Source organism: Pyxicephalus adspersus, chromosome Z (assembly GCF_032062135.1).
Source record: "Pyxicephalus adspersus chromosome Z, UCB_Pads_2.0, whole genome shotgun sequence".
Taxonomy (NCBI): domain Eukaryota; kingdom Metazoa; phylum Chordata; class Amphibia; order Anura; family Pyxicephalidae; genus Pyxicephalus; species Pyxicephalus adspersus.
In genome coordinates, this window is record NC_092871.1 from 42713657 (window position 1) to 42778835 (window position 65179).

Here is a 65179-nt window from a genome sequence, read left to right on the forward strand (position 1 = left end):
GCCTCCTCCTCCTGCTGTAAATGATGCTGCCGCCTGCCCAGTACCAAACTCTAGATGCCAGATACTAATTCCGTCCACACGTCTCAGAATCCACCGCCTCCTCCTCCTCCTCTTGCTGAAACTGATGCTCCCATCTGCCCAGTACCTGACTGTAGATGCCAGATATTAATGCCATCCACACTCCGTCTTAGAGCCCACCTCCTCCTCCTCCGGCTGTAGATGATGCTGCCCCCTGCCCAGTAACCGGCTTTAGATGCCAGATACTAATGCCGTCCACGCTCTGTCTCAGAGCCCACCGCCTTCTCCTGCTCTAAATGATGCTGCCGCATGCCCAGTAGCAAACTCTAGATGCCAGATACTAATGCCGTCCACACTCTGGCTCAGAGCCCTCCGCCTCCTCCTCTTGCTGTAACTGATGCTACCACCTGTGGCACGGCATTAGTACCTGGCATCTAGAGTTTGTTACTCGACTGTAGATACCCGACTGTAGATGCCAGATACTAATGCCATCCACGCTCCGTCTCAGAGCCCACTGCCTTCTTCTCCTGCTGTAAATGATGCTGCTGCCTGCCCAGTACCAAACCCCAGATGCCAGATACCAATGTCGTCCACACTCCCTCTCAGAGCCCATCGCCTCCTCCTCCTCCTCTTGCTATAACTGATGCTCCCATCTGCCCAGTACCTGACTGTAGATGCCAGATACTAATGCCATCTTCACTCCGTCTCAGAGCCCACCTCCTCCTGCTGTAAATGATGCTGCCACCTGCGCAGTAGCGGACTTTAGATGCCAGACACTAATGCCGTCCACGCTTCCGCCTGCCCAGTACCGAACTCTGGATGCCAGATACTAACGCCGTCCACACTCTGTCTCAGAGCCACACCGCCACCTCCTCCTGCTGTAAATGATGCTGACGCCTGGCCAGTACTGGACTTTAGATGCCAGATACTAATGCTGTCCATGCTCCGTCTCTCCCACGGCCTCCTCCTTCTCCTGCTTTAAATGAGGCTGCCGCCTGCACAGTACCAAACTGTAGATGCCAGATACTAATGCCGTCCACACGCCGTCTCAGAGCCCACCGCCTCCTCCTCCTGCTGTAAATGATGCTACCGCCTGCCCAGTACCAAACTTTAGATGCCAGATACTTATGCCGTCCGTCTCAGAGCCCATCGCCTCCTCCTCCTCCTGCTGTAAATGATGCTGCCCCCTGCCCAGTACCAAACTCTAGATGCCAGATACTAACGCCGTCCACACTCCGTCTCGGGGCCCACCGACTCCTCCTCCTCCTCTTTTTGTAACTGATGCTGCCATGTACCCAGTACCCGACTGTAGATACCAGATACTAATGCCATCCACACTCTGTCTCAGAGCCCAACGCCTCTTACTCCTGCTGTAAATGTTGCTGCCGCCTACCCAGTACCCGACTATAGATGCCAGATACTAATGCCGTCCATGCTCCGTCTCAGAGCCCACCTCCTCCTCCTGCTGTAAAAGAAGCTGCCGCCTGCCCAGTACCAAACTCGAGATGCCAGATACTAATGCCGTCCACACTCTTTCTCAGAGCCCAGGGCTTCCTCCTCCTGCTATAAATGATGCTGCCGCCTGCCCAGTACCCGACTGTAGATGCCAGATACTAATGCCTACTACAATCTGTCTCAGTGCCCAGTGCCTCCTCCTCCTGCTGTAAATGATGCTGCTGCCTGCCCAGTACTAAACTCTAGATGCCAGATACTAATGCCGTCCATGCTCCATCTCAGAGCCCACCGCCTCTTCCTCCTCCTGTTGTAAATAATGCTGCCACTTGCCCAGTACCAAACTCTAGATGCTAGATACTAATGTCGTCCACACTCTCAGTCTCAGAGCCCACTGCCTCCTCCTCCTGCTGTAAATAATGCTGCCGCCTGCCCAGTACCAAACTATAGATTACAGATACTAATGCCGTCAACACTCCGTCTCAGAGCCCACCGCCTCCTCCTCCTCCTGCTATAAATGATGCTGCCGCCTGCCCAGTACCAAACTCTAGATGCCAGATACTAACGCCGTCCACGCTCCGTCTCAGAGCCCACCGCCTCCTCGTGCTGTAACTGATGCTGCCACCTGCCCTGTACCCGACTCTAGATGCCATATACTAATGCCGTCCACGCTCCGTCTCAGAGCCCACCGCCTCCTCCTCCTCCTACTGTAAATGATGCTTCTGCCTGCCCAGTACCGAACTCTGGATGCCAGATACTAACGCCGTTCATGCTCCGTCTCACCCCATGGCCTCATCCTTCTCCTGCTTTAAATAAGGCTGCCACCTGCACAGGACCAAACTCTAGAAGCCAGATACTAATGTCGTCCACACTCCGTCTCAGAGCCCACCGCCTTCTCCTCCTCCTGTAAATGATGCTACCGCCTGCCCAGTACCAAACTATAGATGCCAGATATAAATGCCGTCCGTCTCAGAGCCCATCGCCTCCTCCTCCTCCTGCTGTAAATGATGCTGCCCCCTGCCCAGTACCAAACTCTAGATGCCAGCTACTAACGCCGTCCACACTCCGTCTCGGGGCCCACCGACTCCTCCTTCTCCTCTTGTTGTAACTGATGCTGCCACGTACCCAGTACCCGACTGTAGATACCAGATACTAATGCCATCCACACTCTGTCCCAGAGCCCAACGCCTCCTACTCCTGCTGTAAATGTTGCTGCCGCCTACCCAGTACCCGACTTTAGATGCCAGATACTAATGCCGTCCATGCTTCGTCTCAGAGCCCACCGCCTCCTCCTGCTGTAAATGAAGCTGCCGCCTGCCCAGTACCAAACTCTAGATGCCAGATACTAATGCCGTCCACACTCTTTCTCAGAGCCCAGCGCTTCCTCCTCCTGCTATAAATGATGCTGCCGCCTGCCCAGTACCGGACTGTAGATGCCAGATACTAATGCCATCTACACTTTGTCTCAGAGCCCAGTGCCTCCTCCTCCTCCTGTAAATGATGCTGCTGCCTGCCCAGTACCAAATTCTAGATGCCAGATACTAATGCAGTCCATGCTCCATCTCAGAGCCCACCGCCTCCTCCTCCTCCTGTTTTAAATAATGCTGCCGCTTGCCCAGTACCAAACTCTAGATGCCAGATACTAATGTCGTCCACACTCCGTCCCAGAGCCCACTGCCTCCTCCTCCTGCTGTAAATGATGCTGCCGCCTGCCCAGTACCAAAATCTAGATGCCAGATACTAATGCCGTCCACACTCCGTCTCAGAGCCCACCGCCTCTTCCTGCTGTAAATGATGCTGCTGCCTGCCCAGTACCAAACTCTAGATGCCAGATACTTTTGCCATGCACACTCCAACTCCGAGCCCACCGCCTCCTCCTGCTGAAAATGATGCTGCCGCCTGCCCAGTACCCGACTTTAGATGCCAGATACTAATGCTGTTCATGCTCCATCTCAGTGACCACCACCTCTTCCTCCTGCTGTTACTGCTGCCACCTTCCCAATACCCAGTACCCAGCTGTAGATGCCAGTTAACAAGGCTGTCCATGCTGTATTTTAGAAAGTTACAGCTAGCAGATAAGGCAGTCCTACAAAGCAATACCTCCACCAGCTACAGCTTCTACACCGTCCATATAGGTGATGGCTTTAACCACTAATGCCATCCTTGCTCCGTCTCAGGGCCCACCGCCTCCTCCTCCTAGTACCCAGCTCTAGATGTCAGTTAACAATGCCATCCACACTTCTCAGGGCCCACCGCCTCCTCCTCCTGCTTTCACTGATGCTGCCACCTGCCCAGTACCAAACTCTAGATGCCAGTTACTAATGCCGTCCACACTCTGTCTCAGAGCCCACCGCCTCCTCCTCCTGCTGTATATGATACTGCCGCCTGCCCAGTACTCGACTTTAGATGCTAGATACTAATGCCGTCCTTGCTAAGTCTTAGAGCCCACCGCCTCCTCCTCCTGCTGTATATGATGCTGCCGCCTTGCCAGTAGCCGACTTTAGATGCCAGGTACTAATGCCGTCCACGCTCCGTCTCAGAGCCCACCGCCTTCTCCTCCTTCTGCTGTAAATGATGCTGCCCCCTGCCCAGTACCAAACTCTAGATGCCAGATACTAACGACGTCCACACTCTGTCTCAGAGCCCACTGCCACCTCCTCCTGCTGTAAATGATGCTGCCGCCTGCCCAGTACTGGACTTTAGATGCCAGATACTAATGTCGTCCACGCTCTGTCTCAGAGCCCACCGCCTCCTCGTCCTTCTGTTGTAAATGATGCTGCCGCCTGCCCAGTACCAAACTCTAGATGCCAGATACTAATGCCGTCCACAGTCTGTCTCAGAGCCCACTGCCTCCTCCTCCTCCTCTTGCTGTAACTGATGCTCCCACCTGCCCAGTACCCGACTGTAGATGCCAGATACTAATGCCATCCACACTCCGTCTCACAGCCCACCGCCTCCTCCTCCTACTGTAAATGATGCTGCCGCCTGCCCAGTACCCGACTTTAGATGCCAGGTAACAAAGCTGTCCATGCCGCATTTTGGAAAGTTACAGCTAGCAGATAGGGAAAGGCAGTCCCCTACATAGCAATGTCTCCAGTAGCTAAAGCTTCTACACTGTCCATATAGGTGATGGCCTCAAACAATAATGCTGTCCTTGCTCTGTCTCAGGGCCCACCGTCTGCTCCTCCCAGTACCCAGCTCTAGATGACAGTTAGCATTCCCATTCACACTTCTCAGGGCCCACGGCCTCCTCCTCCTACTTTCACTGATGCTGCCACCTGCCCAGTACCCAACTCTAGATGCCAGTTACTAATGCCGTCCAAACTTCGTCTCAGGGCCCACCGCCTCCTTCTTCTGATGTTACTGATGCTGCCGCCTGCCCAGTACCCTACTCTAGATGCTAGTTACTAATACCGTCCACATTTAGGGACAGATTGGAACCTCGTTCATCTATTCATTTTTCCAATAGCTACAGCTTCTACACTGTCCATATAGGTGATGGCCTTAACCACTAATGCTGTCCCTGCTCTGTCTCAGGGCCTACTGCCTCCTCCTCCCAGTACCCATCTCTAGATGCCAGTTAACAATGCCATCCACACTACTCTGGGCCCATCGCCAACTCTTCCTGCTATTAGTGCTGCTGCCTGCCCACTGCCCAGTACCCAGCTCTAGATGCCAGACTAGACTCAAGCTCAACAGGGTTTTCTTTCCCCGCTGATTTCACCAAGCCCCGTTTTCTTTCATGTGCTTTCACTCGATAGTAGGCCCTGAGACAGAGTGTGGAAGGTATTAGTAACTGGTATCTAGAGCTGGGTGTAGTGCATCTTTAATGACACCCTGAAGTGTGTAAACTGAAATGTGTGATTGAATGTAGAAGGCCACGTCTTCTGCTTCATGCATCGGTACCACACTTTATTGGACTAAATTTCTGTGTATGTTACCCCGGAACTGTGAAGTGGGACAGCAGTCCCTCTGTATATGTTGGGGGGATGAGATGGGAGACACCGGTATATTTAATGGGAACCGAGAGGTCCTGGATGACCACGTTGAGCCATGAAGTTATTGAGCTCAGCAGACGTCCAGAGACTTCTCCACAACAAGTATGTGGCCATCCTGGGAGACTCCATTCAAAGATCCCTCAACAAGGATCTTGTGAAAATACTGCAGAATGATGACTTTCGGACAGAGAAGCAGCTGAACGAGAAGGGTGAGATGTCATTTGCAAACGACACGTTGGGGGATTTCTGGGTGAAATTCAGAATGGCATAATTTACCGCCAAGTGCGTCATTACAGAACTGACCACCACCTTGTATGGTTCTATTTCCTGACCCATGTTTCTTCGGAGTACATGGAAAGCATGCTGGCCAACTTCCAACATGGACCTCAGCCCGACGTTGTCATCATCAACTCATGTATATAGGGAAGTTATCAGGTATCATGAGCAATCACTGCAAATGTAGAAAACCAACATGGACCACCTGTTTATTCGGCTCACTGAGGTGCTGAGCCCCAAATGTCTGGTGATATGAAACATGTCCATGTCTGTTGGATTCAAAGCTGGTGAAGTGCCAGAGTACCCAATTCCTAATGTGCGCTGGGACATCATAGAAGGGAATTTTTACAGCACCACACTGGCAGATTTGCACCAATTGGATGTGATTGACATGTACTTCCACTTACGCTTCGAGCTGTGCTCCAAGCTTAAAGATGCCACCCACTCGAATTAGCTGGCTCATCGGAAGTATACCTGCATCCTGATGGCTCATATTGATTAAGCCTGAGGCGTGCAGCAGGAGCAGCAGGAAGAGGAGGCGGTGGGCTCTGAGACAGAGCGTGGACAGATTTGGTAACTCAGTAAAAAACTATGATGCAATACTTACTAGTTACTGGCTCCATTGAAGGCCACATGTTGACCATAGTCACCTACTATGCTCCCAATGAGGGGCAGCTTAAATTCTTTTCTTCATTCCTTACACTCATTGCCTTAAAAGTTCAGGGCTCTCTGTATTGATTATGGGAGATTCTAATCTGGTGCTAGATCAGGTTTTAGACAATACCAACCTGCCTAGATATCGCTACCCTCCTAAGAAAAGCCATACATTTTCCCATTGATGTTTGGGGGGAGGTAATCCTTCAGATACAAATTACTTTTTTTTTCAGTTGCTCATAATTTATATTCCTGTATAGATCACATCTATCTACAATCCCATTTGATTTTTCAGGTATCCAAGGCCCGTATTCTGTCCACTCCATGGTCAGACCATGATCCAGTGGTTGTAGACTTAAAGGGCTTAAAAGGTCCCCGACAAGGGTTCCACTGCGAATTAATGAAAAGTCTTTTAACTGACCCTGTCCCATGAGGAAATATGGAAATTGATTGATAGGTTCTTTTTAGTCAACAATCTCCCGCTAACAATTGGGAAGCCCATAAGGCGTTCATTAGGGAGGAGTAGATTAGAATTGATGCATAACGGAAAAAGGCCATTTATCAACTCAAAACTAAAAGATTACCATAGTCTACAACTCCAACATAAAACTAATCCCAATTTGGACTTTTCTCCACAAATAGAATCTTTACGCACTGAAAATAATCTTTTATTAACCACCAATGTTGGAAAATCCCTGGGATGGGCCGCCCACTATTTTATACCTGGGGAAACAAACATGGCAGACTGTTGGTTATTAAACTAAACCCAAATTGCATACCTTTCCAAAGATTAAACCAAAAGATGGTAGACTTTCTAAGAATCCAGAGAAAATATTATCGGCCTTAGAAGATTTTTATAGTTCCCTATATGGTGAAAATAGAACTCCTCCACAGGCAGCTTTGGAGGAATTTTTTAATGGGCTCCACTTGCCTAATCTTAAAGCCAGTCAAAAAATATCCTTGAGAAGCCCTTTTCTGTCGAAGAAACCCTCAAAGTTCTTAAATTATTTAAAAAGGGCAGTGCTCCTGGTCCAGATGGATTCTCCTATGCATATTATAAAGCTTTTGGTCCCCAATTGATTCCACATCTTGTGCAATATTACAATTATTTGTGGGAAGGCCACCCTCTATTTCATGAAGCCAACCGTGCCTTTTTCTTGTGTTATTCCCAAACCGGAAAAGGATTCCACGGATAGGAACATTGGGAGCTCCTTTGAGGGACAGTTAGTGACACAACTATGGACTTTGTACAGCGCTGCGTAATATGATTGCGCTATGACAAATACTGTTTAATAATAATAAATAATATCGCTAATTACAGGCCCATCTCACTAATCAATTGTGATCTGAAACCTATGACCAAGATATTGTCAGTTTGTTTGAATTCATTTTTGGGAGTTGTGATCCTAAATCATGACCTCTCTTTTAAAATATAAAATTTCCTTCTTTTAAAATGTCTTTGTTGAGAAATTGTCTCTCTAACAGACAGGGGTCATAAATTTCCCCTTATCAGATATTTTTTGATCTGACAACCAGCATCCTTCAACACCCTATAGTTTACAACACCCATTGTAAAAGTTGGAAGTTTTGTGTCTCCAGGTGTAATTGGGGTGTTACCCCGAAATTTATACCTACATTTCAAGGAACAAGCAAATGTCAACCCTCTACCTCCCCTCTGCTCTTCATAGGTTGTGATGACAGGGGCACCATGGTACATATGTGGTTGTCCTGCCCTATAGCCCAGAGCTTTTGGTCAAAAATATTCCAAATAATTTCCCGTGTTGAAAAGAAGGATGTACCAAGTACTCCGGAGAGTGCTTTATTTAGTAAACGTGATGCAGGGGTTTTCCAAATACTCTTGGAAATTGATAAAAGTTATTCTGTTAGCAGCTCGCATCACTTTGGCAAACTCAATGTGATTTGCTAGACCCTCTCATTGCGAAAATTATGGTTAATGATGGATTATGGTTAATGATCATCTGTTTTGTTTTTTTGTTTTTTTGTCTTTATACGTAAGTCAGTGTGTTATTGTGCATTCTGTAAGCTGGTAAGGCATGTTTGTCCTTCTGTTATTACTATTGTTCCTATTATTTTTATTATGTCATTGTCAAAACTCCATACTCAATAAAAACATTGAAATACAAAAAACTATGATGCAAAGAAATCCAGTAAACTACAGAACTACAGAAACTACAGAACTACAGAAACAGAAACTACAGCAACCAGAAACCACTCAGCTGATCAGTTTCTAGTAAACGGAAATCTGATTAGTTGCTATGGTATTTTAAACATCAGCACAGATTACTGAACATGCAGGGGAACCTGGCCATTGTACATTAAGTTGCCATGTCGTTTTAAAAAGCTGATGGTCATTAAAAAAAAATGTCAGAGGTTTTTCTGAGTACCGTGCTCCTGCATCCAAGTATACCAACTGAGTAACTCTATAAATATTGGATTCATTCTGAAAAAAGTCTAAAATATCTTTCTCTTGCAGAATGCAACCCATGGTACACCCAACATTATGAGACCTCTGTAAGTATTTTATTAATATTTATAACTTTGTGGTTGATCAGAAGGTATAGTCTGCATATAAATGAAGTTCAAATAACTGTTATCCATCTGTGATAAGTCTTGTAATAGTAACATGTTGTAGAAGTTGGTAAGATCTGTTTAGTATACAAATGAATAAGGCTTGTTAACCTCAGAATGCTTGTGTTAATGCATATTGTTATTCTACTACTATAGTATATCCATAGATCTTTAGCTGTACTTTCTTCCAGAAGGATGGATGACCTGAAGATGACACCCTGGTTTGCACCAATTGTCTGGAATGGTACCTATAACTCTGACATATTAAATGCACAGTTCCATCAGAAAGATGTCCACGTTGGCCTTACTGTGTTTGCTATTATTCCAATGCTGCTGCTTCTCTCCCAGTGCTGCAGTTTAGTTGCCATTGCTCTGCCTAACAAAGCCACCACTACAAATTACAAAATCTACCTGGCTAGTGGTGTAGTGATGAGTGGTGGTGCTGCTTCATAAAATATTCTGTCTCTTCAATAGACCCTCTGTATCTTATGCCTCCTCCAAAGTGGGCTGATATATTACCTCTGGCTCCCAAATAGGCTCACGGCATACTCTGCTTTCTCTGTCTGCCCAATATACTCCTTGCCTTTCTATAGTGCAGGACTACCCATAAATCCTCATGGACACCACTGCTATGTATAAACTAGCAACCCCTTCACAATACCTCTATAGAGACATAGAACCTTCCCTTTATTGACTTCTGGGTACTTCTAGGAAACTTCAAAGACTCAAGCCCACTCTGTTATTGCACAAAGCTCTATTAGCTCTTCCATAGTTTGAGGTTCCTCAGCCATAAATCTAGACTTACAACTTCTTTCCACCATGGCTTTACCCACACATCTGTACAAATTTAGGGCTACTCTGTAAACTCACAATCATCATCAGAAGATCAGAAGATACAATTACAGCAAATGGCATTTACCCAGCAATAGTCTCCACTCAGATTACCTAAAAATGGAAATACCTTGAAATGACACTTGAAATAAGACGTAACACCTCTTTTAATTACTCCTCCTTGAAACAAGATAATACAATGCTTGAGAATTTTTTCAAAAAGAAGCAAACAACTGGTGTAAGTAGGGTAATGTTAAGGTATTCCAGGCATTTTTATCAAATTATCACAAGCATTGGGATACTATTGATTATCTATTGATTATAACATATATCTCTGCCTGAAGTTTTGGAACCAGATTTTGTCCTGCAAAAATCTCAGCAATGATAGGTAAATTGACCTAGGAGTTGAAGGTTGTATCTGGTCACACTGGCCCTGATTTATCAATGAAATGCGCGTACGCACGCACCAATATACGAGGAGTTTTTCCACGGGCCAGAGCCGAATGCTAGTACACGCACCTTTATTTGCCAGCCAGATTCCTGCCTTGATAAATGAGCAATAGGGGTCGCTAATCTGCCAATTAAGATGATTAGTTTTCAGCTGCGTGATTAAGGAGGATCTGTTAAGCTGGCAATAGTGAGGTCATAGCAATTAAATGGCACACACCTGCTCTCTGTTCTGTGCGTATCTACAGTCCATTACAGGTCAATTTTTATTCTTTAGTGCTTCATCTTCTTCTGGGTAAGTGCTACTTTATTAGGTTGCATTGTATTCATTCACAAAATTAATTAATTTATTGTTACATTTGTTGCACTGTTTTCATACTTTCTGGTTTGCTTTGCAACACTGCAAACTAATTTAGATCAAGCTGTATATACACAAGTTAACACTTCATAATATGTCATCACACAATATTATGAATTGTAAAAAATTGTCACCAAGCATTTGTGATCTAATTAAAATTTTAATTATTATTATTTACCTGGACTGGTTTGTCGCTGCTGCTGCCGGCCTCACCACCACCACCATCCCAGGGTCTTCAGTCCATGGACCAACAGGCAGTTCCCTCAGGCCAGCTAGGTTGCTCTGTGAAGCAGGCCAAGTAACATCTAGGCCCCTGGCCCTTCAACCTGGCACCTCAGCAGGTTTGAGCCAGACCAGGGATTCTGCTTCCAAGGCAACCAGCTTCACTTCTGAGCAAAATGCAGCCCTCGTGGAGTCCAACGTACAACATTTTCCACGACTCCGTGGGGGCTTGCACACCCAAAACTCCCATGCTGTAAGGCAGGGACTCTTGGAGAAAATTGCCAGGAGTGTCAATGCAATGGGCAGTACACAATGGACCATTACCCAGTGTCAAAAACGTGTGAGTGACATCTTCAGACACGTCAAAAGGCTCTTGGGCACAGAGGCCGGAAGGAATGGGACCTATCATGAACATCTTGTGCAGCGTCCCAGGGAGTACGAAAGATTGGCGTTGCCATTCATTGGGCCAGAAATGGTGGTGGGGGTGGACTACTGGGATGACTCCAATGCTTGGCAACCATGTAAGTTCAATCCTTTTATATTACATAATTACCAATGTGAATTGATTTTTGCATTTTTGGGGAATTACAACAGTTTAGTCATTAGCATTGAGAACAAAATAGGCTTGTGTGCGTACTTATTTACGTTTGGGGTGAAATATGAGATTATTTTTTTAAAATTACCTCTTTGGTGTATTTTTACCTACTTTTGACTTGCATCAACAGTGTGTGTATTTCAATTTGTTTACAATAGTACGCCCTGAGACGCAGCAATCCCCTCCTGCCCTCTGTGCTCAGGGTGATGTGGATGATGAGGATGTCACTTCGCATCGAGATGACTCTGGGCTTCCTCCTGGTAAGATGAACCTTCATGGTATATCTTGTTTGACATTGTGCATGTGTCTCATCATGTTTATAACCACACTCGTGTAATATGAGGGTTTAATATCACACATTTTTGGCTCTGGGAGTGGTATGTTGTGCGGTTAGATTTGTGCTGAACCGATCAATCGAAATGAACTTGGGGTAGAGTGAAGCTCACTCTATTTCATTTGTTTTTTGTGCTTTATTTAATAGATCACCATCTACAGGAGGAGGTTGTTGTTCCACTGCAGAGAAGCCTGTAGGACAATACAGGTAATTTGGTTATTGTGTGTGTTCAGCCTTCCAAAAGCTAAGTAATAACCTTTGATCTTTGTAGAACATCCATGTCTGCTGGTTTCTGATTCTGAAGAGTTTTCACGGGCTGCATCCACTGTGGAGGTAGGCAAGAACTGGTCCATTAGTGTTTTATTTTGGGATGTGTTGGGGGAATGAACCTTTCCCAATGTGTTCCATTTTGTGTTTTTTTTTTTTTTGTTTAGGGTCCCTCAAGTGGACATTTACTACAAGAAAAAGAGGAGACACCTGAGGTTTCCTTAAGCAACCCATGTTTAATGTTTAGGATTCAGAATAAATGTATCTAACATTTTGTCTACATTTGTTGATTTTCCAATGTCAGGATGCTGTTTGCATAATGTTATGGTGACCCACAAAGTTATGTAATATTGTTGTAGTTTTTATTTTCCCCTTATAGCAACCAGTGAATGCAGGTGGATTGAGCCAGCCCAGTGTGGGTAGCCAGCTTATAAGCCTCACTCAGAGGCTGGTTGGCCATTTTGATAGAGTAGTGGAGTCAAGGATGTCTGCCCCAAGTTCAAATAATTAGGAACATGTCCTTACGCTCCTACATGAAAACCTCAATAAAAATCGCTAGGACCAAGAATTTAACCAACAACATCTGGCGGCCATGCATCGTCTGATAGAATCGGTCCAAGAACAATCGGCCACTTTGGGTGCCTACATGTTCAGAGTTGACCATTTCTGTAACATGTTAAGTGAATCCCTGGGCCAACAATCTCAGCTAAATCAGACGATTATTCACAGGCTGGGTTGGCAAATCCCAATAGGTCCTGCTGGCGCCCTATCCCCTGCAGAGCAGCTAGCGCCATCCTTCTCCCCGGCTCCACCCTGTTCCCCGGCTGTTGCCTGCCCACTTCCACCCTGTGCCCCTGCCTGGCCACCCTGTGCCCCTGCCCACCTAATTTGTGCCCCTGCCCTCCTAACACGCGTGCAAGTAATCGCCGTGCTCTGGAGGTGGACTGCACCCACGACCGTGCTGTGGAAGTAGGCGGGTTGTGGGGGATCCCATGGCCGAGGCCAGGGTGTGGAGGTGGGCTGGACCCATGGCTGTGCTGTGGGTCCCGTGGCCGAGGCCAGGATGTGGAGGTGGCCCATGGCCCGGCTGTTGAAGTGGCCCGTGGCTGTGCCCGGTCCGGGCGAAGTATGTAGATGGATGCCGGGTGCCAGGTGAGAACATTCATCACAATCTTCCTGTCATTCACTCAATTTTTTTCAGGACTCCATGAGATTGCCTGTGTGGGTTTGAGTTGGTATCCTGTGTAAAGACACTTGTTTGTATAAGATAGTCTAATCTCTATTTTGTTTGCCCAATTTCCACAGGTTAGTGACCCTCGCATTTTGACACTTTACCTATCTATGTTTCTTTTGATGTGGCCCAAGTATGCTCTAAATGCAGTTTTGCTATCTATTCCCCGAAGAATGTTCCAGTTTGTAAATTTGTCACAGTGATTCTAATTAAGTATGAAGTCTCAGCTCAATACTCTACAAGTATTGCTGTAATGACCTTAAAAAAAGCTAAATAATATTTCCAAATACACGACTGAATCTTTGTTCACTAAATGAACACAAACCTAGTTATGTCTAGGGACCAAATATGGCATACCTCACTTCTCTGACACTTGTCTGTAACAGATAAATGTGCTTTCTAAAAGGTCAACTACTTTTCTGTGGGTTAAAATGACATTCTAAGGTGTTCAGCTGTGTATTCTATGCCAAATGTATTCTTGAACGATGTTACAATTACATACATTTTGAAGAGGACATATCTAACATACCCAACTCTGTTACTTTTAAGGTCACAGGATATTTGGAAAATAAAGTGACCAATGCAGGAATGGAGCAAACTCGGCCAAGCTGCAAAACAGGATTGTTCAAAGACTTGTGTAAAAACAAAGGTTTCTTTTTGGGGTTTTTTTTAGAGATGGAATTGGATTGGCCAGGCTGAAAACAGATTTTAAATGTGCACTTGAAAGAAAATAAAATAACATTCACAAAATCTAGCTTTTAGTTTTTTTACAAAGTTTTTTTTTTATTCTCACCTCAATAACTTAAAATGTGCAAAACCCAACAAATATAAAAATATAACCAAACTTTTTTTAAAACATATGTACAAACTTTTTTTTTTACAGATGGTACTGCCTGGGCATACCCCGAGGGGGGGTCATGCTGAACCGGCACTCCATGGCAGACATCCTCCGGTGCAGCCAATACAGGCTATCCCGTCTACTTCCTGGCGGGTGAAGAAAAAACAAATAAATTAACTGGAAGAGTTTGGTCCAAACATTTTTTGAAAGTACTGTCATTGTATATACCAAACAAATTAAAATATAAACTTACCAGGAGGATGTCCGCCATGTCGCCGGGTTTGGGGTGGCGGCGGTGGTGGTGGTGGTGGGGGTCTCGGAAGCTCCTCAGGAGGGATGGCTGCCTCCATCGATGTGAAACTTGCTGTATTTGTGGAAGGAGGCCCAACAAATAGGAGAGGAAAGTACTGACCAAATGTACCAGTATAATATTCAGCTAGTTCTTAAATTGCACAGTGCTAAAAATTCAGGTTATGTCATCTCATCTGACTGTTTTGCTGTTTACACCGTGCCAAACAAGAAAGAATGGTTATTCCTGGGGCCAAGCTAATTATGGCTATAGAACTAAATGGATGCAGTTTGGTGTCAATGAAGGTTGTGGGTTTTCACAAGGGAAAAACTTGGCTAAGTGACATTTAACCTTTGTCTTCTGTTAAAGGCTGCCTAGACATGAAGCTAGTCATACACTCCTAATGATACTTGATGGAGCTAGGCCTAACAAAGTATCTCCTACTTTATTTTCATGGTTCTAAAGGAATGTTCACAATAACTAAAATGGAGAAATACTTACATTCAGATGAGGAACTTGTGTCCTGTGGAGGAGGTGCTGGCAGGGGCTCTACAGTAGCTGTATATAAATAATGAACACCATAAGTAAAACTGGGTAGGCAGGACTAAACTAGATTAGTATGGTTAGTTAAGGTGAATGGATTATTGCAGAACTTCCAAATGATACTTTTTGCCTACACCCAAAAATTCTGAGCAAACATTTGTCAATACAGCTATGAACAACTAAACAACTCATGCCTATTTTTGTTCATGCTAGCCAACAACCTAGAAAGAACCTTCATTTGATGCATGATTAATGACTGGAAGCTACATAAAATATTGCTAGATCTTTCTTTGTATTTGTAACCAAAATTGGTGAAAGTATTGTAAGAATGTGTTGAATTGCAGTTACAAAAGTTGATTCTAAGGTTAGCTTTCAGGCTATCTCCTTGGCCTCGGCCGCCTCCTCTCCTTCATCGGAGGACTCTGGCTACAGATGTTGGGCAGCGGGCTCCTCCTCCAGAGATGGCTCCTCCTCCCCCAGGGATGGCACCTCCTTCTCTATGACTGGCTCCTCCTCCAGTGAAGCCTCTGCATCCCCCGGGGATGTCTCCTCCTCCACCTCCTAGGGGACAGCCAGTCGCCTGAGTGACGGCCGTATAATTTGCAGCCGCAGGCGTGATGGAGAGTTGGCTGTAATAACAAAAACAAATATCCAAAATTATTAAGGGTAGTAAAATATAGGAAGTGAAAAACAAACACTTCTAGGCTAAACAATACAACTTTACACAAACAACAAACATTCTAAAACACCACTCCTTAACAAGAGGAGAAGACAAAATGCAAAACTTACTAGACAGGATGCGGTCCCCCACTTCACGCACCAAATAGGCCCATTGTCTAAAGAAAAAGAGAAACAAAATGTGAGTTATTTTAACAACCAGCAAACACCTCTTAAAAACAAAAAACGAGATTTCGGATTGATATATTTTCTGTTGATTATTGACATAGTTTGGTTGCAACTGTAAACTGTTTGTTAACATTGTGTGTAGATATATATGGGTAAACTATTACTAAGAAGCTTCCGGTAGCCACCCCACTAAGCGTAATCCTAGTTAAACCTATGTAAAAATAATAATTTTGCTCCTAGATGTAAACTCTGTTTATCTGGTTTTAGTGAAGCATTAGTAAGTGCCAGACATACAATCTAGGGGCAAAACATAAGCACCGTTGCATTAGGTCAGATAATGCAGCACATGTATATTTATTTTGCTGACACAGGAAAAAAAAATTCAATAAAAAAAAGTGGATAAATTCAAAGCACAGGAAATTTTATGTTACACAGTAGAATAATGTGCTTTCACCAAAATCAGGATTGTGGTCTCAGCTATCCAGAGGACATTCTACCAGAAGGCTTCCACTGTCCTCTGGACAAAGAAAGATAATTTCCAGCCTTGCGTGATAGGGAGGAGGCTAATTTGTGCTCTTCAAATGATCTACCTTTGATTGAGCTTAATGGGGTAGAATCATGAAGATTTTTACAAACTGTATAAACACACATCGAAATATGTGCATGTGTATAGTTGTCAACAGCCAACTTTAGGTGTGTGGACCTCTACCCAGATCTCATCTGCAGCTCTAATCCATTGAAAGAACAATAAAGGATGCTCCATTCTCAGCTGTCATTCGTGCAGAGGATTCCAGCTGCAGATAAGAGCTGGGCAGTGGGAACAGTTCAGCTAGAATGAGATGGGGACACCCCATTCTACAGCTGTGCTGTGGCTTCTATATAAAAAAACACTTGGGAAAATATATCCACTCTGTGGGCATGTGTAATGACATCATGGGCACAGTGTGATATCTGTGTGTGGGAATAATGCATGTTATATCTTGCAGCCTTACAACTCTGAATACAAGCACAGAGGACACTCATAGATAATAGTCCCAAAATATCTACAAAAGTTCAGGCCACCACATTTCAAGCATTTGAAGATATGGGGATCCCAATTGCAAACACTATAGAAAATCCTACATTGAGAATGCTTTTTCCAAAGCAAGTGCACACAGGAGTCCTTAATTGAAAAAGTCCCCCCCCCCCCCCCGGGCCCACGTACATAGCAAGGAGCAAGTCTTTCCCCACCCATTCTTTGGACCTACATTTTCTGGTTTATGCACCTCACCATTCCCAATAAATTGGGGTTCCTTGAAATGTATGTATAAATTTCGGGGTAACGCCCCAATTCTCCGGGGGGGCATGAATGGGCCTTTTTTGCCTTTTGCCTTGCTTTTTAAATAGCAACAACCTCCAAGAAATGTGGTTGAGTAGTAGCTAGTAGGTTTCTCAAAATAGTAGGTATAAACAAGGGTTTAGGACATCTGAAGGATTAAAGACGGTGAGCTCTTAGGCTCATGAGGACGGTGTTCTTAGACGGTGAGGAATATAAGAAGCAGCCTTAAAACACATTTAAATGTGCAAACATGCATGATGCACAAAACATCCGGGTTTACTCCCGCCTACTGAAAAACATGCCCACGCCACGCATTTGCACAAACGCCTGCTGTGTGCGCATTAATACCCGCATGTAACAGTTGTTATATGTTGCGCACAGGTATGCGCATATTATTATTTCATATTATTATACTTTTTGTATTTATTTTTTGTTATGTTTCTGTTAAGGCGATTTCTTGCTGATCCCAGATCAGGTTCCCTTTCTATCGTGGCCTCCGTTTTCAACGCGTTGGGAGCAGTGAATAACACACAAGCAGCTCAAGCATGTAGTTATATCACTTCTCAAAACTTTAATATCACATTGCAGTTTATATAGGTGGAATAAACGTAGTAGTCAATAACAAGAAACAAGATTAACAACTTTGCTGAGCAAGATGTTTCAAGGTAGGAAGCTTCAAGGTAAGGATGGCGCAAATATTGACCTACTGATAGGAGGATATAACTAGTTTTGACACAACTCAATTATCTGCAAAATATAGCAAAAAACACAAAACCAACTTAACTTCAAGACTCAGCAAAATTACACTCCTTTCATTCCCTTCCTTTTATCTTTAAATAGAGGATAACTACTTGACTTCATACCTTTGTTCCTTTACATGCAAATAAAGAGCCTCAGGTTCTTCAGTATACATAACTTGAGGAAGCTGAATGATTCTAGACTTGAATATTAACAACAATTTTAGGGAGTCATAGGTTTGACAGTTATTACAAAAGTTTTACGGGTCGTGAGATAAACGTATATCACTTTCAATAACATCAGTGTCATTTTAGATATTGCTAAAGACTCCAGGCTGTATGCTGACTGGAGTGGAGACAGCAATCAAACAAGACATTAACATATCCTGAGTACTATGCACATCAGATAGACAAAAACTATAACTAATATATTTCTTTGGCAAGACGTTCCCATATGTTACCCTGGAAATCAGTCCAATCACTATATTTAAGTCTTCGCTGGTACATAGACAGGGTAGAGAAATTCTTTATGTTATGGTTTGTTTGAGGACAAATGAGGGTGACAGTGGCAAATTGTTGTTACTCATACAAGACAGAAATTGATAAACAGGGCTCCAAAACTGCAGACAAGCATCCAGGCTGGTACTCGTGGATCAAGAAGCACCATCCTGGCGCTGGATCGGCGGTGTCTTTTTTACTTTTGAGGCGAGTATCCAGGTGGGTCCTCCACTGGTCGGCTGTTCTAGAAATGGCTTCCATGGTGACCGGGGGTCCAATGGGCAAATCCAAGGATTTGTGCTTGTGCAGAGCTTTAACCAACACTACATCTCTAGGCTTGAATGGGTGCATCGGTTGATCTGTAGGGAGAGGAAAAGAAAGAGAGATACCTCCGTAATTGCTGTTCAATTTTTCAATTAACTTAGCTACATATTGGTCTTGGATTTGTTGGAGATCCCCAGGTAATAAAATAAAGGGTCCTTAGCCTGGGTCTTTTCATTAAAATTTCAAAAGGTGACAGTTTATTAACCGGGTTAGGTGTCATTCTTATTTCTGCTAGTACGGCTGGTAAATATAGGGAGGCCCACAGCAGGGGACTGTGAGCAGGGCCTGCATGACTGGGATGGGAGGGCAGCCCCCTGCCGGAGGGTTAAGGGTTAATGATAAGTGAGGAGAGAGAGGTGGGGGAATAGTGATAGGATGGGTCAAAAGTAGATGGGAGGAGTGTAGAGGGTTTAAGTAGAGGGGGCATCAGAAGTGAGGGACAGAATTTTAGGATGAAAATTTGAGGTAGGTCACACCAGCATGGGGTCCTCAGACACCCTGATGGAACAGCATAGGGCTGCAGCCGCCTCTCACGGTGAGGCCTGGTTGCAGGCAGGATTGGGTGGCAGAAGCTTTGGGGGGGGCTGCTAGTGGACCCCAGGTAGTGAGATTAGGGGGGCGGCAGCCTCGGAGGCATAGGCCCCCTGTGCGCTTGAGCCCAGAATTGTTTGGGAGAGCTCAGCACCGTTCTGGGAGCACCCAGAGAGACCCTTCTGACTTTCAGTCAGAAGGGTAGAGTCCAAGCCAGGTAGAGGTCAGGTAGGAATCCCCTTCGCCGGCGGAGCTCTGGAGAGGGGGCTGCGGCTGCCAGGGAGCGCAGTCCCCTCTCTTAAGCAGGTGAGGCCTTGAGAGGGGAGGCCTCACCTGAAGCTGGGCTCCAGAGGTCTGCAGGGACCCATCAAAGAAGGACCACGAGGGGGTTGTGGCCGCCAGGGGACGCAGCCCCCAAACTACAGGAAGGAGGATGCCTCATGGTGAGGCCTCACCTGAAGCCGGGGCCTCGCGTAATGCGGGGCCCCGGCGGAAGCGTGGGTCGGTTCCTTAACTGGTTACAGGCATTTAGTATATTAGCCAGCGTACTTGGGTAATGTCAGCCAGAGCTGTGTGCGGGTTTATTTTGCTACCTGGACACTATTAGGGAAGCACACCGGCTTTACGGGGGCACTGCCTGGCTGCGGTATGACAAACAATTTCGTCAGTGGAAGGTAGTAAGACTGTCATTGCGGAGGGATCACAAAGACATCGGTCTTTGGATGAGGATAATGACAGTGGAGAGGCCTAGTGGTCAACAGTTTTTTCAGGGGGGGGGCCGGTGGGCCACAAGGAGTTGGATCGCCAGCCGGAAAGAAGTATGGAGTGTGCTGGCTGTTCAATGAGGGCTCGTGCAAATTCGGAGGGACTTGCCAGTTCCGCCACGAATGTTCAGGATGTGGAGGTACCCACGGGCTTGCCAGGTGTTTTAGGCATGGGGAAGGTCGGGGGGGATGGCACTGGAAAAAGGAATGACCCCTGTGATCATCGCAAGGATGCAGCCTTTTCTAAGTAAATATCCTGACCAGGCGGCTAGAATATTGGAGGAGGGTTTTGAAAATGTTTTTTGAATTCCCTGTGAATTCCCTGTTTTTCCAAAGGAACCCAAAAATGTGAGGTCGACTTTGCAGCATCCAGAGGTAGTGACAGCAAAACTGGAGAAAGAAGTGGGGTTAGGAAGGATGAGCGTCCCTTTTGAGAGGCTGCCAATGGAAGGTTTGGTGGTTTCCCCGTTGGGCTTAGTCCCCAAAAAGAAGCCAGGTAAGTTTAGATTGATCCATCATTTATCATTCCCGCTGGGGGGTTCGGTAAATGATGGCATTGATCCTGAATTGTGCTCTGCAGGGGGAGTATTTCGTGGACCGGTGCTTGCCCATGGGTTGCTCCATTTCCTGAGCACTGTTTGAACAACTTAGCACTTTTTTGGAGTGGGTTGTTAAGTCGGTGGCGGGGGTGGAATCGGTCATCCATTATTTGAATGATTTTTGGTTGATTGGGCCCCCGGATAGTTCTGTGTGTAGGGTTTTGTTGGGGACATTACAGCATGTGGCGGATCGTTTTGGGGTACCTTTGGCCACGGACAAAACCGAAGGCCCAGGTTTAGTGATTACATTCCTGGTCATTGAGTTGGATTCTGTAGCTATGGAGACCAGGTTGCCACAAGACAAGCTGGTAGCACTGAGGGCGGAAGTGGATTGGGCTTGTGACAGGAAGAAGATGCGTTTGAGAGAGGTACAGTCGTTGGGGAAGTTAAACTTTGCATGTAGGGTGGTGAGGATGGGTAGAATATTTTGTAGGCAGTTGGCAGCTGCGACGGCAGGAGTCAAATCGCCGTCACACTTTGTGCATTTGTCCAAGGAAGTGAAGGCAAATTTGAAGGTGTGAAAAATATTTTTGGTGTCGTTCAATGCAAAGGCTATGTGGTTGGAAGGACCTATCACAGCGGTGGATTTGGAGTTGTACACTGATGCGGCGGGGTCTACGGGTTTTGGCGCCTATTTTCAGGGTAAGTGGACTGTGGGGGCGTGGCCTCAAGAGTGGGTAGAAGCAGAGCAGGTGAAGAATTTGGTGGTGATGGAACTATTCCCTATTGTGGTGGCAATTGACTTGTGGGGGAAGGAGTTAGCAAACAAAAAAGTTAGATTCCATTGTGATAACCTGGGGGTAGTACAGGTCATCAATAGTCTGTCAGTATCATCTGGGCCAGCAGTGTGGCTGTTGAGACATTTAGTGTTGAGGTGCTTGCAGCATAACATCTATCTGTTTGTGCGCCATATTCCGGGGGTTAAAAATGTGGTGGCTGATGCGTTGTCTTGTTTCCAATGGGAGAGGTTTCGCGCGCTGGCGCCACAGGCAGAACAGCGAGGGGAGCCTTGTCCAGTGGAACTGTGGGGCATTGCATTGGCCTGATTGGTGAGATGGTAAAAAGGTCGGTGAGTGAGCGCACCTGGAATTGTTATGCAGGGGTTTGGAGAGAGTGGGATCAGTTATGCAGGCAGTTTGAAGGTGGGCGGACAGGGGAGAATTAAGTCCACCTATTGTTGTTTTGGCTGGTGAAAGATTTTGCTAGTGGTGTGTCAGTGGCATGGGTCAAAAGGAAATTAGCTGGTATGGCATTTTGGTTTAAATTGCAAGGGGAGATGGACCTGATGAAGACATTTTTAGTAGGACAGGCGGTTAAAGGTTATAGGAAAGGAAAGAAGTCTCTGGATGCTAGGAGGCCGGTTTCTTTTACGTCGTTGGGGGAGTTGTTGCTGAGCATAGCACGGGTATGTGAGGGTTTATATGAACAATTACTTTTTAAGGCAGCGTTTGTCTTAGCGTTTTTTGGGGCAATGAGGATTGGGGAGTTGGTTAGCCCCACCCAGGACTGGGCTGGGGGAGTAGTGTGACAGGATGTCACTTGGTCGGAGGAGGAAGTGAGTGTGTGGATCCTCAAGTCTAAGACTGACCAGTTTGGGAAAGGTTTTCAAATACAAATTTTTCGGATGGTGGGGTCCCCTGTCTGCCCGGTTATGGTAGTGGGGGAATTGCATTGCATGAAAACGGGACCTTTTTGTCTCGTTTTCAGTTAATAGCAGTGTTTAGAATATGTTTGGTGAATATGGGTAAAGATCCAAAGGGTTACTCATCCCATTCCTTTAGAATTGGGGCGGCCACGGAGGCGGCCAGATGGGGCCTAGGGGAGAGGGTTATTCGGAGGATTGGACAGTGGGAATCGAGAAGGTTCCGGTAGTACATTCAGCCATATCTGTTGTAAGATGGGGATTCAAAAAGGGGGGTTAGTTGGGGGGTGTGGTGTGGGGCGGAAGAAGTTGTTGTAGGTTGGTAAACATATTTGTTTTATTACAGGAGGGCACAACTGCTTAGTGTGGATACTGGGTCACTCCTATGTGTGGTGGGGGCCAAACGAGCGGAGGTACGGCCGGAGGGTCGACTGCTAGGATTGCCCAGGGAGGAGGCGACAGTGCGCTGGCTGGGTGTTTGTCGCATGCTTTGGAGCAGGGTGGTGCCAGAGCTTCGAAGATTTGTGGAATTGGACCGGCGCCTGAATGTGGTGGTGATGCATGCTGCAACGATTTAGGACAGCGATCCATGCGGTAACTGATCAGGGATAATAAAATTGATTATTTGAGGATCAGGTTAGAGTTCCCGGGAGTGATCATAGTTTGGTCAGATATAGTGGCCAGAACAAGTTGGAGGGGAGCAAGGACGGTGGGGAAGCTCAATAAGGCACGGATTAAAGTAAATAAGGAGGTGGCCAGGTTTGTAGCTCGGAATGGGGGGGGGGGGGTTGGGGGCTCGGAGGGGGGGGGGGGGATTGTGGTCAGGCACAGAGAATTGGAGGAGGAAATGTGGAGATTTCTGCGCAGTGACGGGGTGCACCTGAATGCCATTGGTACAGATTTGTGGTTTTTGGGTCTGCAAGATGGAGTGCAGCGAGTATTTCGGGTGTGGAAGAGCGCTCAGGCATGAGGTATTCCGCCTGAGTGCTGTGGCGGTTGGGGTCTGAAGAGGCAAGGGTCTGATGGTGGTAAATAGTAATGTGGTGGTAAGGAGGATTCTCAGAGGTAGGGTCCCCCTTTAAATTTGGGTATGGTCAGTGGCCCCTGAGGCGGTGCTGGGCGGCTAGGGGCCAGTGTGGTAAAAATGGTGAATTACACTCGGTGGAGCGGACCTTACCCCTTTTTAGACCTGTGGCCCGGTTGGTTAAAAAGTGGAGTTGGATATAGTGCAATAGGGCACAGTGGTTTTTGATAATGGGTTGTTGGTTTATGGAATTAATTATAATCGGTTAAAGAAAAATTTAGGCAATTTTGAAATATTATTGTTATGAATATGCTAATGTTATGTTATGTTAATGTGATGACCATTTGAATGTTAAATTATAATAATGTATGTTATTTAATGTAAGTTATTTTATATGATATTTAAGATGGTTATATAATGGTTATTTATTGTTTAATAAAAAGAAGTTTAAAATTTGTGTTAAATAAACTGCTGCTTGTCAGCCATTTTAACCCAAAACAGGTGTCAGTGCTTTTTGGAGAAAAAAGGGAGGGATGGCTGGTAACCAGGAGGGGGCCGGTGAATTGAGAAGGTGAGGATAGTTAAAGCTAGGTGTGGAAAAAGGTTGAAAATAAAAAGATGGTTAAGTACGGGAAATGATTTTAAGTGAAAAATGGCTAGTGCAAATGGAGGGATGGAAAAGTAAATTGGTTTAAAGGCGTTTGAGCGAGAGGGGGGGATGATCCGAGCTACCCGAGTCAAGGGAGGCCAGCAGCAGGGGACTGTGAGCAGGGCCGGCCTGACTGGGATGGGAGGGCAGCCCCCTGCCGGTGGGTTAATGATAAGTGAGGAGAGAGAGGTGGGGGAATGGTGAGAGGATGGGTCAAAAGTAGATGGGAGGATAGTAGAGGGTTTAAGTAGAGGGGGCATCGGAAGTGAGGGACAGAATTTTAGGAAGAAAATTTCCCACCTGCCCTCCCAGTGATTGGGCCATAGGCAAGGTTGGGGTTTAGGGGGGTAAGAGTCCTGTTGGTCATTTGGGTAGGGAAACCCAGTGGTAGGGTGCTCATTAATGGTGTTATGGTGGGGCCCCTGAGGCTGTGCTGGGCGGCTAGGGGCCAGTGTGGTAAAAATGGTGAATTACACTCGGTGGAGCGGACTTTACCCCTTCCTAGACCTGCGCCCGTTTGGTTAAAAAGTGGAGTTGGATACAGTGCAATAGGGCACAGTGGTGTTTGATAATGGGTTGTTGGTGTACAGAATTAATTATAAATGGTTAAAGAAAAATTTAGGCAATTTTGAAATATTATTGTTATGAATATGCTAATGTTGTTATGTTAATGTGATGATAATTTGAATGTTAAATTATGATAATGTATGTTATTTAATGTAAGTTATTTCATATGTTATTTAAGATGGTGTTTTATTGGTTTTTTATTGTTTAATAAAAAGAAGTAAAAAAAATTGGGGTTAAATAAACGGCTGCTTGTAAGCCATTTTAACCCAAAACAGGTGTCAGTGCTTTTTGGAGAAAAGAGGGAGGGGTGGCTGGTAAGCAGGAGGGGGCAGGTCAATTTAGAAGGTGAGGATAGTGAAAGCTAGGTGTGGAAAAAGGTTGAAAACAAAAAGATGGTTAAGTGTTAATATTTTAAGTGAAAAATGGCTAGTGCAAATGGAGGGATGGAAAAGCAAATTGGTTTAGGGGTTGAGGCAAGAGGGGGGCAATGATCTGAGCTGCCCGAGTCATGGTCCCACTTATAGAATGTCCCTCCAGTTGCTTTCCTAAGTTTGTCTTTCAATGTCCTATTCATCCTTTTTACTACTCCAGCACTCTGGTGGTGATATGGGATGTGGAACTTCCATTCTATGTTCATCATTTCTGAAATCTCCCATGTGACTTTAGAAGTGAATGTGTCACTTCTGCGATCTGCCATCGTCTGTGCTTATTCTCACTGGGCATCCAAATCTGGGGATGATCTCCTTGCATAGTATTTTAGCTACTGGCCTTGCATTTTCTTTCCTGACTACAAAAGCTTCTACCCACATGCTGAATCTATCTGTAATCACTAACATTATATGACATCCATTGGAAGCCTTTGGCATGTGTGTTTAAATTCAATTTGTAACTCTTGAAATGGACCCTGTGGAGGTAACTAATGTTCATGTTGTCCTGTTTTCTTCCCTTGCACATTATTTCTTGCACATGTTAAACAGCAGGAAAGTATGGCTTGCGTGTGTTCCTTTAAATTTTGGGCAAAAAAGCGCTTGTTTATTTCTTGTGTTGTGGTTTTAATCCTCTTTTGTCCTATACCATGGATTTGAAAAAACAATGAGGGGTACTGCTATTTGGGGTAGCCCTACTATTCTTCCCTGTTGTCAGGTTTCTAGCACACTTTTATATGTTTTTTTACATGTTTCCTCCGGGGGTCCTTAGGTTAGAGGGCAGATAGGGATCTGTAGGTTAGAGGGCAGAGGTAGAAAAGAAAATTTCGACTTACCCGATCCTGGTCTTTTTTTTTACCCATCCTGGTGGGTAAATATCCCACTTCTGACGCCAAACTGTTAAGGCCATTTCTTGCTGATCCCAGATCAGGTTCCCTCTCTATCGTGGCCTCCGTTTTCATTGCGTTGGGAGCAGTGAATAACACACAAGCAGCTCAAGCATGTAGTTATATCACTTCTCCAAACTTTAATATCACATTGCAGTTTATAGTCAGACAACAAGGTGGAAGACACGTAGTAGTTAAGTTTCTTGTTATTGACTAACTAACAAATTCGCTGAGCAAGATGTTTCAAGGTAGGAAGCCTCAAGGTAAGAATGGAGCAAATATTGACCTACTGATAAGGAAGATATAACTAGTTTCCACACAACTCAATTATCTGCAAAATATAGCAAAAAACACAAAACCAACTTAACTTCAAGACTAAAATGCTGGTTTGTACACTTTGTGCCAAACATAAGTTCTTGCTTTTCAGGGTGTTTATTCAGTTTGAATTGCATGTTAGACCTTGCTCAACTATATATTGACTTACCTTACGCTTGGTAGTGGAAGCACATAAAGGGGGGTTCCTCCTTTAACCAGAAGCAATATCATCCATGAATGTTGCTTGGAGACAAGCCCATGACATCAGAAATCATAGGAAGAAATAGGTAATCTTTTCAATTTGAATCATGTTAGGCAATATGGCCTAAAAATTCCCTATTGCCTATTTCTGCTTATTTCTTCCTATAATTTCACTTTTCTATGTATATGTACACATTTAAATGCATACATACAGATATATATGCATGTATGTACATACATACATACATACATGAGTGCACATGAAACAAATATACACCTAAAAAGAAAAACTAATAGAACAGTTGACACGCACATAGTGGTTACATCACACTGAGTTTTAATAAGCCAATTGTGCTGTTTTTAGCCAGTCAAACTAATCATAGAAGGGAACTGCTTAAAAAAAGCATAATAAAATTTTTGCATTGGAGGTCCTGGGACATAGTAAAGTAGATCACAAAAACAAACCCCATAAAAAAAAAATATACAAAATTTGGACAAAACACTTTATTCAAAATAAACCTATTTGCTAAAAGGTCACATTAAAATATAGAGGACAGACAGATAACACTAAATTTACATGACAAAATCACCCATAAAAATACACATGTAAAGCCACACTTGCATATAAAGCATAATTATTTCAAAGGTGGCCCCAAAAATATTGCATTCTAAAAATATTTACCAAACCAATATGCTATTTTGACCTATCAAGAGTGGAAAACTGGATCAGAAAATATTTATGCAGGACAAACATTTAAACATGTAAATATAGACATATTTTTCAAATGAAACAATATGGCCACAAACACAATACCATAGCATTAACATTGACTTCTTAATAGCAAAATGGACATTAAACATTAAAAGTACAAAAAACAAAAGCAGATATTGTGCTAAATGGTAAGCAAAGTATCAAATGTAGCAACATACATTAGTCTAACAAACAAAACAACAGCCCCTCCTTGACCAAAAAAATTAGGACAAAGGAAAAAAGCAAGTTAGACAACACCCTTATTTATGCTCATCATTATGCACACAGGTGTTGAAAATCAACATGCAATTGGGCGTGTGCGCAGTACCTGAAATTTGGTTTTTTGACAGTTTGACATTCCATAATAATTTATTGATCAGATCCTTTAGATTTGTACACCAGTAAACAGCTATTGAATAAAAAATGAAAAAAAGAGTGGAAGATTTTTCTATATTATATTTGTAATTATTGATGTATATATACATCATGTCACGTCAGGCATCGGATGTGTTTAGGTAGGCGCCTATGTAAAGAGCTGAAATCAGTTAACTCTTTCTAAACCTGAAAATATTAGGTCATGTAAAAATATGCCTATTTCTCAGCTAATATAAAGGTTTAAAACATTTGAACAGGCCAAACATTTTTATTTAGGTCTAAGTGAAAAATGTGTGCCATTAGAAAAATTTATTTTTTAGGGGAACAGTGACTTGCAAGCTCACCAGTGTCAAACTGCCGGGGATGCGCGGCTCCAGCAGCGAGATAATTTCGGTTGATAACTTCTGCGCGAATACGCTTGTGCCTGAAATTTAGTTAATAAATTGATCGAAGGCTTTCGATTTTGGATCGCAAATCCAAACGCACGAGCGAGCTTCCAATTTTGCTTGGTGAATCGGCTTTACTGTCTTCACCAACAATGCATTAGCATATAGGACCTGATTAATAAAGTGTATGAAAAAGCGTTCTCATCCAATTTGATTTATGTTTACATTTGCCAAATATTTTTTCCAGCATTTGTTTGAATCTGTTTTCTTACTATTAGAAGGCTCAGAAGATTCTTCATTGATAAAGTCTTGCATTAGTGGAAAAAAATAAGGAATTTTCAGGTATAAACCATAAAATCATAAGTATCAGGCTGCTGCTGTAAAAAAGAAAAAATGCTGACTAAAAGATTATTTTTTATAACGGGGGAGGGTTCATAGATTCAGATTACATTTCGCCTGCTTTATTACCTGGAAGGGAGCAGCCTTCTCACCTGCTCAAAGAGCAATTCCATTTCTAATATAAAACATCGCACCTTATTGTCTGGCTATGCAAAGCCTGAAACGTAAGTAATGTTTTCTGTTTGGTGAGGGGAAGAAGGTGGCTGGCAGAGCTGTCTGATGAGGGTTCATCTCTTCATTAAATATCAGGGAATTGATCAAAGCAACCAAATTTAACGTCTCATAAATTTGGAGGATTAAATAAGCATTTCTACTAGCCAAGGATTTGGATTTTCATTGTTTTTTTTCAGTAGTATTTCCACACATGTATGTACAGGTGTATTCACAAAGAGCTTACAACTTAGTTTTATGTTACCTGCAGACTAGCATCTTCTACTATTGGATTTCCAGCCTATGCCTATACAAAGAAGTCTGTACAGTATACATTCTCTTTGCAGTTTAATGAAAATGGTGGATTATGTGTTTGTTCTTTTACTAGGATGTCTCTGTGAGGTCTGTAAGCTTGCGTGTAAGCTTGAGTGTGATCTGAATGATGGAATGTTTTTATATATCCAGTCAAAGATTCTGGTGACAACTACTGTATTTGGTTAGAAACAAGTGGAAATACTTGTTAAAAGCAGAACAGTGCTGCAGAAATTGTTCTTTGCAGAGGCCATTGTCTAATTCATTTGCTATTATTAAAAATCTGAACACGTCACCACCTTTTAGGTAACAAGAAAAACTAATATTTTTAGTAAGATCCTACCACCCCCTCCCCCCTTCCCCAATTGAAGATTTATCAGTACAGCAGAGGTGAGCAGTTTCTGTAGAGTATAGGTGTGCATTCACATTTATGTAAAAAATGTTACCATTTTTATAAAATCCCCGTGGCACTCTTGGGGCTCTATTTATAAAACACAAAATTTGACATTCCCCTAAAGGTCTGTATGTTTCAATGCCAGTAATTGATTCCCACAAGGGAATGTTTGAGGTAATGGGGCTGATTTATTACGCAAATGCGTGTAAGCTTGCTGCACGTTTATATGCTCAGCTGGACACGGGGCATTACTGCGAGCTGGGGCCGAGTGCTGGTGTGGTCGCCTGCCAGCTTACAGCATTGATAAATGAGCAGTGGGGTCGAGAATTGGACGTTTAAGGCGATTAATTTTCAGTTGTGCGATTGAGGTCGATCTGTTAAACTCAGTCAATAGTGAGGTCATAGCAATCAACTGGGGCACACCTGGTCCCCATTCTGTGCACATCTACAGTCTATTACAGGTCAATTTTAATCTTTAGCGCTTGATCTTTTTTTTTAGTAAATGCTACATTTTTATGTTACATTATACTCGATCACAAAATTGATTAGATTGGGAACAAATACATGTGGTCAACCTCCTAATAATGATGTAAGTTGATATAAACCACTCAATTTGGTTAATGTGCCTAACCCTTTAATTTCCGAGTAAGGACAACTTATGAGAAAATGTAAGGACAGAACAGTGGGCAAATTGCGGCACAGAAAAACTTTTAGGTATTGAATGAAATTACAATACATGCAAAAAATTACAAGATATGCATAAAGAATTTATATGATTGAGAATATATTCAAGAATATATGTTTTTTATGCTTATCTTGTAAACAACTATACTTACACTAGCTATTGTTTTAGGGTCTCTATTATCCCCTGAAGAAGCCCACATTAGTGAAACGTGACGGGATGAGACCCAACTTCTCTGTCTCTTTGATTCCTGATACACGTTTGTAAAAACTTTCTTGAAGGATACAGTGTGTTTACATTTGTTACTCCCATTTTTTATGGTTTTTATAATTCTTGTATATTTAGTAAAAGTGATTTTTTTTAATTTCATACAATACCTAAAAGTTTTTTTGCACTGCAAGTAGCCTACTGTTCTGTCCTTGGATTAGATCACAACATTGTTTAATTTATACTTTGATTTGTTGCAGTTGTTGTTTTGATACTTTTTTTTTTTGGTTGCAACAATGCAAACTAGATTATATTGAGCAGTGTATATAATAATTAGCACTTTATAAGTCATCTCACAATAGTATGAATGTAAAAACAAAGTCACCAAGCATTTTGGATCTGATTTAAATTTCATTCCAGTTTGGCTTTAGAGAAATCAAATACAGTGGTACCTTGGTATAAGTCCTAATCTGTTCCAGATCCTTGGATTTATACCAAACTGGGTTTATGCCAAATTTTTCCCATAAGAAATAAAAGGAAAATGGGCAGTCGTGGCTTTGTCTCGAGAGAGGTAAATAAGGGTAGCGCGCGGTGTTATGACTCATGTTAACTCATACAAGTTCTAGCACAGAGATTGCATAACAAGCAAAGGTTGTATACCAACCTAAATTTTTCGTGTCCAAACAGGCTTTATATCAAGTTGGACCTAATCCAAAGCCAATTTATACAGAGGTACTTACACTCATGATTCTCCTGTTGGCATCACAGACTACTTGTACTTTCAGTGAATGATACTGCTTCCAGTTTCAAAAGGGGATTTCCCCTTGTTTAGGGGCCTGAATTGCAACATGGGTGCAATTGATGGCCCCCAAAATATTTGGAAATCCCGCACGCCTTAAGAAATCTACCTTTACATTCCTCCACTCCTAAGCTGTGTTAGGGAAATGAATATATAGTGGGACAAGAGCCACAAGGGCATTTATGACCTGCATAAACATCCTGGATACTGTAGGCTGGCTCAGGCCACAAACCAAGCCTGAGGTCATCTGGAATGATCCCCTGCCTAATATGTAGAGAGTAGCCAAGAGTCTGGTCATTCCTGGCACAGCCTGGTTCCTTCTGGTCTTTGGAGCTATTTCGTACTCCGGAACAGTGTACAGGTAGGTTATGGATGACATGACGTGACAGGTGGAATCACACTTTAACATCATGTTCTTGCATGTCATCCAGGTTGGTCCGCTGTACAAAAAGTCATGGTTCCCCGACCCGTACAAAAAGTGGGAAAACTACAATGTCTTCCATAATTCTAAACGGCAGAATATGTGAATGCCTAGGCGCATATATTCATAACGTGTTCACACGTGCGTACATAAAATGTGCGCATAGCCACATAAATGTGGGCATGCCACTGCAACCCTATATGTTTTCAGAGAAGTTGTTAGTCCTTCTGCTTGCAACATTTCACAAACCTTAACGAAACAAAACAATAGGCAAAACAAAAAACAGATATATTTAAGGTAAGAATCCACCATTTGGTTTCTTCCTTCAAAATGTGTTATTTTGTGTTGTCCCATAACTGTTTTTCCTTTTTATTCCTCCTAAAACCATGTATCATCCAGCACAAAGAGAAACCCCCCAAAAACACCCCTGACACCAGCACCACTGCTGGCACCAGCACCACTGGCACTACCACCCCAGGGCATTCCCCAGTCCATAGACCAGCAGGCAGCTCCCTCAGGCAAGCTAGGTTGCCTAGACATCCAGGCAAAGAAACATCCAGGCCCCTGGGTCCTCAACCTGGCAGCTCAGCCACTTTGAGCCAGCCCAGGGATTCTGCTTCCAAGGCATCCAGCTTCACTTCTGAGCAAAATGCAGCCCTCATGGAGCCCTACATCCCATTTTTATTCATCGATTCTGAGGGGGCGTGCACTCTCAGACTTCCCATGGTGAAAATCAGGGACTCTGGGAGGAAATTGCCATGAGGGTTAATGCAGTGGGCAGTACACAATGGGCCATTACCCAGTGTCAAAAGCTTATGAGTGACATCTTCAGACACATCAAAAGGGTCTTGGGCACAGAGGCTGTAAGGAGTGGAACATATCCCCAACACATTATGTAGCGTCTCAGGGAGTAAGAAAGATCAACGTTGCCATTCATTGGGCCAGAAACAGTGGTAGGAGTGGACTACCGGGATGACTAAGATACTTGGCACCCATGTAAATTCAATCCTTTTACACTAATTATCTAACTACAAATGTCTTATTTTTGGGGGGGATTGCAATAGTTTAGCATTTTGAATTTTTACTAAAATTGTATTGAATTTTTTCTTAAATTTGTTTGGAGAAAATCTGAGATCATTTTTGTAGGATGAGTTTTTTATTGTTCTGTATTTTTGATCTTCTTACTTGCATCAACAATTTATGTATATCTAATTTTTGACATTAGTACACCCTGAGACACAGCAGTCCCCTCCTGCCCTCTCTGCTCAGGGACAGGAGATATTCGATTGTACTAAACAAGCGTTATTCAGTTCATCTGTATTCAAGGTGTACTTGTACGTGTGTATAAATGTTTATCTGCAACTAAACTTTTTATGTTGTCTACTTAATTTTATACATCATTACTAGAGACGAGCGAATCAAAGCTGACGAGGTGGAATTCGATCCGAATTTCAGGGAAAATTTGATTCGCAACGAATCCGAATTTCCTCGCGATTGCAGGCGCTAGGGAGAGTGATAGGAAAAACCTAATAGGATAGCAAAAACTCAAAAAATGATTTATAAGTGCAGGGAAAGGATAGGGAGGAATCATTTCAGAGCAACTCAGTGGAGGGACAGACGTCAGAAGGTGCTAGGGACAGTGCTAGAAAAGCGATTTACAAGTGCAGGGAAAGAGTATTTGGGGATCCAAATAGCCACTATATAGCTCTGTCATTCCAGCAATTTATACATCCAGAAAAATATATACGCAGTTCATTGTTCAGTGCTCAACCCAGAATTTTTTTTAAGCCGGGTGGGAAGAAATTTTAGGTGGGTGGCAGGTGGTGAAAACGTTTGGTGCCCTATTTCAGCACAAAAAGAAAAATTTATACGCAGTTCACTTTTGCAGTTATTTGTGGTGAAAGCGTTTAGTGGCCTATTTCAGTACAAAAAGAAAAATATATTCTCAGTTCACTTCTGCAGTTATTTGTGGTGAAAGCGTTTAGTGGCCTATTTCAGTACAAAAAGAAAAATATTTTCAGTTCACTTCTGCAGTTATATGATTTGAAAACGTTTAGTGTTGAAGGCGTTTAGTAGTATTTGAGTATCAGAAGGGGGCCACATAGTGGCACAATGACAGAGCCTAGAGGTGGCAGCGTCAGCAGCAGCATCAGGCGGGGACCACAGAGTGGCACAATGACATATTCTGAAAGTGGCGGCAGCAGCAGAATCAGGAGACCACAAAGTGACCCAGTGACAGAGTGGGGCGGTGGGTGGCAATACCAGTACCCGCTGACAAAGGTGGGTGAAAGAAGGAGCACTTGGAATCTGATGTGTGGCATCAGGCGGGTGGCAGCATCAGAGTAGTAGCTGAGGCAGGTAGCCAGAAGAAACTGGTCTCTTTTGTCAAGGTTTGGGTGAGGCAGTATGGATCATCTAATCAGATGCATCAGGCATTGGTGGGTGGAAATCCTGGCTGATCCACTCCTGATTCATCTTGACAAAAGTCAGTCTCTCCACATTTTGGGTAGACAGGCCAGTTCTTCTTGGGGTAACTATGGCCTCCGCCGCACTAAACACCCGCTCTGATGCCACACTACTGGCCGGGCAGGACAGCTTTTCCAACGTGTGGAAACGTCGCATATCAGCCTATGTTGAGGGATGCCGTTCTGCAGCTGCAGCTCAAGAAGGGTGTGCTTTGCGATGTACGAGTGGCCGAAGTGCATGCAAAAGTTCCTGACCATTTTTATGGGTGGAAGACTTCAGGAACCGTCTGACAATCAGATTGAAGATGTGTGCCATGCAGGGCGCATGGCTCAGACTTCCTTGATGCAGCCTTCCTTGACGCAGTGCTGACACCTGGCTCTCTACCTCCCACTGCTGCCACCCTGCTGACTCCAAGCCATGCCACCACCTTGCTGGCTCAGCCGCTGCCTCACGGGCAAGCTGCCACTCTCTTCTCCTGATGATGATGAAGCCACTTCTTCACCTGGCTCCCAAGTGCGATCGGCTTCATCATCATCGAGTAGTGTCTGCATGTCACTGATGTCCTTCTTAACGGTCTCTGGGTCAGTAGCCTGACTGCTCGCAACACCTCCCTCGCCAATCTCCTTATCACTACTTGCTGGCCTAGCAAAGGAAGCGGCGGATGTCTCCTCCAGATCTTGGCTGGGCAGTATCTGCTGACTGTCCTCTACTAGCTCGTCCTGGCTGTATAGTGGAACTGAGCCCACAGCATACAATTCTTCTGTGGCTGAGGGAACATAAAAGGACAGAGGCAGGTTGAGGACAGGTGAGGGCACAGGGCCTGCTCCCGGGCCATGCCAACTAAGGGTTGTGTCTGACGAACCACCGACTGTTGGCTGGGGGTGTCTGATGTCACTTGGGATGAAGTGGATGACCGAGTTAACCAATCAAGAACCACTGTATATATTTTTCTTTTTGTACTCAAATACATCACTAAAAGTTTTCACCACATATAACTGCAGAAGTGAACTGAGAATATATTTTTCATTTTGTACCGAAATAGGTCACTAAACGCTTTCATCACATAAAACTGCAGAAGTCAAATAAGAATGTATTTTTCTTTTTGAACTGAAATAGGCCACTAAACGCTTTCACCACAAATAATTGCAACAGTGAACTGCGTATATATTTTTCTTTTTGTACTCAAATACGTTACTAAACGCTTTCACCACATATAACTGCAGAAGTGAACTGAGAATATATTTTTCTTTTTTTACTGAAATAGACCACTAACCACTTTCTCCACAAATAACTGCAGAAGTGAACTGAGAATAAATTTTTTTTTGTACTGAAATACATCACTAAATGCTTTCACCACAAATAACTGCAACAGTGAAGTGCGTTTATATTTTTCTTTTTGTATTGAAATAGACCACTAAACGCTTTCACCACAAATAACTGCAACAGTGAACTGCGTATATATTTTTCTTTTTATACTCAAATACGTCATTAAACACTTTCACAACTTATAACTGCAGAAGAGAACTAAGAATATATTTTCCTTTTTGTACTGAAATACACCAATAAACGCTTTTACCAGAAATAACTGCAACAGTAAAGTGCGTATATATTTTTTTTTTTATACTGAAATAGGCAATTAAACCCTTTCACCACAAATAACTGCAACAGTAAACTGCATATACATTTTTCTTTTTGTACTCAAATACATCACTAAACGCTTTCACTACATAAAACTGCAACAGTGAAGTGCGTATATATTTTTCTTTCTGTACTGAAATAGGTCACTAAATGCTTTCACCAAAATCAACTGCAGAAGTGAACTGAGAATATATTTTTCTTTTTGTACTGAAATTGGCCACTAAACACTTTTACCACAAATAATTGCAACAGTGAAGTGAGTATATATTTTTATTTTTGTACTGAAATATGCCACTAAATGCTTTCACTACAAATAACTGCAACAGTGAACTGCGTATATACTTTTATTTTTGTACTCAAATACGTCACTAAACGCTTTCACAACATAGAAGTGCTGTAGTGAACTGAGAATATATTTATCTTTTTGTATTGAAATTGGCCACTAAACGCTTTCACCACAGAAAACTGCAACATTGAACTGTGTATATATTTTTCTTTTTCTACTGAAATAGGCCACTAAATGCTTTCACAAAAAATAACTGCAGCAGTGAACTGCATATATATTTTTCTGTTCGTACTCAAATACGTCACTATACGCTTTCACCACATATAACTGCAGAAGTGAACTGAGAATATATTTTTCTTTTTCTACTAAAATAGGCCACTAAACGCTTTCACCACAAATAACTGCAGATCTGAACTGAGAATATATGCTTTCACCACAAATAACTGCAACAGTGAACTGCGTATATATTTTTCTTTTTGTACTCAAATACGTCACTAAACGCTTTCACCACATATAACTGCTGAAGTGAACTGAAAATATATTTTTCTTTTTGTACTGAAAATGGCAACTAAACGCTTTCACTTCAAATAACTGCAACAGTGAAGTGCGTGACGCTGTGACGCTGCATATGTTGAAGCAGGGCTGTGGTGCCAACATTGGCACCCTGGCCACTCTTCACCTTCTGCCCACATATTCTACATATGGCCATGTTAACCTCCTCCTGATGCTGCCGCCACCTCCAGACTCTCATTGGGCCACTCTGTGGTCTCCTCATGCTGCTTTCACCTCACCACTATGTCATTGTGCCACTCTGTGGACTTCTCAAGCTGTTCTCCCACTCTCCCTACTCCATGACTGGGCCACTATTTTGCCTTTTTGGCCTGGATGACATCACTATTTATTTGACCCTTCTTCTGATCTGTCTGAAGGAAGGAAAAAAGAGACGCACAACGGATCCTGTCTGTGTAGCAGCTGTAAGGCCTGTATGGTCCCATCAGAATTGGCTTATGATTTGGTAGCCAAAAGCAGGAGTGGGTACAAAACACAGAAGACATGCAAATATTCCATTCACGTGTAATCTCTGTTTTGGATCCACTCCTGTTTTTTGTGGCATTAGCAATACTGATGGATTATTGAGCAAATGCTGACCCGAGTGAAGGCAGATGCTCCGCAGACAGGATTCGTTTTTTGTGGGTTATTGTTCTGAGGGAACAGAGGAAGGGCAAAATAATCAGTGACGTCAACACAAACTTATTGCTGACACCGTCTCCACTCTGTCTGGGGGGCTCTACTTGAAAAAGTGGTTAATAGAACAGGTTCTGTAGGCATCTTTGTGGAATCAGCTGACAAAGGTGTAAAAGGAGTGTGCCTCTTCTGGATGCTAACATGGACCTGTGAGGGTGAGTTCATACTTGAGGTATTTGGTCAGTTTTGGCCCCGTGACTGCCAAATAAGTGAAGTGTGCAGTGATTCTAATAGTGACGCCTGTCATCTGCATGTCATACTGACTCACAGTGTTATTTCACTACCACAGCAGACTCCCTATGCCTGTTACTGCAAGGCACAGTGTTCTACACCACTATCAAGGGTCTCTGCAGGCCGGAAATAGACTTTTTTTTTAACACCATTCGCCGCGAATAAATTCGGATTGAAACAAATCTTTTCGGAAAATTCGGCAAACTGGTCGAATCAAATTTCACTTATCCCTAATTCATACTATTGTGTGATGACATATTATGAAGTGTTAACTAGTATATATACAGCTTGATCTAAATTAGTTTGCAGTGTTGCAAAGCAGAACAAAAAGTAACAAAACAGTGCAACAAATGTAACAATAAATGAATGAATTTTGTGAATGAGTATAATGTAACATAAACATGTAGCACTTACCCAAAAGAAGAAGCATTAAAGACTCAAATTGACCTGTAATGGACTGTAGATGTGCACAGAACAGGGAGCAGCTGTGCGCTATTTAATTACTTTGACCTCACCATTGACAGAGCTTAACAGATCATCCTGAATCGCGCAGCTGCAAACTAATCGCCTCAGTTGTCGTATTCTCGGGCCCATATTGCTCATTTCTCAAGGCAGGAATGCAGCTGGCAAGTGAAGGCGAGTGTACAAACACTCGGTTCTGACTTCGGTTCGCGGAAATACACCTCGTATATTAGCGCGCATATACGGGCAGCGAGCTTACGCACAGTTGTTAGATTTATCATGGCCTATATAAGAGGGGAGTTTCTACCTATGTTAATGTAGAAGACACTTCCTGTAGAGATGCTTCGGCTGCAGAAACTACTTGGTTGTACTATGATGCAAATCCGCCAGACAATGTTTCTATTTTACCATTAACATTAAAAAAAAAAAGCTGAGCCCAAAATGATGATCACACATGCACATACGTTAAATATCAGTGCCTGGGTTTTTTTTTTTAACCACAGAACATACTTTTGCAAATCTGTGCTCAAAAATGGTAGAGGAAGATATGTAAAGTAACTGATAGAACACAAAAGCTAAACTGTAAAGTTATTTTTTTGCACTTATCGTTATTAATGTCTTAATTTTAGCTGAAAGGGCACTCTGGAGGCCATGGTGGCTTATGAAATATTTTGTGATTGTGCTGCTACTTTCACTTTGGTGGTAAGTAAAATTTCAGGGGTCTTCCATTAAAGTAACAAAAAAAAAAGATATCTGGACTGGAGGAAATCACACTCTGAAAATACATTTGCTAAACATGCTAAATCAGACACTGTAGTTATTCTACAGATGTCATAATTAGGATGGCCCCTTCTACAGATGAAATAATTAAGTGGCAGTACTGTAGCAAAAGAAATTCCAGTTTATTGTTCACATAAAAATACTTAATAAATTCAAAAAACAGTACGTGAACCTAATAATACATTGTCATGCAGATAGGTAGAGAAAACTGTCGCTTTTGCATCGAGAACACTTTCAGAGGCAGGACATAAATATTCTACTGTTGAAAAAGAAGCCCTAGCGTGTGTTTGGGCTACAGAAAAATGGAGAACATACCTGTGGGGGTTGACAGTTTATGTTGTGGACCGACCATAGCCCTTTAACCACACTGCTAACCACAAAGGGATTGGGACAAGCAGGTATGCGTATCGCCAGATGGTCAGCAAGACTATTTATATACAATACAAACAAGGTTTGCAGAATGTTGCAGCTGATTGTTTGTCATGGTTGCCCTTACCTACAGCTCCTAGTGTACAGGATGAGGATGTTGAGGTTGTGGCTTTCACTGATAATAATGCAGTTACGGCATCTGAGTTCAAACAAGCTTCTGTTCTACATTCTACAGAGCAAATGGCCAAATTCAGAAACTAAACTGAGCCCTGTCCTACAACCTTACTACAGGATTAGATATGAAAAGTCTTTAGTTGATGATTATGTTATCCATGGAACTCATAGTTTGCTGGTTCCAGAGTCTTTGAAAGAGTGTCTTATACGACTTGTCATGAGAGTCACCAAGGAATTGTACACACAAAGCAACGACTATGTGAATTGTACTGGTGGCCAGGCATGAATGCCCGAGTACTAACTGCAATTCAGTCATGACAAATCTGCTGTAACCCATACTCCACCACTTCAGCCAGTGCCATTTTCTGATTCTGTGGGTCCTTTTTCACCGGCCCCTGTGGACTGTCGCTTTGCTATAACATTAATGGAATACAACAGTAAATGGCCAGAAATTGCCTTTGTTTCAAATGTCACCTCTGCTGCTGTCATTGCTTTTCTCACCACAGTCTTCAGCAGAAAAGGTAACCCAAAGGAACTGGTGTTGGACAATGGGTCCCAACTTGTATCATCTGAGTTTGAATCTTTCCTGAGAGAGAGAAATATTGTGCATTGGAAAACTTATGTCTATTACAAATGGAACGATTAGAAGATTTAACAGAAGCCTTAAAGAAGCTTGCAAATCTTTACTACAGAGCTCTTATATGTTTACAGGGCAACTACAGATGCAACTACTCAAGCAATGCCAGCTGAACTGCTACATGGCAGACATATGCGCACTAAACTTCATGTTGCTGACATACAACTTCCACAACGTCCAGTGCCTCTGAGATCATCAGTTGCTAACACTGTTAAAGTGCAGCAAGATAAAAGTATGGCATACACTGATCTAAAACGTAGTGCTAAAGAAGTTCATATTCAGCCTGGATCTCTAGTTAGATTTAAGAAACCTGGAGTACTGAAACAGGGACAAACCGAATTCTCTAACCCGCTTAGAGTGACAAGACAATGAAGACCTTACACCTATGAACTGTATGATGGACGTATATGGAATGCCAGTCATCCTACACCTGTTAGGCAGGACTTTTCAGATGCTTCATTTGATGAAGGATATTTTCAGATTACTACTGATGATGATCAAACTAGAGCTCAGGTACCAGAACTGTCCAGGCATACGCAATGAGTCAGAAGACCACCTGTGTGGACAAAGGACTATGTGGTGTAGTTACCTTGCATAGTACTTTTTTATCTTAAAGTTTACCATTCTTGTTACTTGCATTCAGTTACATATTTAAAAAAAACCTGTCTTCTTGATTACTGGACACCAATTAAACTGTATGCAATGATTCTCCCTGCATTTAGACTGTACAAAATACCCATCCAGCAGGTATAGAACACTCTTCTCTTCATCATATTTCTGTTTTTCTTTCTACACTTCATACCTCTAATGTGTATGCAGTGGCTCTGCCTGCATCCAGGTCTCCCAATATATCCCTTCAGGAGGTAGAAAACATCCTGATCTGGATGATCTCTTTCCCTGTGTCAATATACTCACTATTATGTAATCTTCCTCATCATAGAATTCCCAACATATACCTTCTGGAGGTAGAGAACACTCTACTCTTTCTTGTATGACTGCCTATTTTGTTACACACAAAATTATACAGAGTATATACACACCCCCCAGATAGTTCTAAATGTAGTGATGGAGCTAGAGATAGGTGAGAAATAAATGGTGCACTTACAGGCTGGTAATAGGTGAGAAATGGATGATGTACTGGCAGACTATGGGTTAGTGAGGGATGAATAAAGGTATGGGTAGTTTATTGTCATGAAGCGGACAATTGAGGGGTTGGCATGGGTTAGTAACAAATGATGGTGTATTGGCAGGCAGCAAATTGGGGAGGGGTGGGTGGTGTACCGTCAGACAGGAGACAGATGTAGGGGTGTACATAGGGGAAAAGATGGGGGTGGTATAGTGGCAGGTTTTCATTGGATATGAATTAGATGGTCTATCAACCAATAAACAGGTATATGGCAGGTTTGTTGTGTATTAGCATTCATTTAGGGACACCATATTCTCCTGGCAATGTAAAAAATCATGTTTTTCCTGTCTTTCTCAATCCAGGTACACATTAAAGTATAACTGTAGGTATCCAGAGGAAACATTCACCTGTAAAACCCAGTAAGTATTTCTGTTGCAATATTTTACAACTGATATAGTAGAAACTCTTAATAAGGCTAACCTAACCTTTTCTCAAGAAGCTTTTTATGTAATTTCAAGGTCTTGGTTCAGCTAAGATTTAGTTTATCTTCCATTTGTGGTAAGTTGTAGATATAATAATAGTTCTGTGCAAAGTGGCTTGCATATTTAACACCAAAGGTAGGTGAAGATTCATTTATACCCCCCTTCCTGAGATCAAATATGTTTAGCAATATTCATACCATTACATAAAAACAAATATTAAAAATACCTCTATAGAGACAGGCTTAAAAGGTTATTGGTTTCAGTGGTTACATACCTGAAAGTCAAAAGACGATGCTCCATGGATCCTACACTCCAGGCTCTAAAATGCAACAACTATGCAGACACCGCTGGTCAAGAAGTCAGCCTGCCATTGTTCTCTGCTAAAGGAGCAACCACTTGAAAAAACAAAGGGTTTCATAGAATCCTGTTTGAGAAAGACTGCCCTAAACATTTCATGGTGTGAATGAGGGTCATTACCAATTACATTCTGCTTTTGCATTCCTTTTCTTATTAAATTTAAGTAAATTAAATTTTAAAGTAAAGAATATGTATTTTCACCTATGTATACCTGTGGACATTAACATGAAATAATCTACAATACAATAATCTACAATAATCTTAAATCTACAACTTCCTGCAAAAAGATCCGAAAATGTAGCTAATTTTTTTTGGACTTTCTGTCACCAACAAGGACACGTCTAACCCCAGAGATAACCTCCAAAGTTCTTTCTTAAGATAACAGGCTTACATTGAGGGATTGCAACAGTTATAGTGACCAAAGCAGCTATTGTTTTTCTCAGTCTTACCAATCTATCTATTGAGCAAATATGTACTCTTTAGGGGTCTTTAGGTTTTAATGTTGTCATAGTCTGCAGATAAATGGATACTATTTGAGATTAAAGATGCCTTATATTCATGAAGCTTGCATGTAAAATGGAAACCTGGCCAATACTGAACAGTATAGAGGTAAATCCATCCCCAATTACTTCAGCCATGTCCCAAAAACCGCCAGCTTCTTCCTCAGCTACAGTGTATACCTCCATAAACTCTGTAGCACTCGCCCTCTAAAAGCACAACTAAACTGAAAAACAAATCAAACTTATCTTTAATTCCGCAGATCCCTCAATTGCGCTGGAACTTTCCTCTATCAGATCCCACACTGTCCTAGAATTCTTTTACATCCCGGCACAGAGGAAGCCCCAGGCGCTGCCATCTTCCATCTTCTTCTGGCTATGTCACCGGATATCGAACAGCGCGGGGTGAGATCGGGTGATATAGCCAGCTATAAAGGGGAAAAAAGAGTGCCAATCTACTGTACATGCATTAGATTGGCATCTCTTTCCCTTAGTAGGTATCCCTGGAGGCTCTGCACTCCTATTCAGTCCCATTCAGGGATTTCACCTTTTTTGTTTAAAAAAAATAAAAAGTGTAGCAGTGTGTACCAGCCTTCACCCAAAAATACACGTACACCTTAACTGGGCTTTAAAATGGCTGGCAAGGAGCCGTTTATTTACCACAAAATTAATAAATTTTAACAATATTAAAAAACAAATAAGTATTAACTTTATAAAACTTTATCAAACTTTCCAACTCATAATAATTACCATAGAATAGTAACATATAAAATTAACAAACATCATTGACAAACAAATTAACATATAACTTTCCACAACCATTTAAACTTCCAACATTATTAATATTTCCCATATTAACAACAATCCTACTTTTACAAAAACCAACCAACCAACCTGTACTACACAGCAGGCTGCAGCTCTAGGAAAGGTAAAGTCCGCATCCACCATAGATGTAAATTTCTATCCCAACCACACCGGCCTTGGAGGCTGATCTGCAGTTGTTGGGTTCGGATGATCCAACACTTCGTCTCCAGCTTATTCATGCTGAGAGGGAGGCAGCAGCCGCAGGGTGCCAGGTGTACAGGGAGGCAGCAGCGTGCCAGGCTAAGATTGAGGCAGCAGAGTGGCAGGCTGCCCGCCAGCATTAACTGGAGATGGCCAAACTCCAGTTACAGCGTCAAGGTCAGTCACCCAGCCCCCCAGCACAGAGAGGGTCTCTGGGAAGAGACCTTAAATTTCCAGTAATGGACAAGCAGAGTGAAATTGACACGTATCTACAGTCATTTGAAAGAGCGTGTCGTCAGTACCAGTTACCCCAGGAGCAGTGGGCTAGTTACCTGACCCCAGGATTGAGAGGCAAAACTTTGGATACTTTTGTAACATTGCCTCCTGAGCTGGATAATGTTTACAAAGCAATAAAGGATGCTATAATTGCCAAATTTAAACTCACCCCAGATGTTTACAGGAAAAGGTTTCGGTCCCTGCATAAGGTGGCCACTGACACCCACATGGATTTTGTCTGTCAGATGCATACCACCTTCTGGCAGTGAGTCAAGGGACTGAAAAAGGACACTTATAAGCACTTGGGGGATCTAATGGTCCAGGATCAATTCCTGCACAGTTATTACCCTGAAATCAAACAGTTTGTGCTAGAGCACCAGCCTAAGTCCCCCAAGGAAGCAGCAGAGTTGGCAGACCTCTATGTCTCTACCCAGGTGCCTGATAACTGCAGAGCTCCTCCTAGCTCCTGGAGAGGAAAACCAGCACCACCATCTACTACTTCGGCTCCAGTGACCAACGCCAGCATCTTCTAGTGCTAAATTGTGGCAAATCAGGACACTTCTGGATCAACTGCCGTTCACCCAAGCCGATGACAGCACCAAGGCAGCCTACTAACAACTCCTCCTCTGGAGGAGGAGTGGGTTCTACTAAAAATCATCAACCGGTCACTGTGAACAACTAGACTGTGGTTGGCTTTCGGGATACCAGCACAGATGTCACCCTTATACAGCCCATCCTAATCGGCAAGGTGAGTATCATCCCTCACAAGTACTTTACCCTTACGGGTGTTGGGGGTACCCGTTCCTTTGTGCCTACTGCAGAAGTGCACCTTGATTGGGGGGCCGGCAAGGGTACAAAGAATGTGGGAGTCTCAAATGAGATTCAGGTACCAGTATTGATTGGAGTCGATTTGGTTCCTACTACGAATCAGCTGGAGCTATGCAGGATTCTTCAACTGGACCCTCTGAACATTCTAAGCTACTGAACAAAGATGCAGAGGCATCATCTGTGAGACCTGGGGATGGAGAGAGGGAGGGAAGTCATCAAAGGAAGGTGATAATGAAATGTGTATTGATGTGTGTGTACCCAGATCTATGCCAATGGAAAATGTTTACCAAGCTGTCCTGAGCCAAGTAGATGAAAATGTGATAACTATTGTTGAACCTGTTGCCAATGAGATGTATGAAGGTGTAGACATTGCAAAACCAAATATGACAAAATCTGATGATGAAGTATTACCTGTCTTGCCTGTCACTCGCAGTGCAGCAAGGACTGCCCAGACCCAGACTACAAGGTCAGAGCATGGGGAGAGTTTCTCTAGTTTATCACCTTGCTCTGATTCAGTAGGATCAGTCTCAGAGTCACTCTCCCTGTCCTTGTTTTCCACGGGACAGGCAGAGGTGACAGGTGGCGCAGCCATTGTACAAGCACTGCGAGAGGACCCAAGTTTGGAGTCTCTTAGAGACTTGTCTTCCAGGCCTGTAGAAGAAGAGGCTCAGTACAAGGTGTACTGGGACCAGGAGAAGTTGTACCGAGAGGAACTGCTAACAGACAGCAGTAAGGATGCACATGCTTCATAAGCAGAAGACGCCAGGTGCTTCCAGGGCCCAGAAGCACCGTGGCCGCAAGCAGTTTTTTCTGTCCCTTCTGCAGCTGCAGGGGAATCCAAGATGGCTCCCCAGCATGACTCAGCAGACAGAAACGCTGACTCAGATGAAGATGGACCTGATGCTTCCGCTGGGCCTCCCAGCACAGCTGATCCGTGTCCCCTCTCTCCTGTGCTACTCTCTACATCTACAGCTGCTCATTTGGATTCTCAAGTAAGTGTCTTTTCTACTGGGCACTTGGAATCTATGTATAGAGGTATAGAGTTGATTAATGTTTATATGGGTTGGGATTTGGCGGGTTTTTGGGGCTCAGTGGTTGTTATAGCCGCTTGCGAGCACATGCTCGTTGCTGTGGTGTACCTCCTCCCAACTTAGGTCGGCTCCTCCTTCTTGGAAGGGGAATTTTTATAATTTAGGAGCCAATAGGATTTAATACTTGTTTTTTTATTGGTTTTATTTTTTGTCTTTGCTTTTCTTTTCCTTTTTTTATTTTTGTTTCTAACCCAATCCCCTCCTCTCCTCCCATCCATGGCATTGCAAATTACCTCACTCAATGTAAAAAGGCTAAATTCCCCACTTAAACGTTCCATAGTTCTCAGGGAACTGTACAGATGTAAGTGTCAAGTGGCGTTCTTACAAGAAACTCACTTTAAATATGGGCATGTACAGAAAATGACTGATCGCTATTTTGATAAGTCATATCATAGTACCTCCGCTGAGTCCAAAACCAAGGGAGTATGTATCCTGTTACATAAATCAGTTCGTTGGTCGCTCCTAGCCTGTTACACTGATCCTGAGGGCAGGTATGTTATGATTAAGGGGTCAATTGATTCACATATTTATACCTTAATAATGTTTACTTTCCCAACAATGGCCAGGTATTATTTTTGAAGTTTCTATTCAAAGTTATTGAAGATTTTAGTGAAGGCACACTGATTGTGGGTGGTGACTTTAATTTTGCCCCCAATCCTTTGGTGGATGTAACCAGGGGTGCTTCGGCTATGTCTGAAGCAGCCCTAAGGAAGATCAAACGCCTCCTACACATGCATCAACTAGTAGATATATGGCGTATTCTACACCCCACTGAGAAAGACTTCACCTTCTATTCTCATATGCACAAAACTTATTCCAGAATTGACCTCTTTCTCATCAAACACTCCTCAATAGCGACAGTGATAACTGCAGACGTGGGTGTGATTTCTATTTCGGATCATGCCCCGATTGTCTTGCCCGTGCGGGCTTCGCCTACTGAGCCAAAATCTTTCTCCTGGATACTAAATGACTCCTTGTTGGATGCACCAGAGATACGTGATAAAATGGAGACTGAGCTCAGGTCCTATTTTTTAATTAATGCTACCTCTGTGGATAATCCACTTTCTCTGTGGGAAGCACACAAATGTTACATACGAGGCTTGCTTATTCAGGCGGGTCATAGGTGCAAAAAGGAAAGGTAGGCGAATCTGAATCGGCTTCTGACAGAATTACATGATTTAGAGACCACTCATAAACGGCAGCACACGGTGGAAGTTGAACAACAGATTGTGGGAGTTAGAGAGCGTATTAGAGAAATTCTGCATTACAAGACTAAATTTATGTTAACCAAATGCAGGGGTTACTACTATGAATACTCCAACAAATGTGGCAAGACTCTCGCCCAGGCACTTCTGGAAAAGAGGGCCAAAACTTTTATTTCCAGTGTGGATTCCCCGTCAGGCGGGTGCACACCTCCTCAGATATTGCGGAGACCTTCAGGTCCTTTTTTGATAAGTTATACAATTTAGACAGTGATACAGTTCTTGCAGCGAGTCCCACGAGGGTGGAGTTGATTAAGGCATATCTGGGTTCCTCGGGACTTCCCTCCTTGTCTTCTAAAGGCGGTGGAGTCCCTGGGGGCTCCGATCATGGCAGAGGAATTAGCCCCGGCGCTTGCTAGAGCGCCTTCTGGGAAGGCACCGGGCCCGGATGGCCTAACCCTGCCATATTATAAAAAATTCCTTTTGATGCTTTCCCCATACTATCTATCAGCCTTTGACTGTGTTGACTGGGAATTTTTGAAATGTACCCTGGCCCATATTGGCCTACCCTCTGCCTTGGTGACCTGGATTGGATCTCTATATGCTACCCCTATGGCACAGGTTAAAGTGAATGGTCTACTGTCCAGACCATTCTCTATTACCAATGGCACGTGACAGGGGTGCCCCGTCTCCTCTCTTGTTTATACTGGTCCTGGAACCTTTTCTGAGGCAAGTTAGAGCAAACCCAAGTATTCATGGGATTGCAGTACATGATCAGGTCCATAAAGTGGCGGCCTATGCCGATGATCTTCTTTTTTTTGTTTCCTCTCCTAGGGTCTCTTTGCCTAATTTATTACATGAGGTCCATAGATATTCAGTGTTATCTAAGTATAAAATCAACTTGCAGAAGTCAGAGGCATTATCCATTACATTACCTGCTCGGTTAGTGGACTCCCTGACACCGTGCTTCCTTTTAAGTGGGCAAAATCAGATATCTCGTATTTGGGCACCAGGATCCCTAAGGATTTGTCCTCGGTGGTTAACCTGAATGTTTTGCCTCTACTGAACAGGGTGAGACAGGACCTGCAGAGGTGGAAGCAACATGCATTCTCCTGGTTCGGTAGATGCAACATTCTGAAAATGAATATTATGCCGAGATTGCTATATTTGCTTCAAACCCTCCCGGTTTATATCCCACAACAGGTACCATGCAGGTTTAGGCAGGAATTTCTCCGCTTTGTCTGGGGGGGTGACAGCCCTCGTATCGGGTGCCGGGTTTTAAGGTTGCCTAAAGTACGTGGAGGTATTGCCTTTCCTTACCCCCTATTGTACCACCAGGCTACACATGTGGGACGGTTGATAGACTGGTGTAGAAACGGAGGCCTTAAGCAATGGGTAAGGCTTGAGGGAGCCATTGCCAATCTACTGTTAGCAGGGGCCATGTGGTCCCCTCCAGACACACTATTTCCCATTCTCAAGCTGCCGCTGATAGGAACGACCCTCCGTGTTGTGCAGAATTATTTCAGGGTGTCTGGTGTGTGTACGTACCATTCGCCACTGTCTCCTATACTGGGACACCCGGGGTTTCCCCCGGGCGCATCAGATCCTAGGTTTCGTTCATGGAGGGAGCGGGGAATTTTCAGAGCACCTCATTTTTTGAGGGGCACAGAGTGGGCACCTGTCTCGGATTTGACAACTGCTCATGAACTTCCAGAGCTGGGACCATGGCGCAGCTTACAGCTATGTCATTTTCTTCACTCTCTCCCACCGCCATCCAGGTTTGTGCGCCCCCTATCACAGGTGGAGGGGGTGTGTGAGGCCCAAGGCACCATTAGGGGGACTCTCTCTAATGCCTACCAGATGCTATTGACGGATACTGCCCTCTCGACCTCAACTTTACCATTTCTGCGTAAATGGGAAAGTGATCTTGACACCGCATTCTCCCCAGAACAGCAGGATCGTCTCCTGTACACGGGTCATAAAGCCGCTCTCAGCAACTCTTACCAGGAACTGAACTATAAATTGCTCATGCGGTGGTACAGAGTGCCGACTGTGTTAGCCAAAATGTATCCGGGAGTAGATGATAGATGCTGGCGTCGTGAAGCGGCTGCTGGCAGGCTGTTCCACATATTCTGGGAGTGCTCTAAGTTGCAATCTTTCTGGTCAGGGGTGGCGGCGGTTATTGAAGAATTGACAGAGGTAGATATACGTAACAGCCCGGAGCTAGCCCTTTTACATTTGAATGATTGGTCTAAAAAGAAATACCATGCTTCTCTACTCAAACATCTTTTAAATGCTGCTAGGGCCTGTATTCCGGCCCTGTGGAAACAATCCTCTCCTCCCACCTTGTTACAATGGTTTAGAAGAGTAAATGACATTATGGCAATGGAAGACCTTATTACCAGCCGGGACGGTAGAACGGATAAATTCCGAAATACTTGGTTCTATTGGATACAGTATACCACTACGCAAGCGTACCTTTCAGTATACAGTGCGGCTGATAATGCCGACGATCTGTTTTGAATGCAGAGGATATCATTGAATTATTGCTCTGTGTTCCCTACTGTGTTAAGTCTGGCCTTTATTCAATCTGGCCTGCAATGCCGTGCCCCTCCCCCTCCTCTCCCTCCCCCTCTTCCTTTATTTTACTTTCTATTTCTCTATTTCTTTCTTTGGTTATTTTTGTTAATACTTTGAAAATTGCCTATGCTCAGTCATTCTGCTTGTTTGTTCATAATATGTTTGTGATGCGGAAGATAACACAGTTGGTGATTTGTATGTTTTAATGTTTTATGTCAGTATCTATGACTGTTCACTGAATAAAAAATAAAATTAAAAAAAAAGGTGTCACATAAAAATTTGCCTTTCAGGTCACTTGGGTGTTGCCAAGACCAAGGCCAGGATAAAGCAAAACTTTTTCTGGCCTAACATGGGTGCAGACATAGCTCATTACTGTTGGTCCTGTCCAGTTTGTCAAAAGGTGGGCAAGTCGGGTGATGTGTGCAGGGCCCCCCTGCACCCACTCTCAGTAATTGATGAGCTTCTTTGCAGTGGTGCAGTAGATATCATTGGAAGCTTGCCCATTCCCAGTAGTTCAGGCAAGCGGTACATTTTCACAGTAGTAGACTATGCCACTCATTATCCAGAAGCTGTGGCACTTTCTTCCCTCAGAGCAGACAAAGTTGCTGATGCCCTGCTGGTAATCTTCATCCAAACTGGATTCCCGGCTGAACTCCTCAGTGATTAGGGCCCTCAGTTCATGTCCAACCTGATGGAGGCGTGTGTGCTAAAATACAAATTACTCATATTGTTTGCTGTGTGAAAGTTTTGATGGTACCTTAAAAAAGATGTTGCGGACATTTGTGGAGTCACAAGGAAAGGAATGGAAACTATATCTTCCTCACCTGCTTTTTGCCTACCGAGAGATCCCTCAAGAGTCCACTGGTTTGTCACCCTTTAAACTCCTGTATGGGAGAAAAGTGAGAGGTTCACTGGCTTTAATATAGGAGTCTTGGGAGGGCACTGTACATAGTACAGACGTTTCTGTTGTGGACTACGTACTTAAATTCCGAGATAAAATGGAGGAATTGGTAGGGATGGTCAGAGAGAACATGGCACGGGCACAGGTCAAATAAAATGAATGATCGCTGGAATGATCAAAATGCCTGGGAGCAGACGATGAGGTGGGTCAACAGGTGTGTGTTCTGTTACCAATAAGGCAGAACAAACTGCAGGCTGCCAGGGACGGACCGTACCCAATCACCCAGCGGCTGAATGAGGTAACCTACCTAGTCAACCTTGGTGGTAGGAGGCAGAGGGCTTTTCATGTGAATATTCCTAAATTACACCATGAGAGAACCGCTTATGTCATGCCTGTATCCAGCTAGCCTGAAGAGGGAGAGTCTCATCCATTGCTAGATTTGTTAGCTGACACCCAGGAGGTGAGTACTGATCCAAGCAGCAACTCACAACTCTCCCTCCTCCAGAGGGGTCAGCTTCTGAAAGTGCTCACACCCCACAGGGGCACATTCGCTGCAAAACCAGGGAGAACAGACCTTGCTGTCCACAAGGTGCACAAAAGCACGCACCCTCCTAATAGACAGACGGCCTACCGTGTCTCCCAGGAGGTACTACCTGACATGCGGAAGGAAATTGAGAGGATGTTGCAAATAGGGGTCATTCAAAAGTCCCACAGCGCATGGGCGTCCCCTGTAGTTTTGGTCTCCAAAAAGGATAGCACCACCAGGGTCTGTGAGGACTACAGAAATCTCAATGCCATCACCTCATCTGATGCCTACCCAATGTCTAGAATTGATCAGTTGTTGGATAAGCTGGCAGGTGCCCACTATCTGGCCATATTGGATCTGAGCCGGGGGTATTGGCAAATTCCCCTATCACAGGAAGCCCAGGAAAAATCTGCTTTCATCACACCATTTGGGTTATTTGAGTTTTTGGTAATGGTAACCACCTTTCTGATGGTTGTAAATGATCTCTTGGAAGACTGGGTGAATTTGCTGTTGCCTATCTGGATGATATAGCAGTGTTCACTAACACTTGGGAAGAACACCTTGATCATCTGGCACAGGTGCTGGACAACACCTCATCTGCCAATCTGACAGTGAAAACCAGTAAATGTCAGATTGCCATGACTAGATTGACGGTTACTAACGAAAGTTTGTACCCCATTTTAGCACCCTGGCCAGGCCCCTGACTGATCTAACCCAGAGGAAAAAGCCCAGAACCGTGGAATGGACACCAGAGTGTGAGGAAGCTTTTTAAATTTGAAAAAAGGGGTGCGGACTGAGAGGGTGTTCGTCAAAGCAAACTTCCTGATCTCTGGGACTACTCTACTCCATAACATGCCTGGAATCCCAATCCAATGCACTGTGTTGCCTCCGTCCTTGAGATGCCCAACTGCAGACCCTCTGGCTGAACCTTCGCTCTCTCCGTGCCCCACCAGACATAGGAGTGCCGGACAATCCACACTAGACAAGGACAAACACCTAAGAAAACAAAAAGAAAATACCAACCAAACAGTGCCATAAACCTCCACTCCCCCCCCCCCCCTGCACCTACCCCGATTCCAAACAACTCACAACAAATGTGGCCTAAAATGCAGACAAAAGCTTCTGGATTCCCATCTACCAATTCTTCCGATAACTTCCTCCCCCAAACCCCATCTGACTGCCTCCATAACTGCCCCAATCCTGAAAGGGTGCAAAGAAAATCCAAAATCCAGAAAAAAAACCTTAACCGCCTGCCTTAACACAAAGTCCTTACTAAAACCTCGCAAAAAATCCCCAATTTAAACCAAAACACCATCCCCGCCAATTTCCTACTAACTGAAGCCACCAAAACCCCTCTCATAAAATCCCTATCCAACCAATACAACAGTACATTCTTCTCACTCACTGACCTCCGAATCAAACCTCCGATGAGGCCAGTGCAATCCTCCACAGCCTCTCCGGACAAGGGCAACTGCATTGCTCCACCTCCGATGCCAACACGCGAAACCTGTCCCACTGGAAAGCATCAGCAATAACATTGCACGCCCCCAGGATGTGATGAGCAAAATGAAAACTTTTGTGCTGCAAACAAGTTAACATCAACTGACGCAACAATCGCACTGCCGGCTCTGGCGAAACTGTAAACCTATTAATGACCTGCACCACTCCCAAATTGTCACAATTGAACCGCACCTTCTTGTTCGCCAACTCTGCTCCCCCACGGCTCCACTGCCAACACTATCAGGAAAAGTTCCAACACCACCAAATTCTTAACCAAATCAGATTCTACCCATTCCTTGGGCCACCCCCCTGCACACCACTTACCCCTGAAGTATACACTAAAACCAGTAAAACCCACCGCATCGATAGGCCTGTCAAGCCACAACGCCCTACTATTAAAAAAAACCAAAAAGGTTCTGCATACTTCCAAATCCTCCGTCTTATCTGCCGCACATGGAATTCTAAACGTTCCGCCATGTGTTGCAAAGTTGCTAGCGAACACCCTGCATACGGAGCTATCCAGCAGCCCTATTAACAAAAAGTCATCCATAAAGGATAACCGACTCCACCACCTCCACCGTCCTCACCACCCATTCCAAGAAGTTACTAAACTTCTCAAACAATGTGCAAGAACTTGGGCACTCCATCAGAAGGCAGCGATCCAAAAATACTCCCCACCCCTTTTTCAGTCCAAAAACCTTAAAGAATCAGGATGCATTGACAGAAACCTAAAGGCGGCTTCAATGTCCCCCTTTGCCATCAGTGCACCTGCCCTGTAAAGACGCACCCACCTTTCTTTTTTCTGGCCGGCGGCCTTCTTACCTGCTGACCACCGCCCCCTCTAAAAAAAACTGCGACCCTGCTCACTGTGGCCTAGTCACCATCATCAACCGCATCCATAAACCAATATGTTTAGGGTCCCAGCGTAGCGTTGGTCTCACCGCCTTCCTCTGCTCATTGTACTTCAACCATGCGGTGCCATCATAAAGCCGATATGCCTCCCAGATGTTGTCCAGATAGCAGAACAATGCCGCACACTGCTCTGGCTGCCATTCCCCAATAACACTAGCCAGAATACTAAAGGCCTGCACCAAATTAAAGAAAGTGCGCGGAATCAACTTGTAACGGTTTTTCGCCTCATGCCTCAGAGGCTGAAGCCTCCAGAACCTAGCGGAAGGGGGCTTACTAGCAGCCCCCTCAATTACCTCAGCTACCCTATTCTGCAGCCAAGCTTTACCTTGTGAGGCTGCCGCAGTTCCAAGTTGCTGCATCAATCTGTCTTACGACTCCATGATGCTTCCTAACAAATTTCCTTCACGCAATAAACTGGCCCTAGCTTCTGTTGCTTCCCTCTACTTAACCGTTCGAATGTCCTCCCATTCATTTCCGACCAAACCCCTAAAATGCCTCCGCAAACTTTTCCCTCACTCAGTTAACCCTTTCCCTCCCTAAAGGGCTGCCCTCGCACCCTGTCATGCAGTCCCTGTGCTTAGTTCCCTGCTTCGGGCCTCTCTTTCCTATTTGAATCATGATGTGCTTTAAGTATTTTTTTAAGATCTGTGCAAAAGTCTATTGTGAAGCTTTGTGCATGAACTTCCTGTAATAAAAACCTGTCACGGTGTTGCTCTCTCTTCTTGTGGAGGATGTCGGGTCTTGAATCCACCTCCCTGTAGTTTTCTGCAGGCAGCCAGTAGTAAAGAAATGACACGTGGATCATCTGGAGAGTACAGATTATTTTAAACACATTTGCAGTTTATCTGTTTCTGTTTTTCAGATTAAAGAATGAACAGCCGAACACGGTCAGAATGCAGTAAGTACAAATATATATATATATATATTTATATATACTGATTTTATACATTAGACCACTGTACACAAGTCAGTTTTTTGTGAAATGAGCATGACTATTCATCTTGGGCAACAATCCGCTGATGTGCTTTACTCCACAGTTTAATTGATTAATAAGCTAAAGGAAATTCTGAAAACTATGGTATTTATCATTATGTTTCCTACAGAAGAACAGATGTATTAATATTGTCCCCATGGCTGGCTCCCATCATCTGGAATGGGACATACAATCTGGCAATTCTGAATGCACAATTTCACCACAGGGATGTCCGTGTTGGTATTACTGTATTTGCTATTAAAAAGTAAGCTATGAAAATTTAAATTGTTCTTATTTCTCTGCTTTTATTTTTAGATATCCTAATATTAAAACTATTGAATGATAAAATGACTGCTATTATTGACCAGAAATTCAGAAAGCATTAAAATCTGCTATGGGAAGTCAACAATGGCAACCTCTAAATTTTTCAGTTTCCTTTAAATACATAGAAATCTTGTCATTAAAGTCTTAAGGAAAGTAGATGGAAAAATATGTTTTCTTGGGAAATATTAAAAGTGTTGGAAAGGCCAGGCCAGGGCAGAGGCAAATGAGGTACCTGCCGTGGCTTTAGTGCTGTGGGGGTACAGCTGAGGCAGCGGCCTCCACATCACCTAGGCCTGTCTTACAATGTGCAGGAAAAAATCTGACAGCTTAGCTCCGCAGATATTGTTTGTACATTACAGGAGCAGCATACACAGCTCAGTGGCTGTACACGATGCTGTACACTCATGCTACACAGCCCTACAGAAGGGAACCCTAAGCAAATAGTAACCCGTATGTGTCCTAGATCAGCGGTCTAGAACCCGTAGTTTCGGAGAGTCCCGTAATTTTGGTAGTCCGCGGCCCTGACCAGTGCACCCCCGAGTGGGGTCAGGGGAAGGACCCCACTGGCAGGGCACACCAACCAGAGCCAAGGTCCACATCCCCTGTACAAATCCCAGGCTCAGGGAAGTGGCCAGGCTGTGTCTCTAGACACAACCCGACCCACTCTCCTATCGCAGGCTCTAGTGGGAGAATGGGCGGGGTTATGTCATGATGGCATTACTATGGGGTACATGCACGGTCAGGGGCCCGTAATTTTAGTGGTCTGCGGGACCGAAAAGATTGGCGACCACTGTCCTAGATTGTCTGTTACTGTGGAATAAATACCCAGTCTCTGTTCATTACAGTTTGCAAAATTTAAACTGAAAATGCCAAATTGTATTTCCAGAATTTCAGGACTTTATTCTTCAGTAAATAATTTTCTTAGGATATTTTAATGGTGTAGACCTGCTTTGTCTTTCATCTGGACTGCAAAAAAGCATTAGGTATGGGTTTATTGAGAAGGTGCAGAAGGGCTCTTGTGTTCTAAGCCTAAAAAAGGACTTTCATTTGGAAGTTGAGTCTGTGGGCTGGATTTAGCAGTAGTTGACAGGTGGCACAATCCCTCAAAGATTTGCTAAAAGAGATGGTAGCACAGTCTGAGGCATCACTTTCCACTGCAGGAGGTACACTGCTGCGTCTGCCAATGATTTGGATGCCAGACAGATTTTGCAAGCTGAATAACTACATTTTCAGTTGGCTGAGACTATATAGTTTTTACAGCCAACAAAACCATGATTGTATTGACTACTATATGTTATATTCATATTATATGCAAGCAAGTTAAAGAATATATTAAAAAAAAAAAGATAGAGAAATGGTTGCTTACATATTCACTTAAAAAGTATATTGTGTTGCTTTGATGAACACATGGAATGTGATATGTACTCAACAATGTTAATTGTATGAGTTTCGAGTAATATTTAAAAAATCTAGCTAGTAATGTTGGTCCATTTCTTCATTTCAGCTCTGTGTGTATAGTTTACATTGGGTTGAATGTCTTGGTCATCTGACCTGTCTGACTGGAAAGACATGCAGATTGAAAATGACTACTACATGCAATAATCATATGGTAAATCTAATGGGTATCACAATAGGTGATAAAATATATTACCACTTTTACTGAATCTTATATTTTTGTTCTGTGTTTACTTAAAAGAACACTTCTGGATGTTTTCAATTAAAACGACACAATTGTTCCTCTTTTCAATTGTTAGCTAGACCAATCTTAAAGAATTAAAAATGTAAACTATTGGTAATCAGAATGACATATCTCTTGTTTTTTAGGTATACAGTGTTTGTCCAGAATTTCATAGAAAGTGCTGAAAAGTTTTTCATGATTGGGCACAAGGTCAATTATTATGTGTTTACTGATCGTGTGAGTGACATTCCAAACATGACCCTAAATAAGGATAGAAATTTGACTATTCTCAAAGTCCCCAGCTACCCTAGATGGCAAGATGTGTCCATGAGGCGGATGGAAATGATTCGTGATTTTGCACGTGAAAAAATTGCCAGTGAAGACTTTTTGGTGTGTGTAGATGTGGACATGAAGTTTAATGATGAAGTTGGAGTGGAAATCTTAAGTGATTTGTTTGGTACTCTAAATCCATGGATGTTCGGGCTGCCACATGAACAGTATACATATGAACGAAATCCCCAGTCTGAAGCCTACATTCCTACAGATGAAGGAGACTTTTATTATGCTGGGACCTTCTTTGGAGGCTCAGTTGAGAAAGTATACAAGTTAACAAATTTTTGCCACAATGCTATGATGACAGACAAGGCCAAAAACCTTGAACCTGTATGGCATGATGAGAGCTATCTAAATAAATATTTACTTTATCATAAGCCAACAAAAATCCTCTCACCAGAGTATTTATGGTATGATGATTTGGGCATTCCAGCCTTTCTGAAGAGAAGACGTTTCCTTGCTGTTCGAAAAAACTACAATGAGATTCGGAACAGATGATGACTTTCTATCTTGTCCTTGTTTTTTTTTTTAATTCACCTTGTAAACTTAGGGGCTAAAGGGGAGGGGTGTGTACTTTTTTGTATTTTTGATTTTATTCGTCTTAGTTATCACGCCTGATTTAGAAGCTGTTTATTACTATCTTTTAGTAAAACATTTTTTTTTTAAAAAACTACCCCACTTTTTCATTATTTTTGAGTTTTGTAATGTTCTTGTTCTTATATCTTTTAGCATTGTATATTATTACCATTGCATACACGTTAACTATGTTATTATTGCTATTGTTCTTGATTGTTATAAATTAGCATGAACTAGACTTAAGATATAAATGTCTGTATTCAGCTTTTCTTTATACTACTCTTCAACTTCTAATACTCTATCCTGTTGTTTTTTTTTTTTTTTGTAAACTTCATTCCATTTCTGTTGTCTTTCCCTTTTTGAAAAACTTTTGAAAACAAAACATTGAAATATAAATGTAAACAGACTTAAGTAAAATTGATTACTAAAGCTACTTTTGTCAGCAGTGTTTGATTTTATATATTATACATTTCTACATTTTTTTTTATTATTAGCCAGTTTTTATATAGCACCAACATAATATGCATTAATTAAGTCCAATGTCATATCAGCAGCCGTTCCTCAAAGGGGCTCACAATCTAAAGGCATAGTCATATATCATAAACATAGGGACAATTTTATTAAGGAAAGCCCATTAACCTAACTGCATGTTTTTGGAATGTGTGAGGAAATCGGAGTACCCCGAGGAAACCCTCACAGACACAGGGTAAGAACCTTTGACCTAGTGCTGCAAAGGCAAAAGTGCTAACCACATTCCATATATTGATAACACTACTCTTACATATATTGATAACACTACACTACCTTTAAACCTAACCCCATATTTTCCTTCAGCTGTCTGTCCTAGGTCTAGCTTCTACAATATGAAACTTTAAGTATACAACTAACCTTACTGTAAAGGGACTGCCATGGGAAATGTATGGGGCTGTCATTGCAATCCTCCTATTGAAAATGATTTATGCCTGACTGTGTCTGATTTCAGTTTGCAGTCCTAGAACAAGTACTACTTACTGTATCTTTATACATGCTCTAGGTCAGTGACTCGGAGACCAAGTCAAAGCATCGGCTAGAAAAGAAATCCTCAGTTTTCTTATATTCCTAAACCTTTATCCTTAACCTTATGATAACCCCTACTGCTTACTGTTGAGAAAATTGTTTTTATGCACATAATGTAAAGTGTTATAATACTCAATATAGGCCATTATTATACATGGCGCTGAAAAGTTTCGTTTCTTCAAACACGAAGCTTTGGAATTTTCGTTTTATCTTACTTTGAAGGTTGTTTCTCTAGAAACAAAACTTTAGAGGTTTCGTTTCTTACAAAAGACATTTAGAAGTTAAGGCATGTTTAAAACCACTACTGTATATAAACCCTGTATATTATTGTTTATCAGACTACTCTACTTGAGATACTGCAACCGTATTCTCTGTATTGTATTCTCCTTGAGCAAGAAAATAAACAGAAGCCTTCCAGCTTGTTTTCCATAATCAACTGAATGAGAGAAGTTATTTTTCCCACAACAACTTTGGTCCTTCGAGCCAGAAACCTGAACCCGAGGGGAGGACCGTGCATCGGTTGATCGGTGAAGAGAATCTCCAAACATCACCTACACAAAGACCTCCGGTATAAGAGACTGTAAAATGAGAGGCCGATCAGTACACGGGTCACCCCGACGGTGACAGTTTCCAAAGATCAGCAGTCCAGCAGTTGAGGAAAACATCTGGACAGGTAAGCAACAACATTTTACTAACCCACAGACTGATATACTATTCTGTTGTACCTCAAAGGATAGTATTAAAATTGGTGTATGCAGCCCCATTGCACGGGTCACCAGGATAAGAAAACATTTGTAGGGACCGTCCTCAGAAGTTTTTCAGAATAAGGTTGTTATTAGTGTGACTAGTATTAAGATTAACTGTGATATTGTGAGTCGAGAACAGGTTTTCCTGTGAGACCAGGACACGGTTAAAAGAGATAGAGTCTATATATTGGAAAAGACTATAAAAGAGAGTCTATATTGGAAAAGATTTTAAACTATTCCCTTGTACACGATAAATAGATAAGTCTGGCAAGGATGGGTAATGTAAATTGTTGTTGCAAAAAAAGGATCCTGAACTAACTGAAGATGAAGTATACATGGTAAAATTAGATATTAGGAATTTACAGAAACGTAAATTATGGAGGGAAAAATATAACTTTAAAGGTAAACTGTCAGTGACAGAATGTAAGAAATTACTGAAGAATTTGAAAGCAGATAGTGGGAATAATCTTAGAAAACAAAAGAAACTAGGGGTACCACAAGCTCAATGGGTACAGGAGAGAGTAAGAAGTAGAAGAATTTATTTGCAGAATTACCAAAGTTTTTGATAATCACTACAGCATACCAAAGCCAGCAGATATAACACAAGATAGTCCCTATGAACAACAGTTAAAGAATGCAATGTTAAATAATTGCATTCAGTCCATAAGTAGTTTTATCACAAAACATATGGTAACACATAGAACATGTAGATTCACTGAGTTAGTATATTATGCCGTGTACGCAGAAAGACATTTGAAAAGTAAAAAGAAAAGCAAAAAAGTATGTAGATTTGTATGCATTGGAAGATGAAGAAGAAGAGGGAGACGAGGAAATCTATTATGAACAAAGTACTCGTCCTAAGAGAAAATTTCCTCCCTGTAAAGATTTTGAGGGAAAGTAGAGGGGAATGTTTTAAGTGTGGAAAGAAAGGACACCTTGCAAGAAATTGCAGGTCAGGAAATGGAAGATCTGACAGATCTGAAAACAAAGAGAAACAGGCATGACTAGGCGACAGGGAAAGGGAAGAAACAAGTGAAATTTTAAACCTAGGAGAGGTAGATTTTGACACACTTTATAGTGGACACCCTGAAGTAACTCTTGATATAGAAGAAAAGAAAAATTACATTTTTATGTGATACAGGAGCCTGTCGTTCTGTAATTAGAGAAAAGGATGCTCCTCGTTGTCAAACCACACTTAGTATTTTAGTGAAAACTGCAGGAGGTGACATATATAAAGAACCTTTATCAGTTCCTTTGCGAGTGACAATTCCAAAGAATAAGGATGTATGTTATAAACCTTTTGTCATTTCAAGTGTCTGCCTCGTAAATTTGCTGGGGCGAGATCATCTGACCGCACTTCAGATATCTTTAGTTCCCAAAGGAGACAAAATTTTAGTGGTCAGAAACAATGAGAAGTTGGAAAAGAAAAATGACAAGATCCAATTTTTCTATTACTCTCTGGAATTGGTAACACAAGGGGACATGTCAGTGACCTCCCAATTGCAAAACCTAGCCCTGAAAGACAGAAAAGAAGAAAGGTTACCAAACAAATTCCATTGTACTATGTTATTTAAGAAGACACCCAGTCCAGCAGATGAATATTATGAGGAATAGTTTTTCCAAACATTTTCATCAAATTTGTACTTGAACGCTTTATTCACTGGTCCAGATGGTGCAATGGTAGCCACATGTCTTTTATCAGAAGCTTATAAGGAATTACATAGATGCCAGAACATACCCCATGTGTCAATCCGGTGCCCCAGAGATCAGAACTGGAAGTCATGTGGGGACAAGGTGGGTGAACAAATGGTCAAAAATTACTACTTGGGAATTAGAACAAGAAGAGGTAACTGTTAGAAAATTGGATTGGCCAACGGAGGCCACCCCAAAAAGGCTTGTGTGGAAGGAAAAGGAATGATTAGGAATCATGTTGACCAGAGAAGAAGAGGAGGAACTGGCCACTCTTCCCCCGACTCTCTGGTCAACTAGTAAAAGTGATGTAGGGCTAATAAAAACAGCTAGCCCGGTGACTAATGTCCCGAAAAGCCATTTTCCTCCACACAAGCGACAGTATCCTCTTAAACCAGATGCTGAGAAAGGTATTGAACTAGTAATTACTGAATTGATAGCTAAAAAGGTGATAATAGGGGCACCCACCTCACCATGCAATACGCCCCTATTTCCAGTAAAGAAGGCTGGTGAGGAAGGGTGGAGAATGGTTCAAGATTTGCAGGAGGTTAACAATGCTGTGATACCAAGAGCACCCACAGTACCAGACCCACACACACTGTTGAATATTCTGTCTCCAAGCACAAAATATTTTTCAGTGATTAACATCAGTATTGCGTTTTTCAGCATTCCAATACATGAAGATAGCCAATTTTGGTTTGCATTTACCTTTAAAGGAAAAAGGTACACATATACCAGACTGCCACAGGGTTATTGTGAATGTCCAACAATATTTTCACAGGAAATGTCAAATAACATGGTACTGTTTAATCCACCACAAGGAAGTCAAATACTATTATATGTAGATGACATTCTGTTGGCAGCAGACAGTCAGGAGCAGTGTAGAGAGGACACCTTAGCGCTGTTGCAGTTTCTGGCGGAACAAGGACACAAGGTGAGCAAAAATAAATCACAACTGTGGAAACAAGAGGGTAAATATTTGGGATATCTCTTGTCCAGTGAAGGTAGAATTTTAGACCCAGCCAGAAAACAAACTATACTTTGTGGCCCCTGACCAAAAACTAAGAAACAAATGATGTCATTCATGGGAACTGTAAATTTTTGAAGAAGTTGGGTTCCAAATTATGCAAAAAACACCAAATCATTGATTTCTTTAATGTATGATGAGCCCATGGCTCCTAATGATAAACTAAAGTGGACATCAGAGGCAGGAGTGTTTGTTAAGATTAAACAAGTCATATCAAGCTCCTCAGTGTTGGCATTACCTGATTATAACAAACCCTTTGTGATGGATTGTAAGTCCGGTTATATGACCTCTGTCTTGGTGCAGAAACACGGAGATAAGCAAAAGCCAATTGCCTTTTACTCAGCCCAACTTGACCCCGTTGTGAGAAGCTTACCCCCCTGTGTTCAAGCCGTGGTAGCAGCCTCAATGGCAGTGCAAGCCTCGGCAGGAGTAGTGCTTTTCCACCAACTAATCCTAAAAGTACCTCATGCTGTCTCCCTGATATTGCTTCAAGATAAAGTGTCGTATCTATCACCTGCCCGTCACTTATCATGTATTACTGTACTGCTAAGCCAACCCCATCTGATAATAGAAAGATGTACAACACCGAACCCTGCCACATTTCTGCCAGTTCAGGGAGATGGAACTGAGCATTGTTGTATTGATGCTATACATGAGAAAGTTTTACCCAGACCAGATTTATTTGCCACTCAAAAACCCAGACCTAACCTTGTATGTTGATGGTTCTTGCAAAACGAATGAGTTAGGGAAAAATTTAGTAGGATATGCTGTAGTAACACAAGAGCAGACTCTAAAAGCTGAACCACTGCCATCCCATTATTCGGCTCAAGCGACTGAATTGATAGCATTAACAGACGCTTGTAAAATAGCAAAAGGTAAAAGTGCTAATATTTTACAGACAGCCAATATGCCTTTTCTACAGTACATGTATTTGCACAACAATGGAAAAACAGAGGTATGATCACCTCTACAGGAAAACCAATAAATCATGGAGAATTAATTCTCCAATTGCTAGATGCCATTCAACCGCCAAAACAGCTATATGTAAATGCGCAGCACATACGAAAGCCACAGATGAAGTGTCCATAGGAAACGAAAAGGCAGACGCAGCTGCAAAATAAGCAGCAGCCACACCATGTCTGTATAACATAGAAACGACAGAACCATAAGATACAGAAATATTAGAACAGATGCAACAGCATTCTCCAGAAAAAGAACAAAAGTATTGGAGATTAAAAGGGGCAAAGTTACAAGGAAAACTGTGGATAAACTTGTGCTACCTCGTAATTTGTATAGATATGCAGCCTTATTGAACCATGGAGTAAATCATGTCTCAATAGGAGGGATGGTAGCCCTGGTCAATAAGAAGTTTACAGCCTATGGATTCACAAATTACTCTAAAATTTTTTGTTCACTATGTACTATTTGTGCTAAAATGAACCCCAAAGGGCAGTTAACTCCTTCTCTTGGTCAGTTTCCGACCCCTTCATACCCGTTTCACAGTATATGTATGGATTTTTTTTAGAACTTAACAAATGTGACAATAAGAAATTCTGTTTAGTAATTGTTGACATGTTATCAAAATGGGTTGAAGCATTTCCAGTCACACACCCAGACGGGATGACAGTAGGAAAATGCCTAGTCAGAGAAGTTATCCCAAGGTTTGGAGTTCCAACCGTAATCAATAGTGATAATGGAACTCACTTTGTAAATCAAGTAATTCAAGAAATAAGAAGAAATTTACAGATAAATTTGAAAAACCATTGTGTATATCACCCACAGTCAGCGGGACTAGTAGAAAGACATAATGGCACAATAAAAAATAAATTGAAGAAAATTATGCAGGAAACGGGTAAAAGTTGGTTATATTGTTTGCCAATGGCACTTCAAAATAAGATGGATTGTGCCCACTAAGTCAAGACTAAGCCCATATGAAATATTATTTGGAAAACCCTATGTCCTCCCACAATTCAGTCCGATAGGACAAACTGAAGGAGAAACCACTTTGGCAGAATAGATGAGAAAAATGTTATTGTCCAAACCAGTTGTTTCTGCTAACTCTTTACCAGATTCCAAAGAACTGGTTCCAGAGCTGCTACTCCCAGGTGAATGGATCTGGATCAAGGTGATTAAGAAAAAGAACTGGTCAACACCCCGATGGGAAGGTCCATACCAAGTCCTTCTAGCCACGCACACAGCTGTCAAGATTGCCGAAAGAATTCCCTTGATACACCTTACTCACTGTAAAAAGGCCAAAGGCCTAAAGGTATGGAAAGATTAGGGTGTCCACCGAATACCTAAGCACAAAGTCTGGCTACAAAAGGGGGTCCCATCAATAGGAGTGACTCGTCTCAAACCCAGTGAAGAAGGTAAGTGCGAAAGGTCTCATAGGGACAAGAAAAAAGTAAAACTAGGGAAAGAATGATTCTTGAAAAATGACTGCATAGTGTGTTCTAGTGCGAGACCCCGATTAGCCACAGTTCCCCTACCACCTAATACTAACTTTGCTTGTTTTTTACTCATAATGCAAGGTAAAAATCCTAGTGACTGCATTGAAGAGAAACAAAATTATATGACTACTATTCAGAGGGAGCACCAGTTGGAGTAACAGTCTATGACGGTAACTACACCTGCTTTAAGAGAAACGAAAGTAAAAGCAATAGGACCTTTCATTACTGTAACACAACCCATATTGTTAGCTCAAGCTGTAAAACATGTACTTATCCACTGGGGCTATTTCAGAATCAAACAATATCTTTAGCGGATGTCTGGTGGGTCTCTGTAGATAAAAGGTTAAGATTAAGATTGCCCGATGGATGGACAGGGACATGTGCACTGGTAAAAATTGTTCAACCTTTTGTTTTGATTCCCCAAGCTAGCAAAGAATTACTACCCATAGTTAAGAAAGGCAGACATCCACTGTACAATAACCACATGATAAACAAAAGAGATGTTCCAGGGGGATCGTTTTGACAACCAAGTGTATATTGATGGTCCCACGAGGAGTTCCAAATGAGTATAAGGGATCTAGGATGATTGACAAAGCAACAAACAAAACAATGTATAAACAATTGGCTACAACAGAACCAGAATACACCCCTTGTGATGATGGAGAACAGAGGGAGGATGGACTTTCCCTGGATGATAGTAAAAACCCCTGGATTGACATGAGGAGTAACTAGTTTGTTTACATGAAGTGATACTTGGAAACAGAATGAAGGTGTCGCTGAGCCTCGTTGGAGGAACATAAGAATAACTTTTTGATGAACAGAAGAAGACAGGGGTTGAATTAAAGTATCAATTAACACCCTTTTTGTTATGTACAACAGGAGGGAAACGTTGAGAAAATTGTTTTCATGCACATAATGTAAACTGTTATAATACTCAATATAGGCCAATATTATACATAGAACTGAAAAGTTTCGCTTCTTCAAAAACAAAACTTTGGAATTTTTGTTTTATCTTAAAACAAAAACTTTAAAGGTTGTTTCTCTAGAAACAAAACTTTAGAGGTTTTGTTTCTTACAAAAGACGTTTAGAAGTTAAGGCGTGTTGAAAACCACTACTGTATATAAACCTTGTATAATATTGTTTATCAGACAACTCTACTTGAGATACTGCAACCGTATTCTCTGTATTGTATTCTCCTTGCACAAGAAAATAATCAGAAGCCTTCCAACTTGTTTTCCATAATCAACTGACTGAGAGAAAATATTTTTCCCACAACACTTACTTTAATTGTAACTAAACCCTAAACATTACCCCTACTCTAAAAAGTGAATAGGTATCACATCTGGAACAAAGATAATAAGTACAGTAAAAACTCAGATAGTTCTTTGCTCACATAACTTCCCAATTCACTAAGCCAGTTTAAATCACAGTCATGACCTTACAAAAAGTGACTTCTCACTAGAAATAAAGAAATTTATCAAAAGACCCCTGATACCATTTTAAGGAATTCTGTTGCAGTTGCACAAAGTAACAGGAATCAAGCATGTGCTGCAAAATAGCAGACTGACCATGTAAGACAACCTTGAAGAGCTGAAGACATGACAGGTTGG

At 42.7% G+C, this 65179-nt stretch overlaps 1 protein-coding gene across 3 annotated transcripts; it reads left to right on the top strand.

Annotated features, from left to right (window-relative positions):
• The first annotated feature begins 28257 nt into the window (after nt 1-28257).
• On the top strand, nt 28258-58112 carry LOC140344496 (histo-blood group ABO system transferase-like). Of its 3 annotated transcripts, XM_072431656.1 has the most exons (6): nt 28258-28344; nt 38103-38175; nt 40922-40978; nt 53579-53614; nt 53820-53954; nt 55838-58106. In XM_072431656.1, the coding sequence occupies exons 1-6, from the start codon at nt 28329-28331 to the stop codon at nt 56520-56522; spliced, it is 1002 nt and encodes a 333-aa protein (XP_072287757.1). In that variant the 5' UTR covers nt 28258-28328; the 3' UTR covers nt 56523-58106. The 3 variants fall into 3 exon arrangements, with proteins under 3 accessions (XP_072287757.1, XP_072287758.1, XP_072287759.1); XM_072431657.1 differs by lacking the exon at nt 53820-53954 and having other exon boundaries at nt 55838-58112; XM_072431658.1 differs by lacking the exon at nt 38103-38175 and having other exon boundaries at nt 28269-28344.
• Nucleotides 58113-65179: the final 7067 nt, after the last annotated feature.

Coding starts and splice junctions, on each gene's coding strand:
- LOC140344496 (XM_072431656.1), top strand. Junction 40,979..53,578: donor ACATTCACCTGTAAAACCCA/GTAAGTATTTCT, acceptor TCTGTTTTTCAG/ATTAAAGAATGAACAGCCGA. Junction 53,615..53,819: donor CCGAACACGGTCAGAATGCA/GTAAGTACAAAT, acceptor TGTTTCCTACAG/AAGAACAGATGTATTAATAT.